Source organism: Coffea arabica, chromosome 1c (assembly GCF_036785885.1).
Source record: "Coffea arabica cultivar ET-39 chromosome 1c, Coffea Arabica ET-39 HiFi, whole genome shotgun sequence".
NCBI classification, from domain to species: Eukaryota; Viridiplantae; Streptophyta; class Magnoliopsida; order Gentianales; family Rubiaceae; genus Coffea; species Coffea arabica.
Window position 1 is genome coordinate 16,133,299 of NC_092310.1, and position 72,089 is coordinate 16,205,387.

A 72,089-nucleotide genomic window follows, 5' to 3' on the forward strand; every position below is an offset into this window, starting at 1 on the left:
AAATAGTCCGCTCAATCCAATGGTATTTTTGCCATTTGTCCCAAGGGCCCCCCACGTGTCCCCCCACGTTCCTGTCGGAACGTGGTCCGCCGTACTCTGTTGCCACGTGGCCGAAGGCCACTGGCCGCCCGGGGCCCCCGGGCCCCGCACTGGTGCACAGTGCCAGCAGGTGGAGCCGCACAGTGCCCGGATGCACTGTTACAAATCGAATTCGAAATTCGATTTCGAATTTCCCCCCCACGTCGCATTCGAATTTCGAATGCCCCCGCTCCGGTCGGGATGGCCGACACGTGTCCCCGGGCTTGTGGGCCCCACACGCGACACGTGGCAGAGGGACGGGACGATAAATGCGGAGCATTCCTTGCTCGGCACGCCCATTCCAGTGAGATTGGTCGATACGGTGCGCTTCGAGGAGGAGAAAAAAATGGCCAACACGAGGGAAATGGCAGGATTGTTCAGGGTCGTGAGGGACTGCGGCATGGAGCACGTCGTGCTCCTGGGCATGTACTTCGCACTATGCATGGGGAGCCATCGCTTCACCCGCGAACTGGACCTGCTGTTCAGGGCAGTGGAGGAGCTCAGGGGAACCCTGTCGGATTCGGACGAGGCCGCGGATGATGGCAGCTCCACCGGGAGCAGCCGACCTTCTTCTACTGAAGAAGCGGACTGAAACCCAAAACCGGTGAAACCCCCTCCATCGGATGATGAAGTGGGACCCACGCGCACAGGGAATACGTATAAACGCAACGTAGATTACCGGATAGCATACTCGTATGCGTACGTATGTAATACATAGGGATTCAATGCAGCAGTGACACGTGTAATAGATGCGCAGGAAGGAAATAAAATGCCTCAATTCATTTCGTCCTTAAACAATATGCGTACAAATTCGAAATCTGCTTCAGTGCTGTTGATCCAGACACGTGGCAGGGACCTGCACGTTAATTCTAGATTAATGGGACTAATGACGCCGAAATTAGATAACTGGCTCGTTACGAGAGCCCCGACCCTATTATTAATCCTGATGGGATCCGCTGCCTTCAAGGACCAGGGAAGCCTGATGAGGAGGCGTGCCCACATCTTGTCGAGACGCGACCTCTTGCGGAGGTTGTAATTTGCCCGAATTGACACCGACCAAGTGGTCGGACTTGCCTGGAACGTGGTGAAGTGAAGGGGATCCTTCTGGAACTCCCAGGAATAACTGCCGTGCCGCATCAAGGCTGAGAACGTGGTGTCCCTGGTCGCATCCATTGCTGTAGAGGATGCAGCAGCCACACGCGAACTTAACTCTGGTAGTTCGCCTCTTCTTCCTCTTGGACAGGTGGTGCCTGATCTTGATATCCGGAGGAGTATATGTGCTATTCGACGAAGGAGAATGCCGCATTCTGCTAAATGGGGCTGAATCATCACACTGGACAAGCGTGCATCATTTAAATAGCAATTGAGACGAGAATTGCTGAATACGCTTCTGGGACTTATATATTTTCTTCATTGATGATCACTATGGTTGGGCCTAGTGTTGTTATTTATTGGGCCTGGTGCGAGGCCCAATTACATTTGAAACGGCCCACTGGATCAAGAAATTGAGAACATGTGCGACTAAATTGACCTGGGCCTGAGGAGAGGCCCACTAGAAATTACGCGGCCCAATGGATCGAAGAGCCGTTGGATTCAACAGCTCAGTTAGACCGCAATTGGACCATCATTGATTGGGCCTGGTGGAAGGCCCAGATACATTTTAATGGACCCATCTGATCAAGAAATGTCGATTATGTTGGGCCACTTACACGGCCGGCCCACGCACAGATAACCCTAAGTGGATTCCTTTATCTTCCCCGGCAAGCGCAGCGGCACACAGACAGCTTGACTTGTGATATGAGAACATTCTCGAACCTCAGGGTTCGACTGATGTAGGAGTGATAGAATTGCCTCACATAAACACAATCACTCGATTCTAATCGATGCCCCTTGACAGAGGGAGTGAAGAAGGTGAAGTACCTTCGAAGTACAATTCTTGCATCACATGCACAAATTAAGTTGGAATCTGGAAGATCTTGGTATTTCCATTGAATATTGCCCTTACATCTTGGTTTCGACCAAGATGAGATGTCTGGGAGGTAATGCCTTATGCGTTTTCTGGTGAGAAACAGTGGACTCAGTCGAAGGGAAGACGATGGTAAACAGTCCCCAGCTCTACCCAGATGATGTCACCCAACCCACTAGAATGACGTCACTCGACCCATTGCAAAGTATCTGTTGTATTGGGTATACCGGGTCGAGTGGGACCCATGATATTATGTATACGTGGCCTTCTGTGTTTGGTCCGAGCGTCTTATAATATCACAAAGACGCTCGGGGCGGACACGTGGACGGCGGATGGAGGGGCCACGTCACCCCCCAAGAGTAAACTGGACGGTTGAGATCAACTCAACCCAATGGCATTAAGGTAAATAGTCCGCTCAATCCAATGGTATTTTTGCCATTTGTCCCAAGGGCCCCCCACGTGTCCCCCCACGTTCCTGTCGGAACGTGGTCCGCCAGCTCCACCGGGAGCAGCCGACCTTCTTCTACTGAAGAAGCGGACTGAAACCCAAAACCGGTGAAACCCCCTCCATCGGATGATGAAGTGGGACCCACGCGCACAGGGAATACGTATAAACGCAACGTAGATTACCGGATAGCATACTCGTATGCGTACGTATGTAATACATAGGGATTCAATGCAGCAGTGACACGTGTAATAGATGCGCAGGAAGGAAATAAAATGCCTCAATTCATTTCGTCCTTAAACAATATGCGTACAAATTCGAAATCTGCTTCAGTGCTGTTGATCCAGACACGTGGCAGGGACCTGCACGTTAATTCTAGATTAATGGGACTAATGACGCCGAAATTAGATAACTGGCTCGTTACGAGAGCCCCGACCCTATTATTAATCCTGATGGGATCCGCTGCCTTCAAGGACCAGGGAAGCCTGATGAGGAGGCGTGCCCACATCTTGTCGAGACGCGACCTCTTGCGGAGGTTGTAATTTGCCCGAATTGACACCGACCAAGTGGTCGGACTTGCCTGGAACGTGGTGAAGTGAAGGGGATCCTTCTGGAACTCCCAGGAATAACTGCCGTGCCGCATCAAGGCTGAGAACGTGGTGTCCCTGGTCGCATCCATTGCTGTAGAGGATGCAGCAGCCACACGCGAACTTAACTCTGGTAGTTCGCCTCTTCTTCCTCTTGGACAGGTGGTGCCTGATCTTGATATCCGGAGGAGTATATGTGCTATTCGACGAAGGAGAATGCCGCATTCTGCTAAATGGGGCTGAATCATCACACTGGACAAGCGTGCATCATTTAAATAGCAATTGAGACGAGAATTGCTGAATACGCTTCTGGGACTTATATATTTTCTTCATTGATGATCACTATGGTTGGGCCTAGTGTTGTTATTTATTGGGCCTGGTGCGAGGCCCAATTACATTTGAAACGGCCCACTGGATCAAGAAATTGAGAACATGTGCGACTAAATTGACCTGGGCCTGAGGAGAGGCCCACTAGAAATTACGCGGCCCAATGGATCGAAGAGCCGTTGGATTCAACAGCTCAGTTAGACCGCAATTGGACCATCATTGATTGGGCCTGGTGGAAGGACAGTCACTCGAATAGCTGTAGCCGAATAACACAGGTAAGTATTTGGTGTCTACTTCTTTGTTTCAAGTTTTTCCAAAACTCAGACAAAGAGGGGCAAACTGTAGACACCAAATTTTTTAAATATTTTTTATCCTAGTTTTATTTTATTTTTTAGTAATAATTGTTATCTATTATTTTAATTCCATAATTTTAGTTCTTAAACTTTTAACATTTGTATTTTTAGTATTTTTAGATTATCATTATCTATTATCTATTATTTTAGTTTTTTAGTTTTGCATTCATTTTTACCCTTTTAGTTGTTTATTTTTATTGTAAGACTTTTTAGCATAAAATTTGTCAAAAAGAGAAAATTATTCATGAAAACAAGTTTTATTTCTTTTTATTGTTTAGTAATCGGAAAAAAAGGAAAAAATCATTAATCAAGCACAAGAAAAATTTTAGTTTTTGTTTTATCTTTTGTTACTAGTTTTGTACATTTTATCTAAGTTTAAATTATCATTTTGTATTGCTATTTAATTAACTTGAAAAAAAAAACTACGTGCAGCAAAATTGCGGCAGCAGGGCAGAAGTTTGAAAAAAAATCATAGGCTCATCGGATGGCCTGGGTTGCGAAAGAAATCTCCACTTTCATTCTCACCCTTGAGGTGAGGGTTTGAGAGGTGTTTGTCTGGTATAAATATAAGAAGACAGCAGCCGCAACAGAGGGAGAGAGAGGATCGGAGAGATAGAAAACATCAGAGGAAAAAGAAAAACTGGGGGTTTCCGTGTGGAGAACTGGAAAAGAAAGGGTAAGAAGGGTTCCTGAGAGGTTTTCCCTCTGACGGCGGGGCTAAGCAAAAATAGAATACAGAAAAAGCTGAGGGTTTTTGGTGGGGAGAGCCGGGAACTAGAAAAAGAGGGGAGCTGAGTAGAAAGCTTCGGAGGTTCTGCTAGGAAAAGACATCGAGAAAGCAACAAGCAACTCAACAGGAAGAGAAGTAGTAGAAAATCTGAAGGGCAATCGCAGAAAAGAAAGATGAAAATTTTCCACCTTCGTTGGGCTTGCGCTGAGGTTCATTGTTTCTCTATCCAGGCGTTGTTTCTGCTGCGATTCAGGGAAGTGAAGGTAACCTTTCATTCTTTTTTTTTTCTCTCGTTCACAAATCATCAGACTGTCATCTGGGTTTTGACGATGAAGATGTAAACTTTCAATCATTTCCTGATGTTATCATCATAGGCCAACTGTTTTTCTTCGTGCATTCTTCCTGCTTTCCCTCTGTTTTGATCAACAATGGTCTGTATATCTTTTGTTATGGCTGTTAGAGCCTTTAAAAGTCAGATTCAGAGTCTGCTGCAACAAGCTTCAAACTCTCAGTTTGCTGCAGCAGCTTTTCCTTCCTTCCTTCCTTTAGAGTCTAATTTTGGATGTTTGTCGACTGTTTCATGCTTCGATAATATGAAGTGAAGTCATGAATGGTTGAATAAGAAGGTTGCTTGCTTGCTTAAACACAGCTTTGGTTAAATACGGTTGTTTTCCTAATTTTTGCTTGTTGGAATGCCGAATTTCCGTGATTTAGATGTTGAGATCACAGTTTGTTGTTTGGTTGAGAAGCTGGCCGTGTTTTGATGAAAAATTACATCTCATGAACACTATAAGTGTATCTAATCAAAGCTGGAAAGTTGCAGAGTTTTGTTATTTGATGTTTGCATGATCTTTGTGTGAATTGCTGATACTTAAATATAAGGATTTCATGGTGAAAAGTGAGATGAAAGCTTAGTAATTGTGTTGTTATTTGAGGCATTGAAATGCGGATTGTTTGAATGAAAGAAAGCTGCGACTGAAGTTGTATAAAAGCTTTCATCAGAAGCAAATGTTTTGTTGCAGACAATGTCCGCGGTTTGCATGCATGAAAACAAAAAGAAAAATTGTCTTTCAGCCCCTTCATTTGTGTTTAATTCTACTATGGACCAAAAATTGGAAAATCAATCAAATTGGTCCTCTTAACTTCATTAATTGTTTCAAATTGGGTCCTAAAAATGCAAGTTGAACCACTCTTTGACCCTTACTTACTATTGGACCCTTGAAGTTCCATAATGTTTGATCAGACTTGAGAGATTGTTAATGAGTCATTAGTAGTGTTTACTTTAGAATTTGATTGGTAATCTATCTTTCTTGGTAACCGCGCATTATTTGATTACATTTTGAGATGGATTTGATGATTGATTGGTCTAACTTGTTTTGTTTGATTATGTTTTACTATTAAATTGGTGCATTAATCCCTTGCTTTGATGATTTTAGCCCAAGTTATCTCTTTCTTTGTTGACTTTAGCCCAAGTTAAGTTTTGATCACTTTACTAGCATCACAAACGAGGAGGTATCATTTCTTTTGTCCTTTTTTGTCTCTCCTCCATGTGATCCAACGTGCTAAGTGAGAATTGCATGTCTACTTTGCTTTCCTTGTCTTTCCTTAATTCTTTTCATTTATTTTTGCTTTTATTAAGTTATTCTTTTATGGGGTATGTGTACACCTCTTGGCTTGTAATAGATAGGGCTTTGAGAGCATTTTTATTCATTTTTCCTCTTCCCCATTTGTTTTAGTTAGCAAATGTAATAGGTTCATTAGCTTGATTTCTTGCTTTTGTTGCTACGTGTTAATTTGCTTTATTAGGCTCTTGCATTTAGTCGAGCATGCTAAGTGTTATGTGCTACGTGTTTATAGGTGATTGGCATGTCTACTTGCTTTCTATAGTCATAGATGAATGTGATGGATGAATGCGTCACCGTGGCTAGTCCAACGTTGGTCATGGTTTTTCCCCTCGAGCTCTCGCAAGTCCAATGCTTGTGAGAGAATTTTAGAAAAGGGCTAGTCCAATGCTAGACCCAATAGGCCGTCCCCTCTCGTTGGTACATACTTGCATGTCTCATTACATTTCATGCATTTTTCTTAGTTTTCTAACATTTGGCATCCCCCTCCAACCCTTTCCCTTTCATTTTAGGCTTTTTGCATCTCCATGCTAAAAAACATACAAAGAATTTTGCTGTGATTTACAGAATGTATTATAGATCTTTGTCTTCGCAATTAAATCCAAAATTCATTATGACTCCAACTTTAAAAGAAGAAATAACATTATTACAAGTTGATGTAGATAGACCAACTACTTATACTCCAAAACGACTAAAATGGAATGAAATCACTATACCTAGTGAATTTATAATACAAAATCCACAAGTACCAAGAAATATAGAACAAACAAATCCAGAAGATATAATAGAAGAACCTGATGGAAAAATTTTAATGAGATTTTCTTCATTTAAAGAAAGATCTTCAACTTCAAGCCATTCTTGGATACCAGCTAGACGATCTAGTTGTGAATCAATTGATACAAATTTTCCCTTAGAAAGTTCTTCAACCTTTAAGTTTAAAACTCTAGTACCAGAAGTAGTTAATCAAAATCAATCAGAATATTCTCCAACACATTCTCAAATGAAAGCAGAAATAAATGTAATAACCAGAGAATATAAAATAAATCATAAATATTTACAAAAAGATTTTGATGATGAAGAAAACACAGCAAAAAGAATTTGATTTTTTCAATTATCTTCTGAATATAAAGAAAAATTAATATTAGAATGGAAGAATGAACTAGAAACTAGAAAGTTTGATTTTCCTTTCTTTACTTGGTTTTCATTCTATATTTCGAAAATAGGAATAGAGGATGTATATAATACTCCGCAAATAAATATTCAATCCAATTTATATAAAAAATGAAAATTAAAAGACGATCAAGTGATAACTTCAATTCATCCTTCATTACAAGAAGTAAAAATTAACATAGGACAAGGAGATATAATCGCATCTCCTTTCAAAAAAGGAAGACAAGTTGAATCAAGTAGTAGTAGTAATGTAAATTTGGAAGATATTAAAAAATTATATCAGCAAAATAATTATACAAATCAAATTCTTCACACTATATCACAAATTATAGAAGTAATAAATACAAAGATAGATAGCATTCAAAAACCAATTACAAGATTTCCTAATGATATTTCAGGACCTCATTTTCAACCAAAAAGTTTAACTAGAGAAAGAGAACAAGAGTTAGTTCAAAGTGTTAATATTCAGAAAATAAACAATACAGATAATATATTGAATAGAATATCTCAGACGTTGTAAAGTTTAACAACAGAAGTTCAAAATCAAACTCCTAGAAAAAATACATTAGATAATGTAGTAACTGAAGGAATTACATCAGAAGAGTCAAGTTATTCAAAAAATGATGAAGATATAATTTCACCCATAGAAGATCAATTTAAAGAAGAAGGAGATAATCAAATAAATAAAATAAGAAAAAGAAAACCTTTTAGAAGTAATAAAAAAGATTGGCAATTGGCAAGCATTAGAAATTATTATCCAAGACCTAATCCCCCAGATATTTAGTATGAAGAAAGATCAAAATTTCATACTACTACATATGATAGAGATTCAATTTATGAATGGAATATAGATGGAAGAGCAGAATATGAAGTATTAAACACTTTATAAGAAATGGGAATGGCTAGATTAGCTTATAAGATTAAAAATATTCAAGAAAGAAATATTGCAACATTATTAGTATCAGAATTTACAGGACAATTAAAAAATTGGTGGGATAATGCTTTAACATTTTAAGATAAATTATCAATATTATATCATACACAAGAAATTGAAGATGATCAAGGTAATATTCAAGTACAATCAGATGCTGCAGAATTTTTAATTGTAACAATAGTAATGTATTTTGTAGGAAATCCAAAAGAAGAGTTAAATGCGAATAAAACATTCTTAACAAATTTAAGATGTCCAACTTTGTCAGACTTTAGATGGTACAAAGATATCTTTTTAACAAATGTATTAAGAAGACTAGGTTGTAATGCTTCATTTTGGAAAGAAAGATTTATTACAGGATTACCAAGTTTATTTTCACAAAGAATAATGGATAATTTACAAAAGGAAATGGGAACGGATGTTATTTCATTTGAAAATATTACTTTTGGACAATTATTTGCTTTTGTGAAAAAAGAAGGTTTAATATTATGTTCAGAATTAAAACTTCAAATTAAGTATGGCTCCAAAACAAAAGAAGTAGGATCATTTTGTGAAGCATTTGGTATAAAAAAATTAAATCCCCATCAGCACATAAAAAGAAAAGTAAAAAAGATAAAAAAATACATAAGATATAAAAAATCCATTAAAGATGGAAATTATGAGAAAAAGAAAAGCAAAAAATTTTATAAAAAGAAGATTGTTTGTTATAAATGTGGGAAAGTAGGACATAAAGCAAATAAATGTAAATTAAAAGAAAAAATAAATGAAATCTGTGCAGAAGACGAAGAAATAAAATATAAATTAATAAATTTATTAATAAATGAAAAAGAACAAAGTACAGAAGATGATTATTACAATGACGTAAGTAGTTTAGAAAGTGAAGAAGAGTGTAATTATTCAAGTAATCTAAAATATATAAATGTAATTACAAACCCGATGTACATAAATGTAATTACAAAAAAGGAAGATAAAGAATTTTATTAGATATAATAGAAAGTTTTGATGATCCTTTAGCTAAAAAAGAATATTTGGAAAGATTAAAAGGCTTAATCATACAAGAAGACAAGATGCCAAAAATAATTGAACCATTTAGTATTTCAAAATTAATAGATAAATATCCTAATATAAATAGTATGAAAAAAGAAGCTACAAAAGATCTTCAATCAGAAATTAATAGTTTAAAGACTCAAGTAAAACAATTACAACAAGAAATTATAGAATTAAAAACTAAAGATTTAGAAATAGAAGCTAAAATGACATTAATAGAAAATAAAAAAGATCAACCTTCTGCTTCAAAAACATTGGCTTCGTTTGGATTGTCAATTTTTGCAAAAATTGTTTTTGTCTTTCAAAAACAACCAGTATTGTAAGTCTATTACAATAAAGTCTACAGTTAAAATTTAACAAAAATACGTCGTTTTGACTTAATGGCCAAAAGACTTGTTCTCGGACTGCCTTCATCGTTGAGACCCATTCAACCCTAAACTACTTTCCCAAACACGCAAACATTCTAGCCGCTGCAGCAAAAAGCATAAACCAGAGTGGATTCAAGATCTGCAAAATGCTCCGGATCTGCAACCAGTGACGTAAATCTGGCCCATTTACGCCACGATTCTCACCCTTTTCCTACGACTGAGACACTAAATCATGGCGGGTCTTCAGCTCCAAAAAGCAACCGACAGTAGAGCATCTTCGTTGTGCAGGTCGAATAAGGTAAGCTACTGCTGATTTCCCTGCTTATTTTACCTTTTTCAGGGCTGATTATATGAGGTAAACCAGTGGGGGAAGGTTGCGTTTTGACCTTGGGGAAGCTTTAGAACGAACATTAGTCTGTTGGGTGTCTGAAATCTTTAGGTCAGCAACAAGGATATGAAATCCTTCGCTCCTATGATTATATCATTTTCTGTATGTAATAACTGAAGTAAAATCCATTATATTCAGGCCTTCCTGGAAATCTTGGATGCTAATTTAAGATGGTACGCAGTAAATTACACTCTGCTTTTTTTACTAGTTCTCATAGTCAGTTGAATTGATGCATTTGTCCGACGAAATGTGAAAAACGGGGGAAGGGGAAGGGGAGCTTGTTAGCTCTGTATCATGCTTTCTGTGTCGGAGCGATTTCAGAAGAGATGGGAGCTCTTTTTAATGTTTTCTTGTCCTATACTTTGTCCTGGTCTTGGTATTGGTTTGAGATTTCAATAATGGAAGGAACAGCACCAAGTCCATTGTTTTTGTATTTGATTTACTTCCCACCAGTACTCAATCTATCATACCTTTATTACCGAACACGCAAATCCTGGAAACTGCTTGATTTGTTTATCCCCTTCCAAAATAGAGAATTGTTCAGATTATATCACTCTTCTTTTTCTCTCTGGATAACTTTCAAGGTGAAATCCTGGTCTTGTCCAAACTGTAAATTATATGATGTGATTGTGGTTAACTCTACATTCGACGGCTGTTGCTACATGTTCCAAATATTTATGTAGCTGTTTATATTACTTCAAACTTGCGCGATCAGATGTTGAGAGTCAAAATTTAGGGCAGTTTGATTTCCCAAAAGCAACTGAATTTATAGAGCAGTCTAACTTCTCCTTGCTGTCCATTCGCTTATACAGGGTGCTTTACCGCTCTATATTGCCGCTGGCTAGGATTCATGCCCCCTGTTACCCGCCGTGCTGCCAAAGGTATATTTGCCAATTTCCCCTTTGTTTCGTGAATTCTATAGTATGGTTGTCTAGTATTTGACGATCCTTGTTGTTGACACAGCATTGAAGACGATTGGGATCCAGAAATCTCTTTCAACCAGGTCTGATTGGGCAGAAAACGATATTCGGAAGTGCCTTTCTAACTACTACAAGGTACCATTGTACCTCCTATAGTTATTTTTGCCTAATTTTGTGTGTGAAACACCATTTTAGTCATAATATGTTTGGGGCTGACTATTCTAAAGTTGGACCTTCTTCCTTGTCCCACGAAACAGCAAATTCGAACATTTTTCTTCATTGCCTTGAATATTATTGTCGGATTTCACTATGCGTGGTAGCATTTGTTATTTAGTTCAGTTTTTGTCATAACTCTTGACTCTAAAGCGAAACTTCACATTACCAAAACTGGTTTTGTTCCTGATTTGCTAGTGTTATGTTGGATGAGTGCTCAATTTAATCTTTTTTAGTTCTAGATTTTTAGATTTTGTTAACAGATTTGGCTTGATCCTCATTACAATACGTGATTGTCTAGTATTTAAACCTGGTTATTGCTGTATTTTTCGGTTAACCATTTGGTTATTTAAAGTGTATTTAATGGCCGACAGATTTGGGTTATCCACAGATTTGGCTGTAAAGTGTAGTTAAACGTTAGCTTTAAATAAATTTAGCCGCTTATGCAATACAATCTGTTTTCCTTTCTCAACTTCGACTTACAATCTGTTTTTTCAACTGGATTTGTGTATGGCTTATTAAGATGGGAAAACAAAGGCGCCATCAAGATAAGGAGCGTTGTAATTACTCTAGGCAGCACGAAATCCAGTTTGCAAACCACCTTGTTGAGATGCATAGACAGGGTGAAATTAGGGACAATATTAGTACCTACGTGGTTCCCGAAATCCGGCGCCGGTTAAATGGCCAGTACGGCACCTCGTTTACTGAGGATAGTATAAGGGGCAAGTATTATGCATTGCGCGGGAAGACCAAGCTGTACATTGCCTTTAAGAGGCGTGGAATGGGAATGGGTTGGGATAGCCAGAAGTTTACATGGCTTACGGATGATAGCCAATGGGCCGCGATGGAGCAGGTTTAACCATTTTCTGTGCCTTTTTTTTTGTATATAAACTGTTCTGTCATTTCTTACGTGTATATTCCATTAAAACTGTTTTGGCTGAATTTGTTTTGTCAGGTCAACCCAAAATACGGCAAATTTCGAAATGACTGCACCATCTATCATTTGCTTGAGGAAGTCTTCGTCAACCAAGGAGCGACGGGAGACTTCAGTTCTGGCTTCTAGAACGAGCCCCGTACTTCAGCCGATGAGCGAGAAATGGAGACTACTGCCCGGCTTGCACAGGGAAAGGGCTCAAGGTCCAGCAGGGACGAGGAAGCCGAAATTGAGGTGCGAGGGCCGAAAGAAGCAAAAGGAAATGGGGGGAAAGGAAGCGGAAGTCGGGTGATGGCTCTGGCTGTAGTCCCATGTCCACCGCTTCTGGCTCAGTGACCGATAGATATCTCAGGGTCTGTGAAAGCATCGAGTCACTGGTTAGTCGGAAGAAGAGCTCCAGCACGAGTGCCTCAGTTAGTTCTCCGAACAAGAATCGTTCTGGCCGCGATCCATCGAAGAAAACCGACTATGAAATTGCCATGGATCAACTTCAACTTATTGAGAACGTCGATTTCATGGCCAAATACAACGCGGCTGAGATATTGAAGGATAAACAAGAGCTGGCTTTTTGGAATTTAGCTGGAAGTGACGCCGACCGCATCACTTGGATGAAGTTAAAAGGCTGTTTCCCCCCTGACTCCCAAGAGCCCCCTCCCCCACCCCCCTTTTAGGTGCTTTCGTTGTTCATCAGGAGCATTTATTTGAAACTTGAGTTGTTGCCTAATGTTTGTTTATATTTGAGATCTGTTAGGTGTAGCATTTGCTACCGGAACTTGGACTTTATCCTTTCTGAGTGTTGTGGTTTGTATATTTGAATTTGCGGATGAATACTGGTTTGTTGAGTTGTTGAGTTGTTGTGTTGCGGATGAATGTTGAGTAATTAAATTCATGATGCCTTTGTGGCCTTGATTCGTTTGCGGATAGTAGACTTTTTTTTTTAATTTAAAACTGGTTTGTGTTCGTTTCTATTAGGTTGGATATGACTTGTTCATGGTGATATGACTGTTGTTGGACCGCACTTTTTTTTTCAGGAAATGTACTGGTTGGGCTATTGCTATGTTTGTTAAGAGTGATAGTTTCACCCATGCAGGTTGTTGGAATGTCAAGAATACGTAAGAGAGTTTTTTCCTTACTTGGCCTAAACCTAATGTATTACTTCAGCAACAGGTTCAAGAATATGATACTTTTTGAATATATAAATAATTGCTTTCAAGAAAGTTTATCCGTTGCTTCAATAACATTCTGCTTGAGTCTAGATTAGTTAGTTTTTTCTCCGTTAGGTAGTGCATTATTACTTCAACAGTACGTACGATTCCTAATTTTACTTATTCAGAAAAATTTCAAGAGTTGGATAATAAGAAAGATGTAACGGATAACGTTCTTTATTTGGCCTACTGTTTATAGTAAAGAATATGTGTGACTTATTTCAAGAATATGTCTAATTTCAACAACTCTTTTCAATTGTGTGACTTACTTCAAGAATTATATGAGGTAATTCAAGTAAGGGACAACATTCCTTACTTGGCCTAAAGTTTCGAATAAAGAATAAGACTTATTTTAAGAAATTGACTTACTTCAACAAATCTTTTAAGAATATAATGTTCCTTACTTGGCCTACAGTTTATAGTAAAGAATATGTGTGACTTATTTTAAGAATATGTCTAACTTCAACAACTCTTTTCAATTGTATGACTTATTTCAAGAATTATATGAGGTAATTCAAGTAAGGGACAACATTCCTTACTTGGCCTAAAGTTTCAAATAAAGAATAAGACTTATTTTAAGAAATTGACTTACTTCAACAAATCTTTTAAGAATTCAAGACTAACTTGAAAAAGATGTAAGGTAATTGAAGTAAGGGACAAGAAAAGAGCAACTTTTGGAAGGAAAATAGCAACTTTTAGGTATGATGGTCATTTTTATAGCAAGTTTTAGGTAGGGAATATGACTTATTTCAACAACTCTTTTCAAGAATATGTCTTACTTCAACAATTCTTTTCAAGAATACGTGACTTGCTTGAAGAAGATGTAAGATTCTTTTTCTTATGTAAGATGCAAAACTTTTACTTGATCCCTCAACTTGTTGGCTATAAATTGGTTGGCGAATAGCCTCGACTTATTTCAAGAACTTATCCTCTTGTCTTACCGAAAATCGCATATAATAGGTTTTTGTTCAATTTTGGTCCATGTATATGTTGAGTTTTATATTTCCTGCTCAATGTAGGCAAATTAAGATTGGTTTTGAATGATATCTCTATTTTCCTTTTTTTTTTCAGATTCATGTCCAACGCAGTTGCACAGATTACACGAAATGGAGTATGATGGTTATGTGAATGGTGGGAACTCATCTGATGATTTGGACGACGAGGAGCTCATGTTGGCCTTCGCTGCCTTTATCCTTGCTGGATTGGCCTTATTCGATCCGTACATCAACTCAGGGCAGCGGCGAAGAATTCGAGATGGTGCACAGTCAGGTCCTCAATATGTTATAGAGCTGATAAACGGCCATCGAGACAGAATATTCGACAACCTTCGAATGGAAGCTCCCATTTTCCTCCAATTGTGTGACTTGTTGGTTCTGAGGGGCTATTGGGTGGCCCACCTGACACAACGGGTGGGGATTTATGAGTCCGTTGCTATATGCCTGCTGTGTTTGAGTCATAATGAGCGACATAGGGTGCTTGCCAAGAGATTCCAACATTCTCCCGAGACAACGGACCGCTATCTACGACGCTGCCTTAGATCTCTCGTTCGATTGGGATGCGACCTGGTCCGACCGGTAGATTATCACATAACCCATCCAAGAATACAGAACAGTGCTTTGTTCTGGCCCTGGTTTAAGGTTATGAACTATTATGTCAAATTACTATTTTATTATGCCTAACAGCTGTGACCAACTTATGGGAAGATTTTTTTTTTTTATTAGGATTGCGTTGGAGCGATTGATGGAACACACGTTTCGGCCTGGTGTACAGCCGAAGACAGGGAACGTTACCAGAACAGGCATGGTAGCTTATCACAAAACGTTCTAGCCGTGTGTGATCACAACATGAGATTTACTTATGTCAGGGTAGGGTGGGAGGGTAGCGCACATGATTCTAGAATCTTACAAGAAGTCATACAAGATCCTAATTGTGCCTTTCCGTGGCCACCAGCAGGTTAGTCCAGATTAAATCACATAATTCCTTTCCTCATTGCGTCTTCAATGAATTTTAAATATTTCTTCATTATACCAGGGAAGTATTACGCGGTGGACGCGGCTTACCAGAATATGACAGGATTTATGGCTCCATTTAAAGGTGCACAGGGAACCGCGCAAGAGCGGGCAGTGAGGACACTCTTCAACAAACGGCATGCATCGTTAAGAAACATTATAGAACGTACGTTTGGCGTCTTGAAGAAGCGATTTCTAATACTTAAGGGCCCTATGCAGAATTACATGATGGCTACTCAAAATAATATTGTCCTGGCTTGTTGTGCCTTGCACAACTTCATGCGTGAGTATGTTCCAAATGACCCATATTTTGTTGAAAAAGAAGCAGATATAGCATTGGCAGATAACATAAACCCCTTCAACCCAATGCCCGCAGCACAAGCTCCAGATATGTCGGCTGCAGAAATTGCTGAATGGAATGAAAGTAGGAGAGCAATAGCCGATATGATGTACTATTATCAACACCAGTAGAACATCTCCTGTCATTATTTGTTCAGATAGTAGGCCCAATAAATTGTACACTTATGTCTCGTCTATGTATTAAAAAATTGATAATTGTTTAAGTGCAAATGTCATCAGTATTTCAAACACAGAGGGAAAAAAATTAAATGTTGTTTTTCAAAAACAGTGAATCCATACACGCTTGTTTTTCAAAAACACTCTGTTTTTGAAAAAAAACTAATCCAAACAACATTGAGTGTTTTCCAAAAAATGAATAGTGCTGTTTTTGAAAAACAACCCAAAAAACAGTTAATCCAAACGGAGCCATTAACTACAGAAGAAATAATTATTCCAGAAAAATCAGTAAATGAACAACAATATTTAAATGTAATAGAAAAAATGACATTTCAAAAGTGGTATGCTTTAGTTACAATAATAGTAAAAAAATTCAAAGAAACATGTGTAGCTTTATTGGATAGCGAAGCAGATTCAAGTTTTATAAAAAAAAGGAATAATTCCAACTAAATACTGTAAAAGAACAAATGAAACATTAATGGCAGCAAATGGAGAAAATTTACAAGTAAAATATAAATTTACAAAAGGATCAACATGTAATAATAATTATTGTCTTAGACATAATTTTTTAATTGTAAAAAATATAAGCAATGATATAATATTCGGATCACCCTTTTTAATTCAAATATATCCATTTTCAGTAGGATATGAAAGAGTCTCTACTAATATTATTGGAAAAACTATTACTTTTAAATTTTTAACTCCAATTAAACAAAAGAAATTACAAATATTACAATCATCCTCTATTTATAAAACAATAAATACTATTACTAAAGTTAAACAACATATAAATTACATAAAGGAAGAAAAATCTTATTTAAAAATTAAAGAACAATTGAAAGAGATAAAAATGCAAAAAAGAATTTCAGAATTAGAAAAATTAATTAAAAAAAGTTTGTGTAGATATTCCGAATGCCTTTTGGGATAGAAAACAACATATGATAAATTTACCATATGAAAAGGATTTTAATGAAAAAAAATTCCAACAAAAGCTAGACCTATACAAATGAATACTGAATTATTAGAATTTTGTAAGAAAGAAATACAAACATTAATGGATAAAGGATTAATAACACCTTCAAAATCACCTTGGAGTTGCGCAGTTTTTTATGTAATGAATCAAGCTAAAAAAGAAAGAGGAGTTCCAAGATTAGTTATTAATTATAAACCATTGAATAAAGTATTACAATGGATTAGATATCCAATTCCAAATAAAAAGGATTTATTAAATAGATTATATAATGCAAAGATATTTTCATATTTTGATTTAAAATCAGGATATTGGCAAATAACAATAGCTCATGAAGATAGATATAAGACAGCATTCACAACACCCTTTGGTCATTATGAATGGAAAGTAATGCCATTTGAATTAAAAAACGCTCCTTCAGAATTTTAAAATATAATGAATGATATATTCAACCCTTATAGTTCATTTAGTATAGTCTGTATTGATGATGTGTTAATATTTTCAGAATCATTAAAACAACATTTTAACCATCTAAATATATTTTTAAAGGTAGTTAAGAAAAATGGATTGGTAGTATCAGCATCTAAAATGAAATTATTCCAAACTAAAATAAGATTTTTAGGACATGACAGAGATAAAGGAACAATAAAGCCAATAAATAGAGCTTTAGAATTTGCAACTAAATTTCCAGATGAAATAAAAGAGAAAAATCAATTGCAAAAATTTTAGGATGTTTAAATTATATTGCAGATTTCTTCCTAAACTAAGACAAGAGTGTTCCATATTATTTAATAGATTAAAGAAAAATCCTAAACCATGGTCAGAAGAACATACTCAAAAGGTTAGATATCTTAAAGAAAAAATTGAATCGTTATCATGTTTATGTCTTCCGCATCCTAAAGCTTTTATGATAGCTGAAACAGATGCATCAGAATTAGGATATGGAGGAATATTAAAACAAAGACTAGATGATTTGAAAGAAGAATTAGTTAGATTTCATTCAGGAACCTGGTCTGTTCCACAAAAAAATTATTCTACTATTAAAAAAGAAATTTTATCTATAGTATTATGTATATCAAAATTTCAAGATGATTTGTATAACAAAAAAATTTTATTTAGAATGGATTGTAAATCGACAAAAAAAGTTTTACAAAAAGATGTCCAAAATATTGTTTCAAAACAAATTTTTGCTAGATAGCAAGCAATTTTATCAATATTTGATTTTGAAATAGAATTTATCAAAGGAGAAAACAATTCTCTTCCTGATTTTTTGACAAGAGAGTTTCTACAGGGAAATGGAGCAAAGTAAGAAATTGCTCAAGGCAATTCGAAAAGGATACAATGATAAAAATAATACGAGAAAATATCTTTGTATTATTTCGAGAGATACAATACATTATGTAGTTCAAGGGGAAAAAACTAAGAGAATTCAAGTATATGATATTCCTAAATATGATGAAGTGAAGATGACACCTTTAAACGCTATTCTTAGCACTCGAGAACAATGTTTTGCAAAAAGAAGATTGATTGATCTTACTACATTACAAAAAGAATGGGCCAAAAGAGTTCATGGGAAAGAAGATGAGTCAATAGAAGGATATAATTGTGTGATCAGAGAGAAAAAACAAAAATTGAGTTGTATTATTTGTTAAATTTTGCAGGATCATGGATTCAAAAGCAGGAAGTTCTAGACCTAAGACTCCTCAAGACTATGAGATGAGTCTTACTCCTGTAACTCAAAATAGATTTCAATTATTGCAAGATTTTTCCAGCATTGACTTATAGTCAAGCTGCTCGTACCACAACTTCTTCTCAAATAAGACCAATTCAACAAATTCCAAAAACTCTTGAGAAATCTAATGAAAATCCCTATTTCACAAAATCATTTACTCAACATATTACTTTAACTAGATTTCAAGAAGTGCCTCTTTACAATGCACTCAATTCCTTTACTCAAAGATTTTTCCCTTCAAAATGTTTTTGACAACCAGATGACCCATCCAAAAATTTAGACTATTATGAATTGATTCTCACAAATACTCAATTTGTGAAAATTTTCCCTATTCCAGATAAAAAGAACCCAAAAATAATTATTCATTCAAAACACATTATAAAAAAAGTTTGTTCTCCTAATGAATGGACTTTTCTTTATTCAAAAAAGTCCTTCTCAGTTAGATTCATTCTAGATGGATTTACTTATCAGGATTACAATATGGCATGGTATCATACTTTTTTGTATAGACCTTACAATCATTCATGATTTTTTACATTCAAAGAAAGTTGCAGCAGAGAATTCCCAATTCGGTTTAATCACTGGTGGCAATGGTTTGGGTATCAAAAAGAAATTCTACCTCTAAACGTTTTAATGGGATTACAGACCTATCTTAAAAAAGTAAATGGGGAAGAGTATACAAGGCCAATTTTATTCCACATGAAATTCAAAGTACCATGGATTTTTTGCTGGAGTTTCAAAATTCATCAAGAACTAGAAAGACCACTTCCAATGTCACTAGTCAGAGAATTCAAGATCAAATGGTGGACAGGATTCAATCAAGATTACGTTCCTCGATCAACTCGTTTCGAGACACGTAGCACGTTTGTCCAAGGATCTAGCGAGATTGTCCTACGCTTGGATTGCGGGACCTTAAATCAACACGGACGACACAAGTTGGTTTAAAACGGTAGAACGACGACTCCAATGAAGGTGATTACTCCATGGGATAGGTCGGAAGAACAATCATAGACAAGACGCAAGATTGCTCAATAACCCTTGTCAAGCAAGTGGAAGGCTTGAAACTCTTTCTTAGAGGAAGAATCAAAATAAAGGAAAAACTTTATTCATCAAACTTGTTTTTTTAAGCTTACAAAGCTAGCCTTTTTATAGGCTAAAGGTAACAAGAAAAATCCTAAGAAAATCCTAAAAGAGCAGTCGACCATCTTGATGTCAAGATGGGTCGGCCCATGTTTCTACTAAGCAACTTATCAAATCTAATAAGTATCAAAGACTAAGGCCCTACTCGGCCGACTCACGTGGAGGCCCACTTGATTGTTCATAGGTTTGGATCAAGGTGTAGATTACTTGATTGTCTCTTTCCATGCCTTCAACATCTCTATGGACTCCATGTTGGTCTTGGACAATTCGAACAAGGGTTTGAAGGGATTCTTTGAAAAGTTTGGCCTGTGCACGTGTGACCAGGCCCAATGGGACTCGGATTGGGTCATTACGTGGGCTAAGATCCGTGCACACATCAGTCCCCTCCTCTTGAGAAGGATTTGCCCTCAAATCTGGATCCTCCTTATCAAGAAATGGGCTCAGGTCCACGACATTGAAGGTCACACTTACATTGTATTCCTTGGGTATCTCCAATTTGTCAGCGTTGTCATTAACTCGTTGGAGCACTCAAAAGGGTCCATCACCCCTTGGAGACAACTTGCTTTGTCGCTATTTAGGGAATCTCTCCTTTCGCAAGTATAACCAAACCCAATTTCCAGGCTCAAAAACCATCTTATGGTAGTGTTTGTTGGCTTGCTGGATATATTGTTGAGTATGCCTCTCAATGTTTGCCCGAACGACTTCATGTAACCTGCGCACAAATTTAGCCTTCTTTTTTCCATTTAAGCTTGTGTGCTCAGAGGAAGGTAAGGGTACTAAATCGAGGGGGATCAGCGGGTTAAAGGCATAAACAATCTCAAAAGGTGAGTAGTGTGTGGCGCTGTGAACAGCTCGATTGTAGGCAAATTCAACATGAGGCAAATACTCTTCCTAAGATTTAAAATTCTTTTTAATCAAGGCTCGAAGTAGAGTACTGTGAGGCCCCAGTTCGTTCTACGTTGATATATTCATTAATTGGGCGGTAACGTTTGGTTTTGGGAGTATTTCGAAAACCCTAAGTAGGGATTAAGATTTAAACCCTAAGTTCCGGTTAAGATTGAAAACCCGTTTTCCTACATTTTCTTTATTAGAAAATGCCTCAGATAATTTGTATTGAGTAAATAGAGTTTTTAGATGATTTTTCTAGTATTAGTTAGTTTTTGAGAAATTAAGAACGTATATCGGACGTGGGACCCACTAGTGCGAAAAGTTCGGAAAAATTCGGCCAATTAGGTTAAATTCCGGATACTGTGTAAAATTTATCGGGTGTTAAGAGATAAGTAGAGTGTGTGAAGTGAGTGATGTGAGAGAGAAAAGGAAGATAAGAATGCATTAATGAGTGTGACAAGTGTCACAATATGATTGGTTGGACTTTAAGAATTACTATTCACAATTTTGACTTTTTTGACCAAAGGTTAAATATCTCAAAAATCATTCAAAATTCACCATTTTTCTCTCCTTGGTGGCCGGCTCTCTAAGCTCAAAGAAGGGAGGAAATTTTCCATCTCTCAAGCTTCCATAAGCTTCAATCTTCCATAAACAAAAGCTTAGACTAGATTTCACTCCATAAAATCTTATCTTCTAGTGCTAGTAAGGGTTGTGGTGAAGTTTGTTTGAAGGTCTAAGGTGCCCAACATCTTCCTCTCTCTTGGTTCTTGGTAAGTGAAGCTTGAAACACCCTACTACACCTAATGATGCTTATGTTGTGCTTATTAGTGATAAGAGTGCTGAAATTTCTGGTTTTAATCTTGGTTTGAAGTGATTTGGTGAAGTTTTCCATTTTATGATGATTTTTCTGGTTTAATTGGATTATGATGGTGTGGTTGAATATGATGAATGGTAATAGCCTATAATGACTCTAGTGAGTGTGAAATGTGGATAAATGCAACCAATTTAGGATTTGGTGTGAAAATTGAAAAGTTAGGGTTCCTAAATCCCCAATTCTGTCCGGTTTTGGATCATAGGGTTAGAGGCAGAATTTGACTTTACTCAAAACATGAAAGTTGTAGGTATTGATGTGTTTGAGGTACCTACAAAATTTCAGGTCATTTGGATTAATGTAGAATGAGATATGACGAAATTACTGTAGCTGTTCTGCTTTGGTCAGAATGCGAAAACTGCGTTGGTATTTGGCTATTTTGGCTGGAATTAGTTTGGATTTTGAAGTTGGTGTCTTCTGATGAAATGTAGCTGGATGTCTTATCTAACGTATGCCTTTAGAATTTCGGCATTTGGACTTGTATAGACTAAGTTATAGTCATTACAGTTTTATGTGATTTGCAAACCTGTTTTGGTAATTCTGGATTTGTATTTTGCATATTTGACCTAGTTGTGCTAGGATTTGGACTGAGTGGCCTTCTACATTGTTGTACCCCTGTTCCTTAGCTTCGAAACGGTGGGTCTTACACCCCCATCCGATAACCGTAGTGAATTTGGTGCCATTACCGCATATTGAGGTCAAATACGGTTTGTGATTCTAGTACGTTTTTGGAAAGTTTATGGCTGGAACTTTGGCTTCACATTTGACTGAGTTACAAGCTGTTTGGGCTTCTGACCAAAACACCAAACTTATATCCCTATATCAGAGCTTTCTAACGCCCTTGGAATTTCATGAATCGGATTTATAAAACCTGAGATATAGCCGAGCAAACAAGGCCTACCCGTGAAAATGACCAGAAATCTGTTTTGGTCCTGATGACCAATTTCCGTTCCGAATTTGGATTGCCGACCTTCATGAAAGTTGTTCCATTTGGAATGAACTATCTAACTGCCAATTTTCAGCTCTTTTGACCATGTGTAGCATAGAAAACTGTTTGCACTCAAAACTGACCATTTGTGCATTGGCCAGATTTCGTAAGTGATTGTGTTTGGTTCATTTGGGACTAAAGCCTCCAGTTTCAGTTCTGGATGTCTTCATAACAGTTGTTGTTCATCCTTTAAGCTTCGATATGGCATCTCATACGCCTTAATCCGATGTTCGTAGCTCAACTTATGAGTAAACTAGAAACGAGTGTCAAATCTGCCGTTTCCGCTAACGGCCGTCTCCGTTTCCGTTCGTCATATTTACGTGCGCGCGTGCCGTTTTTGCCGTTTTGCTTGTTTTAGGCACGATAGTAGTCGTTTGCGATATTATGTGATGCAATCTTCTATTTCAGATCGTGGTGAGCTAGGCGGAGCTGGTGGGCCCTACTAGCGAACACGCACGAAGTGATTTTCACGGTTGTACTACTTTTGTACTTTGTGTAAGTATTCAGGCCAGTTTGGTATGTTTTCTTTGCTATGTGTTTGAGATATGTGAAAAGGGCACTTAGGCGAGGGTGTACTTTATCGCACTCGACCTAAACCCTAATTTGAATGTATAATTGTACTTGGCATATGTATATGAACCTTTTGGAACCAAAACCCTTGAGCTTGTGGCTCGGGGCGACTTTCGAATAAAGTTTGCGAAGTTTGCAAAGTTTGTGATTTTGAATAATTTTGTGAAGTTTGTGAGTTTGGGGCGAACTCTTGACCTGGTTGGACTATTCGAGCCGGTTAGGGCTTGGTCGAAGGCAGTCCAACTTAGTCTGAGGTCACCAAGTTTGTAGGTTCATGTTATGAACCAATTTTGTAAATCCGGTTCACCGAGAAGGTGACCAAGTTTGTGACCCGAGCTTGTGACTTAAGCTCAAGTTTGTGATTTCGTTCGCCCGGGCAAGTTTGTGAGGTGACTGGCCAGTGAGGGTGATAAGGTGTCGGTGGGTGTACAAGTGAAGTTCTACGGACTATTATTTGCGGTCGACGGAGTGTCGGCAGGAGATCACGCATGGCACATGAGTTGGCTTTGGAGCCACCTGTATCCTTATTATGTGATGTTACTTTTCTGCTTTTGCTTTACTCTTATTGTGTAACTGTTACGTGAAATTTATGCTTTCGCCCCTGTTTACTTACTAAGCATATAACTTACCCCATTCCTTTTGTTTTCCTTAGCAGGGGCCGACGCGGGGACTTTTGGCTCGTATACTAGTATAGTTAGTTTGGCTTGTAATAGTTGAACAGTTAGGATGTTTGTTTTTGTTTTGGTGGTTTGACTCGATACTTTTGGAGAATGTAATTATAACTCTTTTGGGATTGTATATATTGTATTTAGTGCTCTTTCGAACTTTAAGTTTTGAGTCCTGGCGCGAGCTAGGCAGGCGGCCCGCCGATACCCTTGGGTTCGCCCTTGGGAGAAGTGGGGTCGTCACAAGTACCAAGTGTGCGATTGACAACTTCAGTTTGTCCATCACTTTGTGGATGACTGGTGGTGGAAAATAATAACCTAGTGCCAAGTTTAGACCACAACGTCTTCCAAAAGTAATTCAGAAATTTTACATCTCTATCACTAACAATGGTCTTAGGCATGCCATGCAGATGAACAATTTCTTTGAAGAACAAATTGGCAATATGAGATGCATCGTCAGTTTTGTGATAGGGGACAAAATGAGCCATCTTAGAGAATCTGTCAACTACTACAAAGATGGAGTCATTACCCCTAGGTGACCTAAGGAGTCCTAAGACAAAGTCCATGGACAAGTCTACCCAAGGATAGTGTGGAATAGGCAATGGGGTATACAAGCCATATGGATTTGTTTTAGACTTCGCCTTATGACAAGTGACGCATCTACCAACCATGCGCTCAACATCTCGATGCATGTGAGGCCAGTAAAAATGCTCTTGTAATATGGCTAGAGTCTTAACCATGCCAAAGTGTCGCATGAGACCACTACTATGTGCCTCCCTAACCAATAGATCACGGACGGAAAAATTAGGCACACATAGTTTATCCACATGAAATAGAAATCATCATGCAAGAAGTACTTTCCATGTGGGTTCTTAACACACATAGCATTGATGTCACCAAAGTCATGATCATGTGTGTAGAGTTCCTTAATCATCTCAAAGCCTAACAACTTAGCATCAAGGAAGACAAGCAAGGAATGTCTACGTGATAAGGCATTAGCTACCATATTCGTTTTGCCAGTCTTGTACTTAATCACATAGGAGAAAGTGTCAATGAATCTTACCCATTTGGCATGTCTCTTGCTCAACTTAGGTTGCCCCTTGAGAAACTTTAGTGACTCATGATCAGTGTGTATCACGAACTCCCAAGGGCGAAGATAGTGTTGCCAGGTTTCCAAGGCCCTCACTAGCGCGTACAACTCCTTGTCATACGTGGGGTAGTTTAAGGCAGCTCCTCCCAGTTTTTCGTTAAAGAAGGCACAAGGCCTTTTGTCTTGTATGAGGATAGTGCCAATACCTACACCAGAAGCATCATACTCGATTTCAAAAGTCTTATTAAAGTTTGGTAATGCTAAAATAGGTGCATGTGTGAGTTTGTTTTTGAGGGTAAGAAATGCTTGTTCTTGAGCTTCCCCCCAATGGAACTTGTCATTCTTCTTGGTCACGACGGTCATTGGGACGGTAATGGTGCTGAAGTCCTTGACAAAGCGCAGGTAGAAGCCCGCTAATCCAAGAAAGCTACGCATCTCAGGGACGGATGTAGGAGTTGCCATTGCTTGATGGCCTCAATCTTGGACTCATCTACTTTGATACCCTGCGAACTTACTACATAACCCAGAAAAACAAGTTCATTAGTACAGAATGTGCACTTCTAAAGGTTAGCGTATAGACGCGCCTTTCGAAGTGTCTCAAGAACTAGTCTCACATGCTCCAAGTGCTCATGTTCACTGCGACTATATATCAGAATATCATCGAAGTAAACAATGACAAATTTGCTAATAAAATTCCTCAAGACATGGTTCATTAGTCGCATGAAGGTGCTAGGGGCGTTAGTCAATCCAAAAGGCATGACTGGCCACTCATATAGACCATGTTTGGTTTTGAAAATCGTTTTCCATTCATCGCCTTCTTTCATCCTAATTTGATGATAGCCACTCCTTAAATCGATTTTGGTGAATATTATAGCACCATCGAGTTCATCAAGCATATCATCTAATCTAGGAATGGGATGACGATACTTAACAGTAATGGCATTGACTGCCCTACAGTCAGTGCACATGCGCCAAGTACCATTCTTTTTTGGGACAAGAACCACAGGTACAGCACAAGGACTGAGACTCTCCTTTATCCAACCCTTACCTAATAAGCTATCAACTTGCCTCTGAAGCTTCTTTGTCTCCTCAGGGCCCATGCGGTAAGCAGGTTTGTTGGGTAGTGGTGCTCCAGGAATGAGGTCGATTTGGCGCTCAATCTCTCTAATTGGTGGTAAGCCATCAGGGACCTCGTTAGGGAAGACATCCTCAAATTCCTGCAAAAGAGCAACCATACTCGAAGGCAATGTCTTATCGAGTTTAGCAACATCTAAAAGCACATGCTTGCAAATCATGAGAAGTACAGGCTGATCAGAATTGACAACTTTTCTAACGTTCTTAGCCTTAATGATCATGTTTTGCTTCCTAGTGGTAGGTGTAGTGGGTGATTTGTCACGTGTAACACTAGGTGTGCTCACTTGACCCTTGGTCGATTTCTTACTTTGTAGAGGTGGAGCTTTTGCCAGGGTCGACCGCCTTTAGTTTCCTCCTTTGAAGGTCTTGTTCAAACTCACTTTGCAACTTGAGTTGGTCCTTATACACTTGTGCAGGTGTGAGTGGTGTGAGAATTTTGCGTTTGCCATCATGCAAGAGTGTGTATTTGTTGGGCCTTCCGTCGAATGTGACGTGTTTGTCAAATTGCCAGGGTCTCCCCAAGATGACATGGGTAGCATGCATAGGCACGACGTCACAAACAATTTCATTAGTGTAAGTTCTAATGGAAAAAGGAACGCGTACCTGTTTGAAGACACGTACCTCTCTATCCTCACTCAGCCATTGGAGGCGATAAGGGTGTGGATGTCTAGTAGTTGGGAGCCCTAAACTCTCAACCATGAGTAAGTTTGCCATATTTGTGCAACTCCCACCGTCGATGATGGGGCTACACACCTTGTCACCTACTTTACAACGGGTGTAAAACAGGTTCTCCCGTTATAGTTGCTCGTCCTCCTTAACTTGGGCGGTTAGCACTTGTCATGCTACCAAACAACCTACTTCTCCTTGCGTAGGCGATCAATCTTCCTCAGCTGAGTGTTCATCCAGGCAGTTGCCTTTGATTAATTCTGGATCTCCTCACAATCGTCATCATCGGACACGATCTCGCCATTGTGAGTGATTTGCATGACCCGTTGGTTTGGACATTGAGATTGGATATGTCCAAACCCTTGGCACTTAAAGCATTTGATGTCCCTACTCCTAGTTTTAGGAGTCTCATGTGGTGCCTTAGAGGTAGACCTGGATACATTGGTAACTTTGTTAGGGGTAGAATTGGAATTTCGGTTAGAAACACTACCTTGAATTTGGCTTGAAGAAGTTGGTGTGGCCGAATACCCAGTTTCGTGGGTCGCCCTCCGTGGTTGGTTGCCCTTCTATGAGGTCGAACTGGAAAACTGGAAGGTACGGGCTCCCCCGCCTTAGTTTTTTTCCCCTCTCGGCCTTGATAGCGAGTTCAAGAAGGTCATGCATGTCCACATAGTGTTAGAGCTCCAAGGCTTCTTGAAGGTCTGGGTTGAGACCTCGAAGGAACCTAGCCATGGTTGCTTCACTATCTTCTTGAAGATTCGCCCTCATCATGGCCATCTCGATCTCCTTGTAATAGTCCTCCACACTCATGTTGTCTTGAGTGAGGGTTTGCAGTTTGGAGTGGAGATCGCGGTTGTAGTAGCTTGGAACGAATCGCTTACGCATCATTGCCTTGAGCTCTCGCCAAGTTCGAACTCGCGGTTCCCCTATTCTCCTCCTATGGGTCCTCACTTGGTCCTACCAAACTAGGGTGTAGTCGGTGAACTCAACGGTGGTAACTTTGACTTTTTGTTCCTCGCTATAATCGTAGTAGTCTAAAACCATTTCGATGCGGCCTTCCCACTCCAAATAAGCTTTAGGGTCACTCTTACCCTTGAACGCGGGCATTTGAATTTTAAGGCCCTTCAGCTCGTTCTTCGACGTGTCCCTTCTAGGCTTCTCGGGTCGCTCCTCATCCTCACTAGCAGAGTAGTCTTCGCTATTCGCCTCTTTGGTGCCATGGTTACTCCAGTTGTGGAATCTCGAACGAGAGTCTCGGGTGAGACTCTTGGATAACTCGTCAAAACGAGTGTGCAACTCCTTCATTTGTTGCTCACTGATTCGCCTAAGCTCATTCTTCATTGCGGTGAACATCAATGAGTAGTCGGTGGTTGGTTGATGTTGCTCCATGTCTCTCTTGATGCCCTGCAAAGGTTAGTAACAAGACAAAAAAATGCAAGTATATCCTCACTTCATTCCCTTAGTGTATCACTCACTCTCGTGTGTGTCACTCGTTAGCACTCTTAATGGACTTACCAACGCCTTTACCTGTTGGAGTAGGTAGTTGAGAAATGTCGCTCAAGTCCAATGATTTGTCACCAACTTACCCTCAAGAGTATTCAAGAATGCCGGACACAATTGGTTGAGATTTTGAGATAGGAAGGACGAAATTTGAAAGGTTAGTGGTGGCGGACAGACTTGGAAATAATGCTAAGAAAGAATACCCTAGGTTTCCTAAGATGCAGGAGTGGTTCCTAAAACGTATGAATGAAAGTAGGAGTGGTTCCCTAAAGCAAGGAGAGAAAATAGGGAAGTGTCCAAGTGAAACAAGAGTTATCCAAGTATTTTACTTAGTTCCCTAAATTAATTTGGAAAACAAGTTAGAGTTGGAAAACTCCTTTGAAGATCTCTCTTGAGCAACTTCCAAACCCTTCTCCAAAACAGATTCGGCCCTCTCCTCTTGTTGACCGAAAATTTCCAGAATTTTTTCTTCTTAAACCTTTCCCCAAGGTCGGCTAACTCCCTACAAAAACCTCCTTTCATAGCTGCACCCTCTACACCCAACACAACCAGATTCAGCCCTCCTTTCTTGCACAACAATCAAGACAGCCAAGATAGATTTGGCTATGGCTTCGCGGCAAGAAGACTCAAGCGACCTCACGCAAACTACACCTCCACGGGCTGCCCAAGATTCCTCCAAGAAGTCTATTCCTAAACCAAGAAAGCCTCGTATGGACGCAAGAGCGTACAAGAAACTTTTTATTCGAAAGGAGGTGCAAGTTTTCAAGGCTCAAGATGATCAAGAACCTCAAAGGGTGGTACAAGTGATCAAGGCTCAAGGTAATCAAGATTTTCAAGAAGAGGTTGGTCAAAATTTTTGAGTGCTTCTTCTAGTTGTACTTTTCTATTTTTGGGGATAACAATTCAAGAAAGAATCCGTCTAGCAATAAAACTTCGACCTTCCTTCTTTTGTTGCTTTACTCGACTCCTCCTTTTTTTCTCCTTTTTTTTTGTATTTGGCTTATCAAACGACTAACACAACAACTTGACCGAACTTGAAGTTAAATTCCAGAATTGATACGGTCCGCAATGCACACGTACAAGCCTCCAAGAATTCCCCACGCAAGTCTCAAGAACTTCAACTTGCGTTTCTATTTTGTTCCTCTCTTCTTCTTTTTTTTTTTTTTTTGACTTAAGGACTATCCAAGCACTTGGCCAATTGGCCAAACCAGATTCGGTCAGCCCCTTTCAGAAACGTTCAACCCCGCAAGTTCTTGAAAGAATTCTCCAAGAAACTTTCAAGAGTTTCAAGATTAGTTTCAAGAACCTCAAGAACCCTATAATTCTTGTAGATTTCCTTCAAGATTCGTAACACCAACAAGTTTAAACCCCAAATCAGTTTAGAAAACTAATTAAAACCACTTGGATAACACCATATAGATTTGGACAGATTTGACAACAAAAGGAAAACCCTAGTTGCACTCAAGAAACCCTAGCTGCCAAGAGGGAAACCCTAGCCGTCACCTTCTTGATTGCTTGTTGCCTCGGCTATAGTTAACGACTTGGACAGATTTTGGGCAAAACGCTGAGTAATACTACGGACAGATTTGATGATAACAATGACTCAAAACCAAGACAACTTGCGAACAGATTTTGGACAACAAACCGCAACAAATAATCGCGACAGGTTTTTTTTTTTTTTTTGTGGCTTCGGCTATGACCAAATACTTGGCAAAATTGGTGCAACAAAGGGTACGAAATCCAGTCAGATTAGAACTAGCAACAATAACGCACGACTTGGACAGATTTGGAGTGTACGACGAACAAGTTCACGACTCAACAAGACTAGCAAAGTGTCAGCCAGATTTGTAACACCACTTGGGCAGAAATGTTTCACCAAGCTATGGCACAAATCAAGATCAGATTGGCTGCAACTTATGCCCAGAAATTGGGCGCAGCAACGAAATGCTAAACAGTGGACAGATTTGCAACACAAGGAAACACACGAATTTTTTTTTTGTAAAACAAGGCAGCGGAAAATAAGGAAAACAAGACAAAAACTACGGCTATAACGGAAGATACCTCCACCAAAGCTCTGAAGCCAACTGATACGTTCCTTGATCAACTCGTTTCGAGACACGTAGCACATTTGCCCAAGGATCTAGTGAGGTTGTCCTGTGCTTGGATTGTGGGACCTTAAATCAACACGGATGACACGAGTTGGTTTAAAGCAATAGAACGACGATTCCAATGAGGGTGATTACTCCACGGGATAGGTCGGAAGAACAATCATGGACAAAACGCAAGATTGCTCAATAACCCTTACCAAGCAAGTGGAAGGCTCGAAACTCTCTCTTAGAGGAAGAATCGAAATAAAGGAAAAACTTTATTCATCAAACTTGTTTTTTTAAGCTTACAAAGCTAGCCTTTTTATAGGTTAAAGGTAACAAGAAAAACCCTAAGGAAACCCTAAAAGAGCAGTCGGCCATCTTGATGTCAAGATGGGCCGGCCCATGCTTCTACTAAGCAACTACTCCAATCTAATAAGTATCAAAGACTAAGGTCCTACTCACATGGAGGCCCACTTGATTCTTCATGGGCTTGGATCAAGGTGTAGATTACTTGATTGTCTCTTTCCACGCCTTCAACATCTCTATGGACTCCATGTTGGTCTTGAACAATTCGAACAAGAGCTTGGAGGGATTCTTTGAAAAGTTTGGCCTGTGCACGTGTGACCAAGCCCAATAGGACTTGGACTGGGTCATTACGTGGGCTAAGTGCACACATCACAAGAATTCTGTGATCAAAAGAATGTTTTAAGATTTTTAGAAACAGGAGAAAATCTCAAATGGACAAATCCAAATCAACAGAATGCAGAAGGAGTTAGTACCCTAACAACTCCACAAACGAAGGAAAAAGAATCAAGCAGTTCAGTCTCAGAGATGATTGTAAATGATTTCTTAATGAAGAAGATGATGCAAAATCCGGAAATGCTCAAAAAATATTTGAATTATTTGCAGAATCAAGACAAAAAAGATAAGTCAGCTGGGTCATCGTCAGAATCTACTTTTGATCCTTTCAGTGATTCTTGTGCTCAAGACCCGACAGATTTTTAATAAAGTTGTCGGCCAATTTCAACAAATAAGGATAAGAATCTCAAAACCAACCAATCAAAATAAGGTGTCGGCAGAAAAAGCAAAATGAAAAAGTGTCGGCAGAAAAAGCAAATCAAATTCAAAAAAAAGTGTCGGGAACCAAATGAAGATGAAATTACAAAAGCCTCTATAAATAGAGTTCAAACCAGAAGAGGAGGCATCGAGTGTTTTAGTTGTTCTAAGAAACTCTCTGAAAACCTCTTACTTCCATTCAGTTTTAAATTCCTTTGTACTTATATTTCAATAAAGACTTGAAGTTTGATTTCATCTCAAAGGTTCTACAATTAAAAGCTCCCGTTCCAAAGATTACTCTGAATTTCTGTAAGTTTTTTATGCTTATCTATTTAACATTATTAATTAGCTTTACTTTATACCTCGGTAGGTTTGTTGCTACTGTATAAGCTTACACCCTTCAAATTTTTAAAAAATATTATTTGGAATAATTTTTTAAAAAAGGTATTGTAACACTTTTTAGTGCGATGTATATGAGATGAAAAAGATGGTTAAAAAATTGTTGATGATGGAAGTAAACAAATTTTGACAAAGAATTCACTATCCAAACAAACCAAGCTTAACAAATAAGATAAAAGGAAGGGAAATTTGGAATAAAATTTTATCATCCCTCATTAATTGCATTTTTTAGGCTTGCTTAGCCAAGAAGGGCTAAACATACACTACAACAAAAATGACCTTTCCTGACATGCCTATAAGAATACTTGATGGTTTGTGTCATTATAACACTTCTATCATGACACTTGTTATCAACTCAATAATATATACTCTATTTTTATTTTATTTTATCTGATATAAGAATAATAATGTGCCTTTGGATTACCTATCATGACACTTGAGAAAATGTGAGATACACCCAAATTAAAAAAAAAAGAAAGACACTAAACGACATCGGCTTATTTTAGCAGAAGATTCATTTGCCATGAAATATTCAAAACTTTCAAATTGCCGGCCAAAAGACTTAGTCAAATTTTGCTTCATCTCATCTCTCTCACAAGAAACACTCTCTCCTCAACAAATTATCCTCGGCAAATTATCTCTAGCCAAAACACTTGGAGTTTTTTCTGCTGAATCTCCCTGCAAACAAACTTTCCCTGCTTTCCCATTGAAGGTATGTAATTGCATGGTAATTTTTTTTATTTTTTGAGCAATTAGATAATGTTTTTGCTAAATGTCACCATAAAGAAACTGTCCATTCTTCAAGCTTTCCTATTACTGCTACCATTTATTTCGAGCCAAACAAAACACAATCCAATTGCCAATTGCAAATTACAACAGATGAGAGGAAAAAATGCTTCTGTACCTGCACTCAAGTACAACCCCCATACTTATATGTTCGTGTACATGGCAGCCAATCACTATTTTGCATATGAGGTAATGTTTAAACTTTTTTCTGGACATTATTAGCTATTCTTGAAGCTGTGTACTGTATTGCGTTGAATTATGAGGGTTAAGTTTCAAAGTTTGCCCTAAATTGATTACATTTGAGATTAGTCCTGTGACAGCCCCACCTTCCCCTAAAGAGAACCAAAGAGGTTAGCGGACTGCCTGCCCAACTCTCGCCAGGACTAACGATGCAGTTAAACACAATCTAAAACGTTCCGGAAAAATAAAAGCGCGCTCAAACTATACAAAATTGCAAGATAGCAAAACGAAAATAAAAACCGCCAATGAATAGTGGGTGCCATGTCATATAACTCGGAAAAATATTTCCAAACCAAATAGGATACATGAACAGGGTTAAACAGTGTTATACACATACGTTTGTAATTTACGAAACAAAAGGAAGATAATTAGATCAAAATACATTTAGGGTTTTCCAACTATCGAGGAGCTTTACAAAAATATATTAAAACTAACTCAACTCATGCTTCAAAACATCATAGTCCCCAAAAGTGGTTCCCTGTAAGGAAAACAAAATTTAATGGAGTGAACTTACGCCCAGTGAGATACTTTCACTCAAGCAAGGAAGTTCAATTATGCATGGAGTCGATCGATCCTAAATCATTGAAGAAGAAAGCAAAATAAAGTCACATATCAATAACAATGGTAAAAGGATACGGACGGCTCTCAAGAGCCTCTTTCCTCGCTCGCCATACTTGATCGTATCTCATTGACCCTCCGTCAATGTACAAAGTGTAACCAAATGTAGACTCCACTTTACTTCCATTCCTTCCACCCAACATACCCCTACAGGGCCCGAACTCCAAATAGTGGAAAAATTGGCAATACTCGAGTATACCGGAATCGAGAGTCTCATACTGCAAGATTCCATATAAATAGTCCCCATGGCTTGTCAATTTTCTCGACCAAACCCTTGCCGGCTCGATACAATTGACAACCAATGGGGTTGAGTTCAGTGACAACAGTAATGGTCGTTGGATATTCGTCCAAACGACCCCAGTTCAAGTATGTTCGTGTATCATTCAAGTAACACAGTAAACAATCATATAAGACATAAAGGGTGAGAGTGATCAAGTACAACCTTACCTCAATCAATGTCAATAATGCAAATAAGCAGTCAAGTCATCGATTTCAAGTGTAACAAAGCCACATAGTAACAATCAAATGAGTAGTATACTCACCAAGCAAGCAAATGAAATTTCATACACTTCCGCCCAAAGAGCGTCTTGAATCACCGTCTTGCCCTAAAACATGCAAACAAGTACAATGAGACTCGAATATGAGTCATAAACCAAATCCACATACCACTAGAGTAAAATCATACGGAACGTATAAGTGCAAAATCAAACTAGGACATGTGTGGAAACGAAGTTTGAGTTGGAAAACAAAAGGCAGATTTGCTGTTGCTTAGCAGAATTAACACAACTGAAGCTACCCTTATCGGATTGAGATGTAATTTACACCGTTTCGAAGCTAAGAGAAAGGGATACAATGTTGAAGAAGGCCACTCAGTCCAGTTTGCAATGTATCTAGGTCAAATTTATCAAAACAACCCCAGATTTTCCAGTTCGAAGTTTACTATGAAATGCAACTAGTAGTCCTGATTCATTCAATCATATCTCAGCACATACGACTCCAATTCAAGTGATTCCAAAGCCATCTGAAAGCTAAGATACCAGGCTATAAATGTTAAGAAGACATCGACAACCAATCAGTAGTATTCCCAGTGAAACTAACCAATTACCAAAGCTGATTATCAGTTTCGAACAGAAATAGGGCAGCAGGGGTATTTCCGTCTTTTACAGGCTACGTTACTCCGATTGGGTTGAAATTTTGCAGGCAACTATAAAATATCATTCTCTACAACTTTCATGTTTTTACCTAAGGCTAATTCGGCCTCTAACTAGGTCCAACAGTACCAGGCAGAACAGGGAAAAATTGAAACCCTAATCTAGAATTTTCCGCACAAAGTGGAAATTTTCCGCAATTCGCTACAATTTACGCACTATAGCTTCATTCTAAACTATCCCAAGCCATCATCCATGGCCACACACTATCAAACATATAAAAACAGAAAAAATCAAGAATAAATATAAAATTCACCAAACTCAACTAAAAGTCATGAAATACCACCTAAAACCATCTCTTTAACTCATACAAGCCACAAATTTAACATTATCAAGAACAAAAGAGAGGTTCCTTAGCTACTCACCTTGTAACTCAAGAGAAGAAGCAACTAAGCACCACTTTCTTCCAAACCACTTCCAACAATAACCTCACAAACACTAAACTAAGGGTTTTTATGGAGAAATTGGAAATTTAAACGGTTGATTTGCTAGATTGAGCAAGAAATTTGAGAGCTTTTCCTTTCTTTTCTTCCTTATGAGGGCCGGCCACTATAAGCTTGAAATGAAAATGATTTTGGGTCAATTTTTGGTTTAATTGGTAAAGTAGTGATTAGTGGTCAAAGGTAAGATTAAATCACCAAATGACACTTGTCACTCTCATTAAATGCAAAGCTATCCTTTTGTCTCTCCCACACTAATCCATTTGGAAACCTCTAATTATCTCTTAACACCTAGTAAAATAAACCCGGTATACAAACTTAACCTAACTGGCCGAATTTTACCAAACTTGCCGCACTAGCAGGTCCCACGTCCGGTATACGCTCTTAATTTCTCAAAAACTAACCGATACTAGAAAAATAATTTAAAAACTATATTTACTCATAAAAATTATCTAGAAAATTTTTCTAATAAAGAAAATGCAGAAAAGCATGCACTTAAATAGAATAAAACCTAGAAAATGAGAAAAGTTTAAACGGTTGATTTGCTAGATTGAGCAAGATTGGAGCAAGAAATTTGAGGGCTTTTCCTTTCTTTTCTTCCTTGTGAGGGCGGCCACTATAAGCTGGAAATGAAGATGATTTTGGGTCAATTTTTGGTTAATTAGTAAAGTAGTGAATAGTGGTCAAAGGTAAGATTAAATCACCAAGTGACACTTGTCACTCTTATTAAATGCAAAGCTATCCTTTTGTCTCTCCCACACTAATCCATTTGATAACTTCTAATTATCTCTTAACATCTAGTAAAATAAACCCGGTATAGAAACTTAACTTAACTAGCCGAATTTTACCGAACTTTCCGCACTAGTGGGTCCCACGTCAGGTATACGCTCTTAATTTCTCAAAGACTAACCGATACTAAAAAAATAATTTAAAAACTATATTTACTCATAAAAATTATCTAGAAAATTTTTCTAATAAAGAAAATGCAGAAAAACATGCACTTAAATAGAATAAAACCTAGAAAATGAGAAAATTTACGGGTTCTCACACCCTCTCCCCCTTAGAAGAATTTCGCCCTTGAAATTTCTCACATTGACTCAGGAAAAGTTCAGGGTATTTCTTTTGCATTTCTTCTTCCACCTTCCAGGTAGCCTCTTCGACCCCATGATTTCTCCACAATATCTTTACCAAAGGAATCTGCTTATTTCTCAGCTCTTTAACTTTTCGGTCAAGCAACTGTACAGGTTTCTCTTCATAAGTGAGCGATTCATCTATGTCGATTTCCTTCGGTTGTAAGATATGAGACGGGTCGGGATAGTACTTCTTAAGCATCGAGACGTGGAAGACGTTATGAATTCTAGAGAGACTCGGCAGCAGTTCTAGCCGATACGCTACTGTACCCACTCTCTGGAGAATCTTGTAAGGTCCGACGAACCTCGGTTGCAATTTCTTTCCTCTGCCCGCCGTGATGCTCCGTAACGGTGTAACCTTGAGGAAAACACGGTCCCCAACTTCGAACTTCAAGTCTTTCCTTCGATTGTCCGCATAGCTCTTTTGTCGGCTTTGAGCCGTTTGGAGTCTTTGCAGTATCAATTTGACTTTTTTCCGTGCCTCCTCCATCCATGGAATAGCCGTTAGGTCCAAGACTTTCCTCTCACCGACTTCATCCCAGTAAATCGGTGACCGACATTTCCTCCCGTACAGCGCTTCGTATGGTGCCATTTGAATGGACGAATGGTAGCTATTATTGTACGCAAACTCCACTAAGGTCATGTGTTGACCCCAATTACCCCCAAAATCCAGAATGCAGGTCCTTCACATAACCTTGAGAGTTTGAATTGTTCGCTCCAATTGCCCATCCATCTGAGGGTGATAGGTGGTGCTTAGGTTGAGTTTAGTTCCTAAAATCTCTTGAAACTTCTGCCAAAACCTAGATACGAAGCGGGGATCTCTGTCTGAGACGATGCTCACAGGAACTCCATGCAGTCTTACGATCTCGTCCATGTACACCTGAGTCAATTTTTCCATGGAGTACTTCATGTTTACCGGCAAGAAATTGGCCGATTTGGTTAATCGATCGACGATCACCCAAATGGCATCGTGTCCCCGTTGCGTTCGCGGCAAACCTAAAACGAAATCCATTGTGATGTTTTTCCACTTCCACTCAGGTATCTCAAGGGGTTGTAATAACCCTGATGGTTTTTGATGCTCCGCTTTAACCTGTTGGCAAACGAGACATTTTTGCACGTACAGACCGATTTCCTTCTTCATGTTATCCCACCAATAGGCTCCTTTCAGGTCCTGATACATCTTGCTACTACCCAGATGGATCGTGTATTTGGATCGATGAGCCTCCTCTAAGATCTCCGTCTTTAACGTTTCATCTGTAGGCACCACCACGCGGTTTCAATATCTCAAAATCCCCTCGGGACCAAAGTTGAAGTCGGTCGATTCCCCTTTTTCCACCTTCTCTCCCCACTTTCGCACCATCGAATCCTCCTTTTGTGCTTCTTTAATTCGCTCCAGTAGGATGGATGTTACCTTAATATTACCAAAAACCACCTTATGACTCCCAAGGCAGGGTTTCCACTCGCAAACGGATTCTAACAAATCCCATTCTTTGATCATTAACCCTGCTACCTGAGCCTTGCGACTTAAGGCATCGGCCACCACGTTCGCCTTCCCCGGATGGTAGTTGATAGTGCAGTCATAATCCTCTAAAAATTCCATCCACTGTCGCTGTCTCATATTTAACTCCTTTTGGGAGAAAAGATACCTAAGACTCTTGTGATCTGAGTACACCTCGAACGTTACCCCATATAGATAGTGCCTCCATTTCTTTAGAGTGAAAACAACCGCGGCTAACTCCAAATAATGGGTCGGGTAGTTCTGCTCGTGCGGTTTTAACTTCCTAGAGGCAAAGGATATCACATTTCGGTTCTGCATCAGCACACACCCTAGACCTTCCCGTGATGCATCGGTATAAACGACAAACCCTTCAACTCCATTAGGCAGGACTAGAACTGGCGCCATGGTCAACCTTTTCTTTAATTCCTGAAAACTCGCATCGCATTTGTCATTCCACATAAATCGACCATGCTTCTTTGTCAGGTCGGTTAAAGGACCGGCCAGTTTAGAAAAATTTTTAATAAAACGCCGGTAGTACCCAACCAACCCTAGAAAGTTACGAATCTCCGTGGGGTTTTCTGGTCTCTTCCAATTAATCATGGCTTCTACTTTCGCCGGATCAACCGAAATGCCCTCTTGAGAAATTACGTGCCCTAAAAAGGAAATTTTCTCCAGCCAATCCTCAGGTCCTGCTCATGCTCTTCACGTGTTTTGGATTAGACCAGAATGTCGTCGATGAAGACCACGACAAATCGATCCAAGTAGGGTTTAAAAATCCTATGCATTAAGTCCATAAAGGCGGCAGGGGCATTGGTCAGTCCAAAGGGCATAACCGCGAACTCGTAGTGCCCGTATCTCGAGTTGAAGACAGTTTTCGGGATATCTTCCTTCCTGATTAACAACTGGTAATACCCTTGGCGGAGGTCCAGTTCCGAGAAGACCACTGCTCCTTGCAACTGGTCGAACAACTCGTCAATATGGGGCAGTGGATACTTATTTTTAATCGTGACATTGTTCAGGCCCCGATAGTCGATACACATCCTTAAACTTCCGTCCTTTTTTTTCACAAACAGTACAGGGGCTCCCCAAGGAGACCCACTCTCCTGAATGAACCCCTGCTCCAAAAGGTCTTGTAATTGCAATTTCAGCTCCTTGAGCTCCGCAGGGGCCATCCGATACGGGATTTTTTAGATAGGCGACGTTTCCGGTAACAGGTCGATTTTGAATTCTATCTCTCTTTCCGGAGGTAGGGCTACTAACTCATCAGGAAATACATCCGAGTATTCCCTTACTATGGGCACATCCTCTACCTTCAATTTATCCGTGGGGGTGCTGATTAGAAAGGCTAAGAATCCTTGCGCCCCTTTATTTAGCAGTTTTCTAGCCCGAATGCCTGAGATCAGGGCGGATGAGGCTAACCTTCCCCTTATATCCAACCTTAGGGTCGCCTCTCTAGGAATGCGAAATTCTACCACCTTCTTCTTACAATCTAGTTGGGCGTTATACCTGACTAACCAGTCCATGCCCAAGATCACGTCATACCTCTTGATGGACAGGCTAATCAAGTCCCCTAACAATTTTCTCTCTCCTACCCAAACCTCGCAGTCCTTATACACCATACTAGTAACCAAGCAATGATCCCCCGTAGGTGTACTAACTTCTAGGTCATAAGGTAAACTAGCAGGTTTTATGTCAATGCCACCCTTGAAATTAGGATTAACAAAGGAATGGGTAGCACCGGGATCTACTAAAACCTTTGCAAAGCGGTGGAATACAGGGATCGTACCTTCTACGACCTCGGAGGAATCTAGGACCTGCTGTGGCTCTAATGAGTATACTCGAGCCGTGACTTTAGGTTTCGTCCCATCTCCTTTAGCTGGTCCAGCGTTGGTCTTGGCCGGTGGTTGACTTTCCTTTCCATCTTGCTTCAGGATTGGGCAGGTGGCAAGCTGGTGGTCTGCGCTTCCGCAACGCAAACATTTCCCTTCTTTCTTCCAGCAGTTGTCCTCAGAATGATTTGACTTCTCGCAGTACCCACAAGGTCCATGGGACGCCAAACCTGAACCCCTCTAGAAATTTCCTCCCTGGCCTCTCCCAACTGGGCCACCCCTGGGCGGAGCCCCTCTGCCTACTACTGACTGTCGTTCACCTCCGACGCCCCGTCCGAACTTGGAAGGGGTTCCCTTATCCCCCTGCCCTGAACTGCTTCCAGGAAAGCCACGCTTCTTTGCCTGAAAGTTCCGTACTTGTAGCCTAGCACTCTCCACCCGTTGGGCTTTCTCCACGGCCTCACTAAAAGCATTAATCTGAGCCACCGCGAGGTCCTTCTGAATTTCTACGTTCAGGCCCTGGATAAAGTGCCTTATCCGCCGTTGCTCGGTCATAATCCGCCTTATTCTTGAAGCTGTGTACTATATTGTGTTGAATTATGAGGATTAAGTTTCAAAGTTTGCCCTAAATTGATTACATTTGAGATAAGTCCTGTGACAGCCCTACCTTCCCCTAAGGCGAACCAAAAAGGTTAGCGGACTGCCTGCCCAACTCTCGCCAGGACTAACGGTGCAGTTAAACATGATCTAAAACGTTCCGGGAAAATAAAAACGCGCTCAAACTATACAAAATTGCAAGATAGCAAAACGAAAATCAAAACCGCCAATGAATAGTGGGTGCCATGTCATATAACTCGGAAAAACATTTCCAAACCAAATAGGATACATGAACAGGGTTAAACAGTGTTATACACATACGTTTGTAATTTACGAAACAAAAGGAAGATAATTAGATCAAAATACATTTAGGGTTTTCCAACTATCGAGGAGCTTTACAAAAATATATTAAAACTAACTCAACTCGTGCTTCAAAACATCATAGTCCCCAAAAGTGGTTCCCTGTAAGGAAAACAAAATTTAATGGAGTGAACTTACGCCCAGTGAGATACTTTCACTCAAGCAAGGAAGTTCAATTATGCATGGAGTCGATCGATCCTAAATCATTGAAGAAGAAAGCAAAATAAAGTCACATATCAATAACAATGGTAAAAGGATACGGACGGCTCTCAAGAGCCTCTTTCCTCGCTCGCCATACTTGATCGTATCTCATTGACCCTCTGTCAATGTACAAAGTGTAACCAAACGTAGACTCCACTTTACTTTCATTCCTTCCACCCAACATACCCCGACCGGGCCCGAACTCCAAACAGTGGCAATACTCGAGTATACCGGAATCGAGAGTCTCATACTACAAGATTCCATATAAATAGTCCCCATGACTTGTCAATTTTCTCGACCAAGCCCTTGCCGGCTCGATACATTGACAACCAATGGAATTGAGCTCAATGACAACAGTAATGGTCGTTAGATATTCGTCCAAAAGACCCCAGTTCAAGTATGTTCGTGTATCATTCAAGTAACACAGTAAACAGTCATATAAGACATAAAGGGTGAGAGTGATCAAGTACACTCTCACCTCAATCAATGTCAATAATGCAAATAAGCAGTCAAGTCATCGATTTCAAGTGTAGCAAAGCCACATAGTAACAATCAAGTGAGTAGTACACTCACCAAGCAAGCAAATGAAATTTCATACACTTCCGCCCAAAGAGCGTCTTGAATCACCATCTCGCCCTAAAACATGCAAACAAGCACAATGAGACTCGAATACGAGTCATAAACCGAATCCACATACCACTAGAGTAAAATCATATGGAACGTATAAGTGTAAAATCAAACTAGGACATGTGCGGAAACAAAGTTTGGGTTGGAAAACAAAAGGCAGATTTGCTGTTGCTTAGCGGAATTAACACAACTGAAGCTACCCTTATCGGATTGAGGTGTAATTTACACCGTTTCGAAGCTAAGAGAAAGGGCTACAATATTGAAGAAGGCCACTCAGTCCAGTTTGCAATGTATCTAGGTCAAATTTACCGAAACAACCCCAGGCTTTCCAGTTCGAAGTTTACTATGAAATGCAACCAGCAATCCTGATTCATTCAATCATATCTCAGCACATACGACTCCAATTCAAGTGATTCCAAAGCCATCTGAAAGCTAAGATAACAGGCTATAAATGTTAAGAAGACATCGACAACCAAATCAGTAGTATTCCCAGTCAAACTAACCAATTACCAAAGCTGATTATCAGTTTCAGACAGAAACAGGCAGCAGGTGTATTTCAGTCTTTTACAGGCTACGTTGCTCCGATTGGGTTGAAATTTTGCAGGCAACTATAAAACATCATTCTCTATAACTTTTATGTTTTAACCTAAGGCTAATTCGACATCTAACTAGGTCCAACAGTACCGGGCAGAACAGGGAAAAATTGAAACCCTAATCTAGAATTTTCCGCACAAAGTGGAAATTTTCCGCAATTCGCTACAATTTACGCACTATAGCTTCATTCTAAACTATCCCAAGCCATCATCCATGGCCACACACTATCAAACATATAAAAACAGAAAAAAATCTAGAATAAATATAAAATTCACCAAACTCAACTAAAAGTCATGAAATACCACCTAAAACCGTCTCTTTAACTCATACAAGCCACAAATTTAACATTATCAAGAACAAAAGAGGGGTTCCTTAGCTACTCACCTTGTAACTCAAGAGAAGAAGCAACTAAGCACCACTTTCTTCCAAACCACTTCCAACAACAACCTCACAAACACTAAACTAAGGATTTTTATGGAGAAATTGGACGTTTAAACGGTTGATTTGCTAGATTGAGCAAGATTGGAGCAAGAAATTTGAGAGCTTTTCCTTTCTTTTCTTCCTTATGAGGGCTGGCCACTATAAGCTTGAAATGAAGATGATTTTGGGTCAATTTTTGGTTTAATTGATAAAGTAGTGAATAGTGGTCAAAGGTAAGATTAAATCATCAAGTGACACTTGTCACTCTCATTAAATGCAAAGCTATCCTTTTGTCTCTCCACACTAATCCATTTGGTAACCTCTAATTATCTCTTAACACCTAGTAAAATAAACCCGGTATACAAACTTAACCTAATTGGCCGAATTTTACCGAACTTTCCGCACTAGCGGGTCCCACGTCGGGTATACGCTCTTAATTTCTCAAAGACTAACCGATACTAGAAAAATAATTTAAAAACTATATTTACTCATAAAAATTATCTAGAAAATTTTCCTAATAAAGAAAATGCAGAAAAGCATGCACTTAAATAGAATAAAACCTAGAAAATGAGAAAATTTACGAGTTCTTACAAGTCCCGTCTGTTTGACATTGAAATGAATATAGTAATAGTTTATGATTTGAGTGCACTTGTTGTTCAGCTTTCTTCCTCTCGATTGTCTACTTGATTCATGTGACTATTTTGTTAGACACTTACTGCCCATAACCTGTTCAAAAAAATGTGGCAACATTGCAAATAGACACTGTACTTGGTTGGCTTACTACTTAATATCCAGGTTATCTTGTGAGATTTTTGTTGACCTATATATACACAGGTTTTCTTTACATATTACACATGTTATAGTCCATTGAAAATGAACACAGTGTCGGCAAATTGCTGACTAGCCATGGCTTTTTAGGTTGTCATTGATGATGCTTAAACCTGTGAATTTCTATGTAGCCAGAGAAGTCCTACTCAACATAGGAACTTTGCCATCTTCTAGAAACTGTAATTGTGAAGAAGGCATGGGTGCAATCTATATTGGGTGGGTCCTACTATCATAGGTATGGTAAATACTAGAAAATTTTTTATTACTTTCTATACGAAAGTCACATGTGCGCATAGTGTGTAAACAAACTACTTACTCGAATTATTGGCTCTGCATGACTTTAAAAGTCATTTTCCCATTTACTAGCAGGGTCAAGCTCTATAACTACACGTTTGAGAGACCTCATATGTAGGTGATACGCGAGAGCAAGGCATCCCCAAAATATTCTGGAGTGCTAGATGCGAGTGAGGAATGTGAGATCCCGATTCGTCCTTAATTTTGAATAAGGATTATTAGTGCTAAATTTTGCTATAAATTTTGATTTTAAGGATGATGGTAATTTTTTACATGTGATTTTGCTTTTAGAATCGAAAAACCTTAATTTGGAATTTTATTAAAATCCTAATTTCGCCAATGTTATAATGGTTGTTTTATTGTTTTTATTATGGAGAAAGTATGATTAAGTGGGAGGTTAAGATAATAAGGTGATTAGTGAAATGATTAAGTGTGACAAAGTATGTTGGATTAGAATAAGTTGTATCCTATGGAGTTAAGTGCAAGAGTTCCAAACATTTGTGGGCAAGAGTGTGAGAAAACAAAAAGGAAGTTGCAAGGACTAGGAAGTGAATAATCATCTTTTATGTGATTGGTTGGTGGAAAATATCTACTAATGGTCTTGACTAAGTATTAATTCTAGAACATCCAAGAGAACACAAGACATAAACCAAATCAAAAACTAAAGAGAGAGAGAAAAACCTTGATCTTTCACTCCAATTTCTTACTTCAATCTTGAGTTTTAACCGATAGAATTGCAAATCACTCCATAAAAGTTGGTTACTAAGGTAGATTAAAGGATTGAGTGGAGTGATTTTGAAGGGACAAGCTCCAAGCTACTACCTTTCTTGTAGTTTTAAGGTATTTTGCCAAGAACATCCTCTTTACTTCAATTAATTGCTTATTAGTGGTTTTAGATGTTGTTTTGTGGAAGATTAGCACTTGAATGCATGAATTCCAGATTTCTGGAAAATTGTAGCCCTATTCTGTCCGGTTTTAGTGCTCCATGTTAGAGGCTGAATTAGGCTTAGCACAAAACATGAAAGTTCTAGAGGATGATGATTTATAGGTGCCAACAAAATTTCAGCTCAATCGGAGCAACGTAGCCTATAAAAGACCGAAATACCCCTACTGCCCTGTTTCTATCCGAACATGCTAATCAGCTTCTGTAATTGGTTGTTTTGACCAGTAATACTACTGATTTGGTTGTTGATGTCTTCTTAAGACGTATAGCCTTGTATCCTAGCTTTCAAATGGCTTTGGAATTACCTGAATTGGAGTTGTGTGTGCTGAGATATGAGTGAATAAAGCTGGACTGCTAGTTGATTTCTGCAGTGAATTTCGAACTGGAAAATATGGATTTGTTTTGGTAAATTTGACCTAGTTAGGGTGAGAAATGGACTGAGTGGTCTTCATGAAAGTTGTAGTTTCTTAAGTTCTTGATGTGCCTGCAAAATTTCAGGTAAAATGGATCAGTGTAGCCCGAGTTATAACTAAAAACACTTGCACCTATTTTGTACACTGGATTGTGTTACGCTTTTTAATTTTGCTTCTGACCATGCTCTGTCCGTTTTGATAACGTGAGAATTGGGTGTTGACCCCTTCATAATAAATGTAGATCTTGGTCTTAGCTTCGAAACGGTATAAAGTGCATCCAAATCCGAGTTCCGTAACTTCAGTTATGACCAGAATAAGATCGGTTGTCAGAACTGCCTTCGAATTTGGACAGTTCTGACAGGAACTTTGAACCCCTTTTTCCCTATGCTTCGTACTGATTCGGTTTTGGGTCAAAATACAAAAGTTATAGCCTTATGTCTTAGATTTCCAACGCCTTTGTAATTTCTTGATTTGGATTTGTGAGCTGTGAGTTATGATCCAGCAAACAAACCCTGTCCGTCACCCTAAAATGCAAATTTCTGGTACTATTTTCCATAATTTCGACCTGCTTCCATTCAGATCTAGATTAAGGTGTCTTCATGAAAATTATAGCCCTTCTTCTTAGCTTCACAGCAGTACCTAATACGCTTCGATCCGATAACCGTAGCCTGAAATTTGATCAAAACGGTTCTAGGTGCCAAATCTACCGTTTCCGTTGCCGGCCGTTTATGTTTTCGTTTGCCGTTTCCGCACATGCATGTGCCAATTTTGCCGTTTTGCTTAATTTGTGCACTTTAGTAGTTGTTTGTGTGATAATATGGCTCAACCTTCTGCTACAGGCGGTGACGGACTAGACGGAGCCGGTGGGGCCCACTAGCTGGCAACTTGTGCTCCTGGGCATGTACTTCGCACTATGCATGGGGAGCCATCGCTTCACCCGCGAACTGGACCTGCTGTTCAGGGCAGTGGAGGAGCTCAGGGGAACCCTGTCGGATTCGGACGAGGCCGCGGATGATGGCAGCTCCACCGGGAGCAGCCGACCTTCTTCTACTGAAGAAGCGGACTGAAACCCAAAACCGGTGAAACCCCCTCCATCGGATGATGAAGTGGGACCCACGCGCACAGGGAATACGTATAAACGCAACGTAGATTACCGGATAGCATACTCGTATGCGTACGTATGTAATACATAGGGATTCAATGCAGCAGTGACACGTGTAATAGATGCGCAGGAAGGAAATAAAATGCCTCAATTCATTTCGTCCTTAAACAATATGCGTACAAATTCGAAATCTGCTTCAGTGCTGTTGATCCAGACACGTGGCAGGGACCTGCACGTTAATTCTAGATTAATGGGACTAATGACGCCGAAATTAGATAACTGGCTCGTTACGAGAGCCCCGACCCTATTATTAATCCTGATGGGATCCGCTGCCTTCAAGGACCAGGGAAGCCTGATGAGGAGGCGTGCCCACATCTTGTCGAGACGCGACCTCTTGCGGAGGTTGTAATTTGCCCGAATTGACACCGACCAAGTGGTCGGACTTGCCTGGAACGTGGTGAAGTGAAGGGGATCCTTCTGGAACTCCCAGGAATAACTGCCGTGCCGCATCAAGGCTGAGAACGTGGTGTCCCTGGTCGCATCCATTGCTGTAGAGGATGCAGCAGCCACACGCGAACTTAACTCTGGTAGTTCGCCTCTTCTTCCTCTTGGACAGGTGGTGCCTGATCTTGATATCCGGAGGAGTATATGTGCTATTCGACGAAGGAGAATGCCGCATTCTGCTAAATGGGGCTGAATCATCACACTGGACAAGCGTGCATCATTTAAATAGCAATTGAGACGAGAATTGCTGAATACGCTTCTGGGACTTATATATTTTCTTCATTGATGATCACTATGGTTGGGCCTAGTGTTGTTATTTATTGGGCCTGGTGCGAGGCCCAATTACATTTGAAACGGCCCACTGGATCAAGAAATTGAGAACATGTGCGACTAAATTGACCTGGGCCTGAGGAGAGGCCCACTAGAAATTACGCGGCCCAATGGATCGAAGAGCCGTTGGATTCAACAGCTCAGTTAGACCGCAATTGGACCATCATTGATTGGGCCTGGTGGAAGGCCCAGATACATTTTAATGGACCCATCTGATCAAGAAATGTCGATTATGTTGGGCCACTTACACGGCCGGCCCACGCACAGATAACCCTAAGTGGATTCCTTTATCTTCCCCGGCAAGCGCAGCGGCACACAGACAGCTTGACTTGTGATATGAGAACATTCTCGAACCTCAGGGTTCGACTGATGTAGGAGTGATAGAATTGCCTCACATAAACACAATCACTCGATTCTAATCGATGCCCCTTGACAGAGGGAGTGAAGAAGGTGAAGTACCTTCGAAGTACAATTCTTGCATCACATGCACAAATTAAGTTGGAATCTGGAAGATCTTGGTATTTCCATTGAATATTGCCCTTACATCTTGGTTTCGACCAAGATGAGATGTCTGGGAGGTAATGCCTTATGCGTTTTCTGGTGAGAAACAGTGGACTCAGTCGAAGGGAAGACGATGGTAAACAGTCCCCAGCTCTACCCAGATGATGTCACCCAACCCACTAGAATGACGTCACTCGACCCATTGCAAAGTATCTGTTGTATTGGGTATACCGGGTCGAGTGGGACCCATGATATTATGTATACGTGGCCTTCTGTGTTTGGTCTGAGCGTCTTATAATATCACAAAGACGCTCGGGGCGGACACGTGGACGGCGGATGGAGGGGCCACGTCACCCCCCAAGAGTAAACTGGACGGTTGAGATCAACTCAACCCAATGGCATTAAGGTAAATAGTCCGCTCAATCCAATGGTATTTTTGCCATTTGTCCCAAGGGCCCCCCACGTGTCCCCCCACGTTCCTGTCGGAACGTGGTCCGCCGTACTCTGTTGCCACGTGGCCGAAGGCCACTCGCCGCCCGGGGCCCCCGGGCCCCGCACTGGTGCACAGTGCCAGCAGGTGGAGCCGCACAGTGCCCGGATGCACTGTTACAAATCGAATTCGAAATTCGATTTCGAATTTCCCCCCCACGTCGCATTCGAATTTCGAATGCCCCCGCTCCGGTCGGGATGGCCGACACGTGTCCCCGGGCTTGTGGGCCCCACACGCGACACGTGGCAGAGGGACGGGACGATAAATGCGGAGCATTCCTTGCTCGGCACGCCCATTCCAGTGAGATTGGTCGATACGGTGCGCTTCGAGGAGGAGAAAAAAATGGCCAACACGAGGGAAATGGCAGGATTGTTCAGGGTCGTGAGGGACTGCGGCATGGAGCACGTCGTGCTCCTGGGCATGTACTTCGCACTATGCATGGGGAGCCATCGCTTCACCCGCGAACTGGACCTGCTGTTCAGGGCAGTGGAGGAGCTCAGGGGAACCCTGTCGGATTCGGACGAGGCCGCGGATGATGGCAGCTCCACCGGGAGCAGCCCTGATGTAGGAGTGATAGAATTGCCTCACATAAACACAATCACTCGATTCTAATCGATGCCCCTTGACAGAGGGAGTGAAGAAGGTGAAGTACCTTCGAAGTACAATTCTTGCATCACATGCACAAATTAAGTTGGAATCTGGAAGATCTTGGTATTTCCATTGAATATTGCCCTTACATCTTGGTTTCGACCAAGATGAGATGTCTGGGAGGTAATGCCTTATGCGTTTTCTGGTGAGAAACAGTGGACTCAGTCGAAGGGAAGACGATGGTAAACAGTCCCCAGCTCTACCCAGATGATGTCACCCAACCCACTAGAATGACGTCACTCGACCCATTGCAAAGTATCTGTTGTATTGGGTATACCGGGTCGAGTGGGACCCATGATATTATGTATACGTGGCCTTCTGTGTTTGGTCCGAGCGTCTTATAATATCACAAAGACGCTCGGGGCGGACACGTGGACGGCGGATGGAGGGGCCACGTCACCCCCCAAGAGTAAACTGGACGGTTGAGATCAACTCAACCCAATGGCATTAAGGTAAATAGTCCGCTCAATCCAATGGTATTTTTGCCATTTGTCCCAAGGGCCCCCCACGTGTCCCCCCACGTTCCTGTCGGAACGTGGTCCGCCGTACTCTGTTGCCACGTGGCCGAAGGCCACTGGCCGCCCGGGGCCCCCGGGCCCCGCACTGGTGCACAGTGCCAGCAGGTGGAGCCGCACAGTGCCCGGATGCACTGTTACAAATCGAATTCGAAATTCGATTTCGAATTTCCCCCCCACGTCGCATTCGAATTTCGAATGCCCCCGCTCCGGTCGGGATGGCCGACACGTGTCCCCGGGCTTGTGGGCCCCACACGCGACACGTGGCAGAGGGACGGGACGATAAATGCGGAGCATTCCTTGCTCGGCACGCCCATTCCAGTGAGATTGGTCGATACGGTGCGCTTCGAGGAGGAGAAAAAAATGGCCAACACGAGGGAAATGGCAGGATTGTTCAGGGTCGTGAGGGACTGCGGCATGGAGCACGTCGTGCTCCTGGGCATGTACTTCGCACTATGCATGGGGAGCCATCGCTTCACCCGCGAACTGGACCTGCTGTTCAGGGCAGTGGAGGAGCTCAGGGGAACCCTGTCGGATTCGGACGAGGCCGCGGATGATGGCAGCTCCACCGGGAGCAGCCGACCTTCTTCTACTGAAGAAGCGGACTGAAACCCAAAACCGGTGAAACCCCCTCCATCGGATGATGAAGTGGGACCCACGCGCACAGGGAATACGTATAAACGCAACGTAGATTACCGGATAGCATACTCGTATGCGTACGTATGTAATACATAGGGATTCAATGCAGCAGTGACACGTGTAATAGATGCGCAGGAAGGAAATAAAATGCCTCAATTCATTTCGTCCTTAAACAATATGCGTACAAATTCGAAATCTGCTTCAGTGCTGTTGATCCAGACACGTGGCAGGGACCTGCACGTTAATTCTAGATTAATGGGACTAATGACGCCGAAATTAGATAACTGGCTCGTTACGAGAGCCCCGACCCTATTATTAATCCTGATGGGATCCGCTGCCTTCAAGGACCAGGGAAGCCTGATGAGGAGGCGTGCCCACATCTTGTCGAGACGCGACCTCTTGCGGAGGTTGTAATTTGCCCGAATTGACACCGACCAAGTGGTCGGACTTGCCTGGAACGTGGTGAAGTGAAGGGGATCCTTCTGGAACTCCCAGGATTATTGGGCCTGGTGCGAGGCCCAATTACATTTGAAACGGCCCACTGGATCAAGAAATTGAGAACATGTGCGACTAAATTGACCTGGGCCTGAGGAGAGGCCCACTAGAAATTACGCGGCCCAATGGATCGAAGAGCCGTTGGATTCAACAGCTCAGTTAGACCGCAATTGGACCATCATTGATTGGGCCTGGTGGAAGGCCCAGATACATTTTAATGGACCCATCTGATCAAGAAATGTCGATTATGTTGGGCCACTTACACGGCCGGCCCACGCACAGATAACCCTAAGTGGATTCCTTTATCTTCCCCGGCAAGCGCAGCGGCACACAGACAGCTTGACTTGTGATATGAGAACATTCTCGAACCTCAGGGTTCGACTGATGTAGGAGTGATAGAATTGCCTCACATAAACACAATCACTCGATTCTAATCGATGCCCCTTGACAGAGGGAGTGAAGAAGGTGAAGTACCTTCGAAGTACAATTCTTGCATCACATGCACAAATTAAGTTGGAATCTGGAAGATCTTGGTATTTCCATTGAATATTGCCCTTACATCTTGGTTTCGACCAAGATGAGATGTCTGGGAGGTAATGCCTTATGCGTTTTCTGGTGAGAAACAGTGGACTCAGTCGAAGGGAAGACGATGGTAAACAGTCCCCAGCTCTACCCAGATGATGTCACCCAACCCACTAGAATGACGTCACTCGACCCATTGCAAAGTATCTGTTGTATTGGGTATACCGGGTCGAGTGGGACCCATGATATTATGTATACGTGGCCTTCTGTGTTTGGTCCGAGCGTCTTATAATATCACAAAGACGCTCGGGGCGGACACGTGGACGGCGGATGGAGGGGCCACGTCACCCCCCAAGAGTAAACTGGACGGTTGAGATCAACTCAACCCAATGGCATTAAGGTAAATAGTCCGCTCAATCCAATGGTATTTTTGCCATTTGTCCCAAGGGCCCCCCACGTGTCCCCCCACGTTCCTGTCGGAACGTGGTCCGCCGTACTCTGTTGCCACGTGGCCGAAGGCCACTGGCCGCCCGGGGCCCCCGGGCCCCGCACTGGTGCACAGTGCCAGCAGGTGGAGCCGCACAGTGCCCGGATGCACTGTTACAAATCGAATTCGAAATTCGATTTCGAATTTCCCCCCCACGTCGCATTCGAATTTCGAATGCCCCCGCTCCGGTCGGGATGGCCGACACGTGTCCCCGGGCTTGTGGGCCCCACACGCGACACGTGGCAGAGGGACGGGACGATAAATGCGGAGCATTCCTTGCTCGGCACGCCCATTCCAGTGAGATTGGTCGATACGGTGCGCTTCGAGGAGGAGAAAAAAATGGCCAACACGAGGGAAATGGCAGGATTGTTCAGGGTCGTGAGGGACTGCGGCATGGAGCACGTCGTGCTCCTGGGCATGTACTTCGCACTATGCATGGGGAGCCATCGCTTCACCCGCGAACTGGACCTGCTGTTCAGGGCAGTGGAGGAGCTCAGGGGAACCCTGTCGGATTCGGACGAGGCCGCGGATGATGGCAGCTCCACCGGGAGCAGCCGACCTTCTTCTACTGAAGAAGCGGACTGAAACCCAAAACCGGTGAAACCCCCTCCATCGGATGATGAAGTGGGACCCACGCGCACAGGGAATACGTATAAACGCAACGTAGATTACCGGATAGCATACTCGTATGCGTACGTATGTAATACATAGGGATTCAATGCAGCAGTGACACGTGTAATAGATGCGCAGGAAGGAAATAAAATGCCTCAATTCATTTCGTCCTTAAACAATATGCGTACAAATTCGAAATCTGCTTCAGTGCTGTTGATCCAGACACGTGGCAGGGACCTGCACGTTAATTCTAGATTAATGGGACTAATGACGCCGAAATTAGATAACTGGCTCGTTACGAGAGCCCCGACCCTATTATTAATCCTGATGGGATCCGCTGCCTTCAAGGACCAGGGAAGCCTGATGAGGAGGCGTGCCCACATCTTGTCGAGACGCGACCTCTTGCGGAGGTTGTAATTTGCCCGAATTGACACCGACCAAGTGGTCGGACTTGCCTGGAACGTGGTGAAGTGAAGGGGATCCTTCTGGAACTCCCAGGAATAACTGCCGTGCCGCATCAAGGCTGAGAACGTGGTGTCCCTGGTCGCATCCATTGCTGTAGAGGATGCAGCAGCCACACGCGAACTTAACTCTGGTAGTTCGCCTCTTCTTCCTCTTGGACAGGTGGTGCCTGATCTTGATATCCGGAGGAGTATATGTGCTATTCGACGAAGGAGAATGCCGCATTCTGCTAAATGGGGCTGAATCATCACACTGGACAAGCGTGCATCATTTAAATAGCAATTGAGACGAGAATTGCTGAATACGCTTCTGGGACTTATATATTTTCTTCATTGATGATCACTATGGTTGGGCCTAGTGTTGTTATTTATTGGGCCTGGTGCGAGGCCCAATTACATTTGAAACGGCCCACTGGATCAAGAAATTGAGAACATGTGCGACTAAATTGACCTGGGCCTGAGGAGAGGCCCACTAGAAATTACGCGGCCCAATGGATCGAAGAGCCGTTGGATTCAACAGCTCAGTTAGACCGCAATTGGACCATCATTGATTGGGCCTGGTGGAAGGCCCAGATACATTTTAATGGACCCATCTGATCAAGAAATGTCGATTATGTTGGGCCACTTACACGGCCGGCCCACGCACAGATAACCCTAAGTGGATTCCTTTATCTTCCCCGGCAAGCGCAGCGGCACACAGACAGCTTGACTTGTGATATGAGAACATTCTCGAACCTCAGGGTTCGACTGATGTAGGAGTGATAGAATTGCCTCACATAAACACAATCACTCGATTCTAATCGATGCCCCTTGACAGAGGGAGTGAAGAAGGTGAAGTACCTTCGAAGTACAATTCTTGCATCACATGCACAAATTAAGTTGGAATCTGGAAGATCTTGGTATTTCCATTGAATATTGCCCTTACATCTTGGTTTCGACCAAGATGAGATGTCTGGGAGGTAATGCCTTATGCGTTTTCTGGTGAGAAACAGTGGACTCAGTCGAAGGGAAGACGATGGTAAACAGTCCCCAGCTCTACCCAGATGATGTCACCCAACCCACTAGAATGACGTCACTCGACCCATTGCAAAGTATCTGTTGTATTGGGTATACCGGGTCGAGTGGGACCCATGATATTATGTATACGTGGCCTTCTGTGTTTGGTCCGAGCGTCTTATAATATCACAAAGACGCTCGGGGCGGACACGTGGACGGCGGATGGAGGGGCCACGTCACCCCCCAAGAGTAAACTGGACGGTTGAGATCAACTCAACCCAATGGCATTAAGGTAAATAGTCCGCTCAATCCAATGGTATTTTTGCCATTTGTCCCAAGGGCCCCCCACGTGTCCCCCCACGTTCCTGTCGGAACGTGGTCCGCCGTACTCTGTTGCCACGTGGCCGAAGGCCACTCGCCGCCCGGGGCCCCCGGGCCCCGCACTGGTGCACAGTGCCAGCAGGTGGAGCCGCACAGTGCCCGGATGCACTGTTACAAATCGAATTCGAAATTCGATTTCGAATTTCCCCCCCACGTCGCATTCGAATTTCGAATGCCCCCGCTCCGGTCGGGATGGCCGACACGTGTCCCCGGGCTTGTGGGCCCCACACGCGACACGTGGCAGAGGGACGGGACGATAAATGCGGAGCATTCCTTGCTCGGCACGCCCATTCCAGTGAGATTGGTCGATACGGTGCGCTTCGAGGAGGAGAAAAAAATGGCCAACACGAGGGAAATGGCAGGATTGTTCAGGGTCGTGAGGGACTGCGGCATGGAGCACGTCGTGCTCCTGGGCATGTACTTCGCACTATGCATGGGGAGCCATCGCTTCACCCGCGAACTGGACCTGCTGTTCAGGGCAGTGGAGGAGCTCAGGGGAACCCTGTCGGATTCGGACGAGGCCGCGGATGATGGCAGCTCCACCGGGAGCAGCCGACCTTCTTCTACTGAAGAAGCGGACTGAAACCCAAAACCGGTGAAACCCCCTCCATCGGATGATGAAGTGGGACCCACGCGCACAGGGAATACGTATAAACGCAACGTAGATTACCGGATAGCATACTCGTATGCGTACGTATGTAATACATAGGGATTCAATGCAGCAGTGACACGTGTAATAGATGCGCAGGAAGGAAATAAAATGCCTCAATTCATTTCGTCCTTAAACAATATGCGTACAAATTCGAAATCTGCTTCAGTGCTGTTGATCCAGACACGTGGCAGGGACCTGCACGTTAATTCTAGATTAATGGGACTAATGACGCCGAAATTAGATAACTGGCTCGTTACGAGAGCCCCGACCCTATTATTAATCCTGATGGGATCCGCTGCCTTCAAGGACCAGGGAAGCCTGATGAGGAGGCGTGCCCACATCTTGTCGAGACGCGACCTCTTGCGGAGGTTGTAATTTGCCCGAATTGACACCGACCAAGTGGTCGGACTTGCCTGGAACGTGGTGAAGTGAAGGGGATCCTTCTGGAACTCCCAGGAATAACTGCCGTGCCGCATCAAGGCTGAGAACGTGGTGTCCCTGGTCGCATCCATTGCTGTAGAGGATGCAGCAGCCACACGCGAACTTAACTCTGGTAGTTCGCCTCTTCTTCCTCTTGGACAGGTGGTGCCTGATCTTGATATCCGGAGGAGTATATGTGCTATTCGACGAAGGAGAATGCCGCATTCTGCTAAATGGGGCTGAATCATCACACTGGACAAGCGTGCATCATTTAAATAGCAATTGAGACGAGAATTGCTGAATACGCTTCTGGGACTTATATATTTTCTTCATTGATGATCACTATGGTTGGGCCTAGTGTTGTTATTTATTGGGCCTGGTGCGAGGCCCAATTACATTTGAAACGGCCCACTGGATCAAGAAATTGAGAACATGTGCGACTAAATTGACCTGGGCCTGAGGAGAGGCCCACTAGAAATTACGCGGCCCAATGGATCGAAGAGCCGTTGGATTCAACAGCTCAGTTAGACCGCAATTGGACCATCATTGATTGGGCCTGGTGGAAGGCCCAGATACATTTTAATGGACCCATCTGATCAAGAAATGTCGATTATGTTGGGCCACTTACACGGCCGGCCCACGCACAGATAACCCTAAGTGGATTCCTTTATCTTCCCCGGCAAGCGCAGCGGCACACAGACAGCTTGACTTGTGATATGAGAACATTCTCGAACCTCAGGGTTCGACTGATGTAGGAGTGATAGAATTGCCTCACATAAACACAATCACTCGATTCTAATCGATGCCCCTTGACAGAGGGAGTGAAGAAGGTGAAGTACCTTCGAAGTACAATTCTTGCATCACATGCACAAATTAAGTTGGAATCTGGAAGATCTTGGTATTTCCATTGAATATTGCCCTTACATCTTGGTTTCGACCAAGATGAGATGTCTGGGAGGTAATGCCTTATGCGTTTTCTGGTGAGAAACAGTGGACTCAGTCGAAGGGAAGACGATGGTAAACAGTCCCCAGCTCTACCCAGATGATGTCACCCAACCCACTAGAATGACGTCACTCGACCCATTGCAAAGTATCTGTTGTATTGGGTATACCGGGTCGAGTGGGACCCATGATATTATGTATACGTGGCCTTCTGTGTTTGGTCCGAGCGTCTTATAATATCACAAAGACGCTCGGGGCGGACACGTGGACGGCGGATGGAGGGGCCACGTCACCCCCCAAGAGTAAACTGGACGGTTGAGATCAACTCAACCCAATGGCATTAAGGTAAATAGTCCGCTCAATCCAATGGTATTTTTGCCATTTGTCCCAAGGGCCCCCCACGTGTCCCCCCACGTTCCTGTCGGAACGTGGTCCGCCGTACTCTGTTGCCACGTGGCCGAAGGCCACTCGCCGCCCGGGGCCCCCGGGCCCCGCACTGGTGCACAGTGCCAGCAGGTGGAGCCGCACAGTGCCCGGATGCACTGTTACAAATCGAATTCGAAATTCGATTTCGAATTTCCCCCCCACGTCGCATTCGAATTTCGAATGCCCCCGCTCCGGTCGGGATGGCCGACACGTGTCCCCGGGCTTGTGGGCCCCACACGCGACACGTGGCAGAGGGACGGGACGATAAATGCGGAGCATTCCTTGCTCGGCACGCCCATTCCAGTGAGATTGGTCGATACGGTGCGCTTCGAGGAGGAGAAAAAAATGGCCAACACGAGGGAAATGGCAGGATTGTTCAGGGTCGTGAGGGACTGCGGCATGGAGCACGTCGTGCTCCTGGGCATGTACTTCGCACTATGCATGGGGAGCCATCGCTTCACCCGCGAACTGGACCTGCTGTTCAGGGCAGTGGAGGAGCTCAGGGGAACCCTGTCGGATTCGGACGAGGCCGCGGATGATGGCAGCTCCACCGGGAGCAGCCGACCTTCTTCTACTGAAGAAGCGGACTGAAACCCAAAACCGGTGAAACCCCCTCCATCGGATGATGAAGTGGGACCCACGCGCACAGGGAATACGTATAAACGCAACGTAGATTACCGGATAGCATACTCGTATGCGTACGTATGTAATACATAGGGATTCAATGCAGCAGTGACACGTGTAATAGATGCGCAGGAAGGAAATAAAATGCCTCAATTCATTTCGTCCTTAAACAATATGCGTACAAATTCGAAATCTGCTTCAGTGCTGTTGATCCAGACACGTGGCAGGGACCTGCACGTTAATTCTAGATTAATGGGACTAATGACGCCGAAATTAGATAACTGGCTCGTTACGAGAGCCCCGACCCTATTATTAATCCTGATGGGATCCGCTGCCTTCAAGGACCAGGGAAGCCTGATGAGGAGGCGTGCCCACATCTTGTCGAGACGCGACCTCTTGCGGAGGTTGTAATTTGCCCGAATTGACACCGACCAAGTGGTCGGACTTGCCTGGAACGTGGTGAAGTGAAGGGGATCCTTCTGGAACTCCCAGGAATAACTGCCGTGCCGCATCAAGGCTGAGAACGTGGTGTCCCTGGTCGCATCCATTGCTGTAGAGGATGCAGCAGCCACACGCGAACTTAACTCTGGTAGTTCGCCTCTTCTTCCTCTTGGACAGGTGGTGCCTGATCTTGATATCCGGAGGAGTATATGTGCTATTCGACGAAGGAGAATGCCGCATTCTGCTAAATGGGGCTGAATCATCACACTGGACAAGCGTGCATCATTTAAATAGCAATTGAGACGAGAATTGCTGAATACGCTTCTGGGACTTATATATTTTCTTCATTGATGATCACTATGGTTGGGCCTAGTGTTGTTATTTATTGGGCCTGGTGCGAGGCCCAATTACATTTGAAACGGCCCACTGGATCAAGAAATTGAGAACATGTGCGACTAAATTGACCTGGGCCTGAGGAGAGGCCCACTAGAAATTACGCGGCCCAATGGATCGAAGAGCCGTTGGATTCAACAGCTCAGTTAGACCGCAATTGGACCATCATTGATTGGGCCTGGTGGAAGGCCCAGATACATTTTAATGGACCCATCTGATCAAGAAATGTCGATTATGTTGGGCCACTTACACGGCCGGCCCACGCACAGATAACCCTAAGTGGATTCCTTTATCTTCCCCGGCAAGCGCAGCGGCACACAGACAGCTTGACTTGTGATATGAGAACATTCTCGAACCTCAGGGTTCGACTGATGTAGGAGTGATAGAATTGCCTCACATAAACACAATCACTCGATTCTAATCGATGCCCCTTGACAGAGGGAGTGAAGAAGGTGAAGTACCTTCGAAGTACAATTCTTGCATCACATGCACAAATTAAGTTGGAATCTGGAAGATCTTGGTATTTCCATTGAATATTGCCCTTACATCTTGGTTTCGACCAAGATGAGATGTCTGGGAGGTAATGCCTTATGCGTTTTCTGGTGAGAAACAGTGGACTCAGTCGAAGGGAAGACGATGGTAAACAGTCCCCAGCTCTACCCAGATGATGTCACCCAACCCACTAGAATGACGTCACTCGACCCATTGCAAAGTATCTGTTGTATTGGGTATACCGGGTCGAGTGGGACCCATGATATTATGTATACGTGGCCTTCTGTGTTTGGTCCGAGCGTCTTATAATATCACAAAGACGCTCGGGGCGGACACGTGGACGGCGGATGGAGGGGCCACGTCACCCCCCAAGAGTAAACTGGACGGTTGAGATCAACTCAACCCAATGGCATTAAGGTAAATAGTCCGCTCAATCCAATGGTATTTTTGCCATTTGTCCCAAGGGCCCCCCACGTGTCCCCCCACGTTCCTGTCGGAACGTGGTCCGCCGTACTCTGTTGCCACGTGGCCGAAGGCCACTCGCCGCCCGGGGCCCCCGGGCCCCGCACTGGTGCACAGTGCCAGCAGGTGGAGCCGCACAGTGCCCGGATGCACTGTTACAAATCGAATTCGAAATTCGATTTCGAATTTCCCCCCCACGTCGCATTCGAATTTCGAATGCCCCCGCTCCGGTCGGGATGGCCGACACGTGTCCCCGGGCTTGTGGGCCCCACACGCGACACGTGGCAGAGGGACGGGACGATAAATGCGGAGCATTCCTTGCTCGGCACGCCCATTCCAGTGAGATTGGTCGATACGGTGCGCTTCGAGGAGGAGAAAAAAATGGCCAACACGAGGGAAATGGCAGGATTGTTCAGGGTCGTGAGGGACTGCGGCATGGAGCACGTCGTGCTCCTGGGCATGTACTTCGCACTATGCATGGGGAGCCATCGCTTCACCCGCGAACTGGACCTGCTGTTCAGGGCAGTGGAGGAGCTCAGGGGAACCCTGTCGGATTCGGACGAGGCCGCGGATGATGGCAGCTCCACCGGGAGCAGCCGACCTTCTTCTACTGAAGAAGCGGACTGAAACCCAAAACCGGTGAAACCCCCTCCATCGGATGATGAAGTGGGACCCACGCGCACAGGGAATACGTATAAACGCAACGTAGATTACCGGATAGCATACTCGTATGCGTACGTATGTAATACATAGGGATTCAATGCAGCAGTGACACGTGTAATAGATGCGCAGGAAGGAAATAAAATGCCTCAATTCATTTCGTCCTTAAACAATATGCGTACAAATTCGAAATCTGCTTCAGTGCTGTTGATCCAGACACGTGGCAGGGACCTGCACGTTAATTCTAGATTAATGGGACTAATGACGCCGAAATTAGATAACTGGCTCGTTACGAGAGCCCCGACCCTATTATTAATCCTGATGGGATCCGCTGCCTTCAAGGACCAGGGAAGCCTGATGAGGAGGCGTGCCCACATCTTGTCGAGACGCGACCTCTTGCGGAGGTTGTAATTTGCCCGAATTGACACCGACCAAGTGGTCGGACTTGCCTGGAACGTGGTGAAGTGAAGGGGATCCTTCTGGAACTCCCAGGAATAACTGCCGTGCCGCATCAAGGCTGAGAACGTGGTGTCCCTGGTCGCATCCATTGCTGTAGAGGATGCAGCAGCCACACGCGAACTTAACTCTGGTAGTTCGCCTCTTCTTCCTCTTGGACAGGTGGTGCCTGATCTTGATATCCGGAGGAGTATATGTGCTATTCGACGAAGGAGAATGCCGCATTCTGCTAAATGGGGCTGAATCATCACACTGGACAAGCGTGCATCATTTAAATAGCAATTGAGACGAGAATTGCTGAATACGCTTCTGGGACTTATATATTTTCTTCATTGATGATCACTATGGTTGGGCCTAGTGTTGTTATTTATTGGGCCTGGTGCGAGGCCCAATTACATTTGAAACGGCCCACTGGATCAAGAAATTGAGAACATGTGCGACTAAATTGACCTGGGCCTGAGGAGAGGCCCACTAGAAATTACGCGGCCCAATGGATCGAAGAGCCGTTGGATTCAACAGCTCAGTTAGACCGCAATTGGACCATCATTGATTGGGCCTGGTGGAAGGCCCAGATACATTTTAATGGACCCATCTGATCAAGAAATGTCGATTATGTTGGGCCACTTACACGGCCGGCCCACGCACAGATAACCCTAAGTGGATTCCTTTATCTTCCCCGGCAAGCGCAGCGGCACACAGACAGCTTGACTTGTGATATGAGAACATTCTCGAACCTCAGGGTTCGACTGATGTAGGAGTGATAGAATTGCCTCACATAAACACAATCACTCGATTCTAATCGATGCCCCTTGACAGAGGGAGTGAAGAAGGTGAAGTACCTTCGAAGTACAATTCTTGCATCACATGCACAAATTAAGTTGGAATCTGGAAGATCTTGGTATTTCCATTGAATATTGCCCTTACATCTTGGTTTCGACCAAGATGAGATGTCTGGGAGGTAATGCCTTATGCGTTTTCTGGTGAGAAACAGTGGACTCAGTCGAAGGGAAGACGATGGTAAACAGTCCCCAGCTCTACCCAGATGATGTCACCCAACCCACTAGAATGACGTCACTCGACCCATTGCAAAGTATCTGTTGTATTGGGTATACCGGGTCGAGTGGGACCCATGATATTATGTATACGTGGCCTTCTGTGTTTGGTCCGAGCGTCTTATAATATCACAAAGACGCTCGGGGCGGACACGTGGACGGCGGATGGAGGGGCCACGTCACCCCCCAAGAGTAAACTGGACGGTTGAGATCAACTCAACCCAATGGCATTAAGGTAAATAGTCCGCTCAATCCAATGGTATTTTTGCCATTTGTCCCAAGGGCCCCCCACGTGTCCCCCCACGTTCCTGTCGGAACGTGGTCCGCCGTACTCTGTTGCCACGTGGCCGAAGGCCACTCGCCGCCCGGGGCCCCCGGGCCCCGCACTGGTGCACAGTGCCAGCAGGTGGAGCCGCACAGTGCCCGGATGCACTGTTACAAATCGAATTCGAAATTCGATTTCGAATTTCCCCCCCACGTCGCATTCGAATTTCGAATGCCCCCGCTCCGGTCGGGATGGCCGACACGTGTCCCCGGGCTTGTGGGCCCCACACGCGACACGTGGCAGAGGGACGGGACGATAAATGCGGAGCATTCCTTGCTCGGCACGCCCATTCCAGTGAGATTGGTCGATACGGTGCGCTTCGAGGAGGAGAAAAAAATGGCCAACACGAGGGAAATGGCAGGATTGTTCAGGGTCGTGAGGGACTGCGGCATGGAGCACGTCGTGCTCCTGGGCATGTACTTCGCACTATGCATGGGGAGCCATCGCTTCACCCGCGAACTGGACCTGCTGTTCAGGGCAGTGGAGGAGCTCAGGGGAACCCTGTCGGATTCGGACGAGGCCGCGGATGATGGCAGCTCCACCGGGAGCAGCCGACCTTCTTCTACTGAAGAAGCGGACTGAAACCCAAAACCGGTGAAACCCCCTCCATCGGATGATGAAGTGGGACCCACGCGCACAGGGAATACGTATAAACGCAACGTAGATTACCGGATAGCATACTCGTATGCGTACGTATGTAATACATAGGGATTCAATGCAGCAGTGACACGTGTAATAGATGCGCAGGAAGGAAATAAAATGCCTCAATTCATTTCGTCCTTAAACAATATGCGTACAAATTCGAAATCTGCTTCAGTGCTGTTGATCCAGACACGTGGCAGGGACCTGCACGTTAATTCTAGATTAATGGGACTAATGACGCCGAAATTAGATAACTGGCTCGTTACGAGAGCCCCGACCCTATTATTAATCCTGATGGGATCCGCTGCCTTCAAGGACCAGGGAAGCCTGATGAGGAGGCGTGCCCACATCTTGTCGAGACGCGACCTCTTGCGGAGGTTGTAATTTGCCCGAATTGACACCGACCAAGTGGTCGGACTTGCCTGGAACGTGGTGAAGTGAAGGGGATCCTTCTGGAACTCCCAGGAATAACTGCCGTGCCGCATCAAGGCTGAGAACGTGGTGTCCCTGGTCGCATCCATTGCTGTAGAGGATGCAGCAGCCACACGCGAACTTAACTCTGGTAGTTCGCCTCTTCTTCCTCTTGGACAGGTGGTGCCTGATCTTGATATCCGGAGGAGTATATGTGCTATTCGACGAAGGAGAATGCCGCATTCTGCTAAATGGGGCTGAATCATCACACTGGACAAGCGTGCATCATTTAAATAGCAATTGAGACGAGAATTGCTGAATACGCTTCTGGGACTTATATATTTTCTTCATTGATGATCACTATGGTTGGGCCTAGTGTTGTTATTTATTGGGCCTGGTGCGAGGCCCAATTACATTTGAAACGGCCCACTGGATCAAGAAATTGAGAACATGTGCGACTAAATTGACCTGGGCCTGAGGAGAGGCCCACTAGAAATTACGCGGCCCAATGGATCGAAGAGCCGTTGGATTCAACAGCTCAGTTAGACCGCAATTGGACCATCATTGATTGGGCCTGGTGGAAGGCCCAGATACATTTTAATGGACCCATCTGATCAAGAAATGTCGATTATGTTGGGCCACTTACACGGCCGGCCCACGCACAGATAACCCTAAGTGGATTCCTTTATCTTCCCCGGCAAGCGCAGCGGCACACAGACAGCTTGACTTGTGATATGAGAACATTCTCGAACCTCAGGGTTCGACTGATGTAGGAGTGATAGAATTGCCTCACATAAACACAATCACTCGATTCTAATCGATGCCCCTTGACAGAGGGAGTGAAGAAGGTGAAGTACCTTCGAAGTACAATTCTTGCATCACATGCACAAATTAAGTTGGAATCTGGAAGATCTTGGTATTTCCATTGAATATTGCCCTTACATCTTGGTTTCGACCAAGATGAGATGTCTGGGAGGTAATGCCTTATGCGTTTTCTGGTGAGAAACAGTGGACTCAGTCGAAGGGAAGACGATGGTAAACAGTCCCCAGCTCTACCCAGATGATGTCACCCAACCCACTAGAATGACGTCACTCGACCCATTGCAAAGTATCTGTTGTATTGGGTATACCGGGTCGAGTGGGACCCATGATATTATGTATACGTGGCCTTCTGTGTTTGGTCCGAGCGTCTTATAATATCACAAAGACGCTCGGGGCGGACACGTGGACGGCGGATGGAGGGGCCACGTCACCCCCCAAGAGTAAACTGGACGGTTGAGATCAACTCAACCCAATGGCATTAAGGTAAATAGTCCGCTCAATCCAATGGTATTTTTGCCATTTGTCCCAAGGGCCCCCCACGTGTCCCCCCACGTTCCTGTCGGAACGTGGTCCGCCGTACTCTGTTGCCACGTGGCCGAAGGCCACTGGCCGCCCGGGGCCCCCGGGCCCCGCACTGGTGCACAGTGCCAGCAGGTGGAGCCGCACAGTGCCCGGATGCACTGTTACAAATCGAATTCGAAATTCGATTTCGAATTTCCCCCCCACGTCGCATTCGAATTTCGAATGCCCCCGCTCCGGTCGGGATGGCCGACACGTGTCCCCGGGCTTGTGGGCCCCACACGCGACACGTGGCAGAGGGACGGGACGATAAATGCGGAGCATTCCTTGCTCGGCACGCCCATTCCAGTGAGATTGGTCGATACGGTGCGCTTCGAGGAGGAGAAAAAAATGGCCAACACGAGGGAAATGGCAGGATTGTTCAGGGTCGTGAGGGACTGCGGCATGGAGCACGTCGTGCTCCTGGGCATGTACTTCGCACTATGCATGGGGAGCCATCGCTTCACCCGCGAACTGGACCTGCTGTTCAGGGCAGTGGAGGAGCTCAGGGGAACCCTGTCGGATTCGGACGAGGCCGCGGATGATGGCAGCTCCACCGGGAGCAGCCGACCTTCTTCTACTGAAGAAGCGGACTGAAACCCAAAACCGGTGAAACCCCCTCCATCGGATGATGAAGTGGGACCCACGCGCACAGGGAATACGTATAAACGCAACGTAGATTACCGGATAGCATACTCGTATGCGTACGTATGTAATACATAGGGATTCAATGCAGCAGTGACACGTGTAATAGATGCGCAGGAAGGAAATAAAATGCCTCAATTCATTTCGTCCTTAAACAATATGCGTACAAATTCGAAATCTGCTTCAGTGCTGTTGATCCAGACACGTGGCAGGGACCTGCACGTTAATTCTAGATTAATGGGACTAATGACGCCGAAATTAGATAACTGGCTCGTTACGAGAGCCCCGACCCTATTATTAATCCTGATGGGATCCGCTGCCTTCAAGGACCAGGGAAGCCTGATGAGGAGGCGTGCCCACATCTTGTCGAGACGCGACCTCTTGCGGAGGTTGTAATTTGCCCGAATTGACACCGACCAAGTGGTCGGACTTGCCTGGAACGTGGTGAAGTGAAGGGGATCCTTCTGGAACTCCCAGGAATAACTGCCGTGCCGCATCAAGGCTGAGAACGTGGTGTCCCTGGTCGCATCCATTGCTGTAGAGGATGCAGCAGCCACACGCGAACTTAACTCTGGTAGTTCGCCTCTTCTTCCTCTTGGACAGGTGGTGCCTGATCTTGATATCCGGAGGAGTATATGTGCTATTCGACGAAGGAGAATGCCGCATTCTGCTAAATGGGGCTGAATCATCACACTGGACAAGCGTGCATCATTTAAATAGCAATTGAGACGAGAATTGCTGAATACGCTTCTGGGACTTATATATTTTCTTCATTGATGATCACTATGGTTGGGCCTAGTGTTGTTATTTATTGGGCCTGGTGCGAGGCCCAATTACATTTGAAACGGCCCACTGGATCAAGAAATTGAGAACATGTGCGACTAAATTGACCTGGGCCTGAGGAGAGGCCCACTAGAAATTACGCGGCCCAATGGATCGAAGAGCCGTTGGATTCAACAGCTCAGTTAGACCGCAATTGGACCATCATTGATTGGGCCTGGTGGAAGGCCCAGATACATTTTAATGGACCCATCTGATCAAGAAATGTCGATTATGTTGGGCCACTTACACGGCCGGCCCACGCACAGATAACCCTAAGTGGATTCCTTTATCTTCCCCGGCAAGCGCAGCGGCACACAGACAGCTTGACTTGTGATATGAGAACATTCTCGAACCTCAGGGTTCGACTGATGTAGGAGTGATAGAATTGCCTCACATAAACACAATCACTCGATTCTAATCGATGCCCCTTGACAGAGGGAGTGAAGAAGGTGAAGTACCTTCGAAGTACAATTCTTGCATCACATGCACAAATTAAGTTGGAATCTGGAAGATCTTGGTATTTCCATTGAATATTGCCCTTACATCTTGGTTTCGACCAAGATGAGATGTCTGGGAGGTAATGCCTTATGCGTTTTCTGGTGAGAAACAGTGGACTCAGTCGAAGGGAAGACGATGGTAAACAGTCCCCAGCTCTACCCAGATGATGTCACCCAACCCACTAGAATGACGTCACTCGACCCATTGCAAAGTATCTGTTGTATTGGGTATACCGGGTCGAGTGGGACCCATGATATTATGTATACGTGGCCTTCTGTGTTTGGTCCGAGCGTCTTATAATATCACAAAGACGCTCGGGGCGGACACGTGGACGGCGGATGGAGGGGCCACGTCACCCCCCAAGAGTAAACTGGACGGTTGAGATCAACTCAACCCAATGGCATTAAGGTAAATAGTCCGCTCAATCCAATGGTATTTTTGCCATTTGTCCCAAGGGCCCCCCACGTGTCCCCCCACGTTCCTGTCGGAACGTGGTCCGCCGTACTCTGTTGCCACGTGGCCGAAGGCCACTGGCCGCCCGGGGCCCCCGGGCCCCGCACTGGTGCACAGTGCCAGCAGGTGGAGCCGCACAGTGCCCGGATGCACTGTTGCAAATCGAATTCGAAATTCGATTTCGAATTTCCCCCCCACGTCGCATTCGAATTTCGAATGCCCCCGCTCCGGTCGGGATGGCCGACACGTGTCCCCGGGCTTGTGGGCCCCACACGCGACACGTGGCAGAGGGACGGGACGATAAATGCGGAGCATTCCTTGCTCGGCACGCCCATTCCAGTGAGATTGGTCGATACGGTGCGCTTCGAGGAGGAGAAAAAAATGGCCAACACGAGGGAAATGGCAGGATTGTTCAGGGTCGTGAGGGACTGCGGCATGGAGCACGTCGTGCTCCTGGGCATGTACTTCGCACTATGCATGGGGAGCCATCGCTTCACCCGCGAACTGGACCTGCTGTTCAGGGCAGTGGAGGAGCTCAGGGGAACCCTGTCGGATTCGGACGAGGCCGCGGATGATGGCAGCTCCACCGGGAGCAGCCGACCTTCTTCTACTGAAGAAGCGGACTGAAACCCAAAACCGGTGAAACCCCCTCCATCGGATGATGAAGTGGGACCCACGCGCACAGGGAATACGTATAAACGCAACGTAGATTACCGGATAGCATACTCGTATGCGTACGTATGTAATACATAGGGATTCAATGCAGCAGTGACACGTGTAATAGATGCGCAGGAAGGAAATAAAATGCCTCAATTCATTTCGTCCTTAAACAATATGCGTACAAATTCGAAATCTGCTTCAGTGCTGTTGATCCAGACACGTGGCAGGGACCTGCACGTTAATTCTAGATTAATGGGACTAATGACGCCGAAATTAGATAACTGGCTCGTTACGAGAGCCCCGACCCTATTATTAATCCTGATGGGATCCGCTGCCTTCAAGGACCAGGGAAGCCTGATGAGGAGGCGTGCCCACATCTTGTCGAGACGCGACCTCTTGCGGAGGTTGTAATTTGCCCGAATTGACACCGACCAAGTGGTCGGACTTGCCTGGAACGTGGTGAAGTGAAGGGGATCCTTCTGGAACTCCCAGGAATAACTGCCGTGCCGCATCAAGGCTGAGAACGTGGTGTCCCTGGTCGCATCCATTGCTGTAGAGGATGCAGCAGCCACACGCGAACTTAACTCTGGTAGTTCGCCTCTTCTTCCTCTTGGACAGGTGGTGCCTGATCTTGATATCCGGAGGAGTATATGTGCTATTCGACGAAGGAGAATGCCGCATTCTGCTAAATGGGGCTGAATCATCACACTGGACAAGCGTGCATCATTTAAATAGCAATTGAGACGAGAATTGCTGAATACGCTTCTGGGACTTATATATTTTCTTCATTGATGATCACTATGGTTGGGCCTAGTGTTGTTATTTATTGGGCCTGGTGCGAGGCCCAATTACATTTGAAACGGCCCACTGGATCAAGAAATTGAGAACATGTGCGACTAAATTGACCTGGGCCTGAGGAGAGGCCCACTAGAAATTACGCGGCCCAATGGATCGAAGAGCCGTTGGATTCAACAGCTCAGTTAGACCGCAATTGGACCATCATTGATTGGGCCTGGTGGAAGGCCCAGATACATTTTAATGGACCCATCTGATCAAGAAATGTCGATTATGTTGGGCCACTTACACGGCCGGCCCACGCACAGATAACCCTAAGTGGATTCCTTTATCTTCCCCGGCAAGCGCAGCGGCACACAGACAGCTTGACTTGTGATATGAGAACATTCTCGAACCTCAGGGTTCGACTGATGTAGGAGTGATAGAATTGCCTCACATAAACACAATCACTCGATTCTAATCGATGCCCCTTGACAGAGGGAGTGAAGAAGGTGAAGTACCTTCGAAGTACAATTCTTGCATCACATGCACAAATTAAGTTGGAATCTGGAAGATCTTGGTATTTCCATTGAATATTGCCCTTACATCTTGGTTTCGACCAAGATGAGATGTCTGGGAGGTAATGCCTTATGCGTTTTCTGGTGAGAAACAGTGGACTCAGTCGAAGGGAAGACGATGGTAAACAGTCCCCAGCTCTACCCAGATGATGTCACCCAACCCACTAGAATGACGTCACTCGACCCATTGCAAAGTATCTGTTGTATTGGGTATACCGGGTCGAGTGGGACCCATGATATTATGTATACGTGGCCTTCTGTGTTTGGTCCGAGCGTCTTATAATATCACAAAGACGCTCGGGGCGGACACGTGGACGGCGGATGGAGGGGCCACGTCACCCCCCAAGAGTAAACTGGACGGTTGAGATCAACTCAACCCAATGGCATTAAGGTAAATAGTCCGCTCAATCCAATGGTATTTTTGCCATTTGTCCCAAGGGCCCCCCACGTGTCCCCCCACGTTCCTGTCGGAACGTGGTCCGCCGTACTCTGTTGCCACGTGGCCGAAGGCCACTCGCCGCCCGGGGCCCCCGGGCCCCGCACTGGTGCACAGTGCCAGCAGGTGGAGCCGCACAGTGCCCGGATGCACTGTTACAAATCGAATTCGAAATTCGATTTCGAATTTCCCCCCCACGTCGCATTCGAATTTCGAATGCCCCCGCTCCGGTCGGGATGGCCGACACGTGTCCCCGGGCTTGTGGGCCCCACACGCGACACGTGGCAGAGGGACGGGACGATAAATGCGGAGCATTCCTTGCTCGGCACGCCCATTCCAGTGAGATTGGTCGATACGGTGCGCTTCGAGGAGGAGAAAAAAATGGCCAACACGAGGGAAATGGCAGGATTGTTCAGGGTCGTGAGGGACTGCGGCATGGAGCACGTCGTGCTCCTGGGCATGTACTTCGCACTATGCATGGGGAGCCATCGCTTCACCCGCGAACTGGACCTGCTGTTCAGGGCAGTGGAGGAGCTCAGGGGAACCCTGTCGGATTCGGACGAGGCCGCGGATGATGGCAGCTCCACCGGGAGCAGCCGACCTTCTTCTACTGAAGAAGCGGACTGAAACCCAAAACCGGTGAAACCCCCTCCATCGGATGATGAAGTGGGACCCACGCGCACAGGGAATACGTATAAACGCAACGTAGATTACCGGATAGCATACTCGTATGCGTACGTATGTAATACATAGGGATTCAATGCAGCAGTGACACGTGTAATAGATGCGCAGGAAGGAAATAAAATGCCTCAATTCATTTCGTCCTTAAACAATATGCGTACAAATTCGAAATCTGCTTCAGTGCTGTTGATCCAGACACGTGGCAGGGACCTGCACGTTAATTCTAGATTAATGGGACTAATGACGCCGAAATTAGATAACTGGCTCGTTACGAGAGCCCCGACCCTATTATTAATCCTGATGGGATCCGCTGCCTTCAAGGACCAGGGAAGCCTGATGAGGAGGCGTGCCCACATCTTGTCGAGACGCAACCTCTTGCGGAGGTTGTAATTTGCCCGAATTGACACCGACCAAGTGGTCGGACTTGCCTGGAACGTGGTGAAGTGAAGGGGATCCTTCTGGAACTCCCAGGAATAACTGCCGTGCCGCATCAAGGCTGAGAACGTGGTGTCCCTGGTCGCATCCATTGCTGTAGAGGATGCAGCAGCCACACGCGAACTTAACTCTGGTAGTTCGCCTCTTCTTCCTCTTGGACAGGTGGTGCCTGATCTTGATATCCGGAGGAGTATATGTGCTATTCGACGAAGGAGAATGCCGCATTCTGCTAAATGGGGCTGAATCATCACACTGGACAAGCGTGCATCATTTAAATAGCAATTGAGACGAGAATTGCTGAATACGCTTCTGGGACTTATATATTTTCTTCATTGATGATCACTATGGTTGGGCCTAGTGTTGTTATTTATTGGGCCTGGTGCGAGGCCCAATTACATTTGAAACGGCCCACTGGATCAAGAAATTGAGAACATGTGCGACTAAATTGACCTGGGCCTGAGGAGAGGCCCACTAGAAATTACGCGGCCCAATGGATCGAAGAGCCGTTGGATTCAACAGCTCAGTTAGACCGCAATTGGACCATCATTGATTGGGCCTGGTGGAAGGCCCAGATACATTTTAATGGACCCATCTGATCAAGAAATGTCGATTATGTTGGGCCACTTACACGGCCGGCCCACGCACAGATAACCCTAAGTGGATTCCTTTATCTTCCCCGGCAAGCGCAGCGGCACACAGACAGCTTGACTTGTGATATGAGAACATTCTCGAACCTCAGGGTTCGACTGATGTAGGAGTGATAGAATTGCCTCACATAAACACAATCACTCGATTCTAATCGATGCCCCTTGACAGAGGGAGTGAAGAAGGTGAAGTACCTTCGAAGTACAATTCTTGCATCACATGCACAAATTAAGTTGGAATCTGGAAGATCTTGGTATTTCCATTGAATATTGCCCTTACATCTTGGTTTCGACCAAGATGAGATGTCTGGGAGGTAATGCCTTATGCGTTTTCTGGTGAGAAACAGTGGACTCAGTCGAAGGGAAGACGATGGTAAACAGTCCCCAGCTCTACCCAGATGATGTCACCCAACCCACTAGAATGACGTCACTCGACCCATTGCAAAGTATCTGTTGTATTGGGTATACCGGGTCGAGTGGGACCCATGATATTATGTATACGTGGCCTTCTGTGTTTGGTCCGAGCGTCTTATAATATCACAAAGACGCTCGGGGCGGACACGTGGACGGCGGATGGAGGGGCCACGTCACCCCCCAAGAGTAAACTGGACGGTTGAGATCAACTCAACCCAATGGCATTAAGGTAAATAGTCCGCTCAATCCAATGGTATTTTTGCCATTTGTCCCAAGGGCCCCCCACGTGTCCCCCCACGTTCCTGTCGGAACGTGGTCCGCCGTACTCTGTTGCCACGTGGCCGAAGGCCACTGGCCGCCCGGGGCCCCCGGGCCCCGCACTGGTGCACAGTGCCAGCAGGTGGAGCCGCACAGTGCCCGGATGCACTGTTACAAATCGAATTCGAAATTCGATTTCGAATTTCCCCCCCACGTCGCATTCGAATTTCGAATGCCCCCGCTCCGGTCGGGATGGCCGACACGTGTCCCCGGGCTTGTGGGCCCCACACGCGACACGTGGCAGAGGGACGGGACGATAAATGCGGAGCATTCCTTGCTCGGCACGCCCATTCCAGTGAGATTGGTCGATACGGTGCGCTTCGAGGAGGAGAAAAAAATGGCCAACACGAGGGAAATGGCAGGATTGTTCAGGGTCGTGAGGGACTGCGGCATGGAGCACGTCGTGCTCCTGGGCATGTACTTCGCACTATGCATGGGGAGCCATCGCTTCACCCGCGAACTGGACCTGCTGTTCAGGGCAGTGGAGGAGCTCAGGGGAACCCTGTCGGATTCGGACGAGGCCGCGGATGATGGCAGCTCCACCGGGAGCAGCCGACCTTCTTCTACTGAAGAAGCGGACTGAAACCCAAAACCGGTGAAACCCCCTCCATCGGATGATGAAGTGGGACCCACGCGCACAGGGAATACGTATAAACGCAACGTAGATTACCGGATAGCATACTCGTATGCGTACGTATGTAATACATAGGGATTCAATGCAGCAGTGACACGTGTAATAGATGCGCAGGAAGGAAATAAAATGCCTCAATTCATTTCGTCCTTAAACAATATGCGTACAAATTCGAAATCTGCTTCAGTGCTGTTGATCCAGACACGTGGCAGGGACCTGCACGTTAATTCTAGATTAATGGGACTAATGACGCCGAAATTAGATAACTGGCTCGTTACGAGAGCCCCGACCCTATTATTAATCCTGATGGGATCCGCTGCCTTCAAGGACCAGGGAAGCCTGATGAGGAGGCGTGCCCACATCTTGTCGAGACGCAACCTCTTGCGGAGGTTGTAATTTGCCCGAATTGACACCGACCAAGTGGTCGGACTTGCCTGGAACGTGGTGAAGTGAAGGGGATCCTTCTGGAACTCCCAGGAATAACTGCCGTGCCGCATCAAGGCTGAGAACGTGGTGTCCCTGGTCGCATCCATTGCTGTAGAGGATGCAGCAGCCACACGCGAACTTAACTCTGGTAGTTCGCCTCTTCTTCCTCTTGGACAGGTGGTGCCTGATCTTGATATCCGGAGGAGTATATGTGCTATTCGACGAAGGAGAATGCCGCATTCTGCTAAATGGGGCTGAATCATCACACTGGACAAGCGTGCATCATTTAAATAGCAATTGAGACGAGAATTGCTGAATACGCTTCTGGGACTTATATATTTTCTTCATTGATGATCACTATGGTTGGGCCTAGTGTTGTTATTTATTGGGCCTGGTGCGAGGCCCAATTACATTTGAAACGGCCCACTGGATCAAGAAATTGAGAACATGTGCGACTAAATTGACCTGGGCCTGAGGAGAGGCCCACTAGAAATTACGCGGCCCAATGGATCGAAGAGCCGTTGGATTCAACAGCTCAGTTAGACCGCAATTGGACCATCATTGATTGGGCCTGGTGGAAGGCCCAGATACATTTTAATGGACCCATCTGATCAAGAAA

The 72,089-nt window shown here is 43.8% G+C and overlaps 2 protein-coding genes across 2 annotated transcripts; one reads left to right on the forward strand and one right to left on the reverse strand.

The window, feature by feature from the left end:
* Positions 1–9,663: 9,663 nt before the first annotated feature.
* On the forward strand, positions 9,664–12,971 carry LOC140011414 (uncharacterized). The gene is made up of 5 exons (XM_072060229.1): positions 9,664–9,922; positions 10,825–10,893; positions 10,976–11,067; positions 11,669–11,998; positions 12,101–12,971. The coding sequence occupies exons 2-5, from the start codon at positions 10,863–10,865 to the stop codon at positions 12,206–12,208; spliced, it is 561 nt and encodes a 186-aa protein (XP_071916330.1). The 5' UTR covers positions 9,664–9,922; positions 10,825–10,862; the 3' UTR covers positions 12,209–12,971.
* A 22,933-nt stretch (positions 12,972–35,904) lies between these two features.
* Positions 35,905–36,582, reverse strand: LOC140004723 (uncharacterized). The gene has a single exon (XM_072044866.1). It carries the CDS (start codon positions 36,580–36,582, stop codon positions 35,905–35,907), a length of 678 nt encoding a protein of 225 aa, XP_071900967.1.
* Positions 36,583–72,089: the final 35,507 nt, after the last annotated feature.

Bases quoted from the DNA above. Each gene is read 5' to 3' on its own strand.
- LOC140011414 (XM_072060229.1), top strand. From the start codon at position 10,863: ATGCCCCCTGTTACCCGCCGTGCTGCCAAAG. The intron at 10,894-10,975 runs GTATATTTGCCA...TTGTTGACACAG, and splicing joins TACCCGCCGTGCTGCCAAAG to CATTGAAGACGATTGGGATC. The intron at 11,068-11,668 runs GTACCATTGTAC...TGGCTTATTAAG, and splicing joins GCCTTTCTAACTACTACAAG to ATGGGAAAACAAAGGCGCCA.
- LOC140004723 (XM_072044866.1), bottom strand. From the start codon at position 36,582: ATGGCACCATACGAAGCGCTGTACGGGAGGAAATGTCGGTCACCGATT.